Here is a 72,089-nt window from a genome sequence, read left to right as displayed (position 1 = left end):
ACCGACGCCCGTTGTTTGCTTCTGCTTTGAACCGTCGTGGGCGGTCGCGGGTTCCTCAAGTCGCCTGTCGCTTGCAAGCCACCGGCCAACTCTGCCTCCACAGTTATAGGCCAACCCGGCTACCTGTCCTCACCGGTTCAACCTGCTGCTTACTTCAGGATCAAACCTGCCTCTGCTACTATCATTGAACCGCCATCGGAGTGCCTCCACCGTCGTCTCCACAAACCGGCTTCAGTTGTTGCCATCTCACCTCGCCTCCGATCCGAGTTTTCCCTGTGGCCTTGCATTGCGTTAAACCGCCCCTACTCTGACCCTGCACAGCCTCGTCCTGAGAGTCGGGCTCACATGTCGATGAGTCCGGATCGTGGCCGCGACTCGCTCGCTGCTGAGTACATCTGCCTTCGCCGCTCCTCCGTGGCCTCGTCTTCAAGTCACCGCAAGCTGCCGCGGGCTCCCCTGACTTCAAGCTTCAAGCCATCCGCCTCCGCCAAGTCACTGTTGCCGGTTCATCTCCGCCCCAAACCGGCTGTTAACTCGCCAGATCTGCTAAACCGCCGTGGTCAGCTGATCCTCTGCTCCGAGCCGCCCACGGGCCATGCCCACTATGCTCCTAGTCCCGTGTCGAGCGCCCGCCTTTACGCTCAAGAAGCACGCCGGCTTCAAACCGTCCGCCTCGTGCCCGGATTAACACAAACACCACTGAAGATCGCCGACCCCGTGCCCGTGGACTCGCTGTCCTGCCATGTCGCCGGGTTACGACGCCTCGTCCCGGCAACCTGCCTTGGCCGCTTCACCGGCTGCACCCGAACCACGCGGCTGTGACCTGCTCCGCCTTGAGTCGCTGCCGGATCATCACTAACCTACAGCCGAGCTACCGGATCATCACGAACCTCGCACCCGCTTGAACCGTCCTATTGAGCCGCTGTCTTGGCTGTGGCCGCTCGCGCCCCGCGCCCGGCGTCAACCGGCCCTGCTCCTTCAAGTGCCCTCGTGCGGCCATGCGCCTGCGACTCCTCGTCGTCCCGCATCGAGCCTCAGGGAGCTGTCGCCGGACACCCAAGTGTTGCTCCTGGTGGTCAACGAAAAGAGACAATGCCAGATGATATACATGAACTCCAAGGTAGTCGTTCCATCCAAAAAATATACATCAGGTGCTATTGTTTCTATCTACTTTTAGTACATTTTTAATCAAAGAACAATTACTTTGGTATGTACATTTTTATGTGCAGGACAATATTTATTATAAAGGTGGTGTTATGCTATGAAATATGCGTTAGCATCATCATGCACGGGCGTCCGCACCCGCTTGCTGTTGAACACATGCGCGCACGCCGCCACCCGTGCACCTCGATCTACATCAATTAGCTGAGACTGCATCCCTGATTGACTCGTCGTCCGCGCGGCTTACCATGCCTGCAATTAGCTCGCCCGTCCACGCCAGTTTACATTGCCACGGCCGGCTCATCTGCCTGCTGCCGCGACCAACTTGGCCATGATTGATATCAGCTTCACCATGGTGATCATCAACCCCGTAGTGGATATTAACTGGCCTGACATATCAGGCCGTCAGAAAATTTCTGGCTCAAGAAGAAGGATTCCGGTTTAAAAATCCGGCTCAAGGGAAAGCCTATCTCCCACAGAGCTTTGAAGCTCTTAATATCCGGTTTAAGAATTTCCGGTTCAAAAGAATACTCTCTCGCAAGTTCGAGTTCTCAGAAGAAATTAAGGGGACCAAAGAGAGTTTGTTGCACAACACAACTCAAACATAGGTGCCTCTTGAGCACAGCTCACTATATCATTTGGGGGCTTCCTGTTCAAGCATAGGTGTATTCACCAAAGAGAACATAGCGTTACTACCCTCTTGATCCGGCTATCAAGCCAAAATTATCATAAGGGGCCAAAGAGAGTCTGCTGCACAGCACAACTCAAACATGGGTATCCCTTGAGCACAGCTCACAATATCACTTGGGGGCTATGTTCGAACCATAGTCACACCTCTTGATAGGCATAAGGGCCACCAGGGAAATCATTTGGGGGCTTGGTCGTATCCGAACCATAGCTACACCTCTTGATAGGCATAAGGCCACCAGGGAAATCACTTGGGGGCTATGGGTTCGAACCATAGCTACACCTCTTGATAGGCATAAGGGCCACCAGGGAAATCACTTGGGGGCTTGGTCGTATCCGAACCATAGCTACACCTCTTGATCGGCGCAATGCCACAATTATGACTACTTGGGGTTCTGGTCGTATCCGAACCATAGCTTAAACCCTCTTGATCATACACATACATCATTATATATTAAGTCATACATTGCATCATCATTACATCATCATAGCATGTGTCATATGTGCATGGATATACCGGCGTTCATTGACCCGGCTTGGCTTTGAATTACAAGTTGAAAATACATGATCAATTATAATCCGGTGTTATTAACCCGGTCTGGTTTCGACTACAAGTCGCCAGCATCGAATATGGATAATCCGGTGTTTATCACAACCCGGTACGATTTTATCATAAATCGGCACAATATGGAAGGAGTTATTATACTCAAGATTTGGGTTATCACCCTTACTAAAAAAAGTTGGTAAACCAACGATGTGATTCAATGTCACAGGTATGATCTATTTCATATTTGATTATTCTTAAGTGCAGCCTTGGTTATAAACCCGGGTTATATGTTGGGCATTATGACCCGTCCGGCGGTAAACCGCCAGGACACTTTAAACTTGTTGTATGCAGAAACAGGTTTGTTAAACCGGCCTGGCTTTGGACTATAAGTCGCCAGTATATATATATATATATATATTTGGATTGCGCCATTGGAATCATGCGCTTATAAATCATTGGGTTATATTATTCAAATAGCCAAACTTGGCTGAATTTTCATTATGATATTGAATGAATAAGGTTTTCACCAGATTATATTATCTTAAATAGCCAACATGGCTGGATTTTTATGGTTATTAATAACCGGTATTATTAAGTTTTCAAAGTCGCTTTAGCGCAATGGCTATTATTTTATCAAAGGATATGATTTATTCTACAATGGAAGGAATAGTCCCGAGTCGCTGCAGGCTTACAACCCGGCACTTGGGGGCTACATTATTCAAATTGAGATTACATGCAAGTCTCATGTCACTGCAAGCATGCATCATGACACTTGGGGGCTATGCAAAGTCATTTTACTAGTCTTATTGAAGACCCGACTCATCATATTATAATGAGCCGGCCCTTGGGGGCTACCAATTGCTCCTATCAACAATTCAAGGTACACAAGTTTTCGTCCATAATATTGAAGGATCCATTGCTCAGTTGGTAAAGCACAAAGCTCTTAACCTTGTGGACGTGGGTTCAAGCCCTATGATGGAAGCTACATTATAAGATGTTATTTTCATTGAAGTATATATCAAGTCCCAGGTTGCTGCAAGCATGACAACCTGGCACCGGGGGGCTACATATATGGAGTATTCAGTTTATATGATTGAGATGAACAAACCGGATTTCTTCAAGGTTGAAACACTTATTGGAGCAAGTCTTAAGTTATCACTATGTTCTCCTAAGACTTGGGGGCTACAGGTATTATGCATATAAAGGAGTAACATCTTCATCAGTTTTGAGTAAATCAGGAAGATCAATTACATGACCCGGTGTCGACAACAATTATGACCCGGTGCCATCAATATTTATAAACCGGCCATTTTGGTAATATTAAACCGGCAAGTTTTACATCTTCAAACTGGCTGAATATCAGATAAGTATTTCAAAGACCCATATTTCTTAAACCGGCGCTGTGGGAGCTGAGTCAAAGGAGTTATTCTTCACAATATTTCTCGGTGACAAACCAATGTTGGCAAATTGATTATGAAGCTGGTCTGTTGACCCGGACTTCCCAGAAGGAGGAAATAACAAGGACTTAAGGGTGATCAGGTACCGGTTTACAAGAATTCTTAACCCGGAGCACAGCCTGTCAAATTTGTTCTTGTGTTTATTTTGCAGCATAAGTTTACCATGGATAAATCCAAGCTAAACTTGGGGGCTAATGTCGGGGATATACCCCGCGGCGTAAACCGGACGGAAGTATAACCCGGCCGGACTAGACGTTTCATTGGTAAACCGTCAGAGGATTGGCGGTTTACGTGTCTGGCGGTTTACGTGTCTGGCGGTTCACTGGTATGACGATTCACGAGCCTGAAGACTCATTGGTGACCCAGCGCGTGTTCCAGATGGATGACAAGGCCCAAGGCCCAGCATGCCGGTTTATGTTAATGGTGGGCCGGTTTTAGAGGAAAGGCATGAGGAACATTTATCTTACAAGGAGCTAGGACCTGGACTTATATCTGGTTTGTATTAGAGATAGACTAGTCCTAATCCTAATAGGACTCTACATGTAACCCGCCCCTCCAACATATATAAGGAGGGGCAGGGCTCCCCAAAAGGGACAAGATTCACAAGTTCCACAAGTTGGACAAGTTAGGTTTAGACAATAGCTCTCGAGATAGAGCACTCTTGTAACCGTGATCATGATCATCAATATCAATGAAGCAGGATGTAGGCTTTTACCTCCATCGTGAGGGGCCGAACCTGGGTAAAGCATCGCGTCTCTCGTCCCGCTCAACCCCTCTCAAGCTACCACATAGATGCGTTGGCCTCGCGACTAAGTCCTGACACTAAGGACATCTGCCGTGACAATTGCACGACACCCGTGGCTCACAGATACTTCCAAAACCAGCTTGCAGGTGCCGAGGTTACCGTGCAGATGACGCAACCAAGCTCAGGAGGAGCTCGATGAAGATCTTGTCCTTTGTGTTGTTTCGTTCTAGTTGATCAGTAGTGGAGCCCAGTTGGGGTCGATTGGGGACCTTGTCGCATTTGGGGTTCTTCTTTTATTTTGGTTCCGTAGTCGGACCCTGATTGTATCTGGTTGATGTAATGCTTTATTCATGTAATTGTGTGAAGTGGCGATTGTAAGCCAACTATGTATCTCTTTCCCTTATGTATTACATGGGTTGTGTGAAGATTACCTCACTTGCGACATTGCTTTCAATGCGGTTATGCCTCTAAGTCGTGCTTCGACATGTGGGAGATATAGCCACATCAAGGGCGTTACAAGTTGGTATCAGAGCCTTCCCCGACCTTAGGAGCCCCATTGCTTGATCGAATTAGCGGACGAGTTGAGTCTAGAAAAATGTTTTGAGTCATTTAGGATTATATATATCGGAGAGTTTAGGAATTGTTTTTACTTCCCAGTCCCTTCATCGCTCTGGTAAGGCATCCTGACGTAGAGTTTGTCTCTTCTCTTCTCAAATTTCACTAATTTTTTTAGGATCACGCGGGTATCTTGGAATCGTTTCGATGGTTTTGTGACAAGAACATTATTCTTGGTGCCTCCTGTCATTTAGGGGTTGTGGCAGTGTCCCGGGGAGTTGAGCTCCGAGGTGTTGTCGTCACAATTTTATCATTGCAGTTCTGGAATACCTGAGATTAGTTTTCGCCGACATCGAAAATCTCTTTTATGCAGTTGTTGGTGAGATAACCTCGATGCCACCCAGTACTGGGGCGGGAGTTCGGGAGTATTGCCATAACTTGTATAACGGATGCTTTTCGAAGGTTGAGGTAGACGATTTCCGAAGGTTTCTTGGTTATGTGTTGAAGGATGGATACAGCTGGATGTAGGATTTGTTAGTTTTGGGTGAGATATTATGCTTCCCCTGTATCCCCAACACCTGATTGCATAACAGAAAATTTCGGGAGTTTATAGGTGGGAATTCAAGTAGTTCATAGGATATCTTTCTGACGGATGTATGATATGAAATTGGGGTTCGACGTCTAGTGGTCCGCCTATCCACGGTTGGTTTTACAGTGTTCTCGTTGTGTCTTAAAGAGTCCTTGGCTATGCCGACTCGGGGACGCTTCGTATGTCATGTGCACTGCCTTGTACATGATGGTGCTGTACGATCGAGCCTGTGTAGGCCCCACCACGAAAACTTCGGACGAAATCTCTATCATATGTTTGTTCCGGCTTATTCTGCAAGCCAATCCTTTGTTTTGTTTTGAGTTGTGGTATTCGAGTTGCTTCGAAGTCAAATGTTGATTCCATACCTTCCCCAAATGGTGTTCTCATATTCCTATGTGAATACTAATCATTCTTGATCATCGAGATTGTCTTGTCAATCCTTTTCAACCGGCGTGTTTCTCTTCAAGTGGATCCGAACATTTCAACATCCGCAAGATCAAGTATCAGTTCTTCTCAGCGGTGTTTGTTGTATCCGTCCCAACTTGCCTTTGTTTTTCCCGCCCTCCCTCCCTTGCTTTGCTCCGAGGACTCATATATCTCAATCAAGTATCATTTTATTGATGTGAAGTCTCTTCTTTATTTCCTTTCAATGTTTGTATCCGGTGATTCTCATGAAGATTCTAACGGAGCTTCAAGTTCGCCATTCCTCATTCCTTTTCTTCTCCGGTGGTTTCAAGTCAAGTTTTGTTGATCATACCTTTTCCTCGTTTCAATACTTTCTCTTGTTGGTGCACCTCTTAATCATCCACTTCTCACTACTCAATTGTTCCGGAGTGCTCAAGATATCTCGAAGATTCGTGTTTCCACTCTGCAGTTGTTCAATATCTTCAAGGACGTTCTCTCATTCAAGTCTTTTAATTCAACGGGTGCAATCTCTCTTTCGAGTAACCATTTCTACGGTGTTTCTTTTGAGTGGGCCCTAACCCACAAGTCTTTCCCCAGGATCTCACCTGACTCTTCTTATTTTCCCGGAGCTATCCTCAATTTTTTTTCGAAGTTTGACATAAGAATGAATTGTCATCAGTCAAATGCCTTTCTCCAAGAGCTCTCAATTTCTTTTCATCGTTGGCTCAACTTTTCCATTCTTCATTCCGGAGTGTCTCAATAATTCTTGTTGGTGTTTCTCGTCGTCATTCTCAGGTTTTGAAGACCGAAGAAGAATTTTACCTCCATATCTTATCCGTTCTCTCAGGGATTCGTGGATCTAATTCGAGGCCATCCTCTCATAATTGTTTGATTGTGAGAATTCTTTTTATCCATCCGGAGCAATTCAAGAGTCTTTTTAGCTTGTTCATCCGGAGCCCATCATCTAAGATTTATTCATTCTCAGCTTTCAGCTATCATTCTCCAAATCTTACTGGTGCTTCATTCAAGTGTTCTCTAATCAGCTCGTCATCTCTTCGTTCTCATATATCTAAATTCTTTCAAGCATCTTCGTTTATTTACTAGTCCTTCCCGGTGTTTCTTCATCTTTTATTCGTTCATTTTCAATTCTTACGGTGGTTCGTTCAAGAGTTTTTCTTAGTTCGTGTATCATATCTATGCATTCGTGCTTTTCAAATTCTACCGGTGGATTGTTGAAGACTTTGTCAAGCTTGCGCTATATCTACCTTAATCTTTCTAAGAGGATAAGTAGTATCTCAAATCCGTTGCTTGTCAGCAATTAAATTGTTGAAGGATACGCATAACATAATTCTTATTCTTGTTCCATTCAAATGATTAATTCCCTATTCCGGAGGCTCATCAAATTCCTGATTTCAATTGTTTCATCTTCTCTTTTTCCCGGAGTTCCAAGCTCTAATTATCACGAAGATCCATCTAATCATTACAAGGATTCACCTTGTGTTTTCAATGTATTTTTCCTTTCGTTCGGTCATTCTTTTATTACCAGAGTTCATCATGGAGGCTCTACATGGTGGTTCATCAAGGGTTTAATTCCTTCTCGAAGTGTTCATCGAGATTCTTTTCAGAGGAGTTCAAGCTTTCTTCATCTTGCTATCCGGAGCGCAATTCCTTCTATCGTATCATTTGAGGTGGTGTTATGTCATTCTTGATAATTTGAGTTCATGTCTCATGATTCACATGTTGTTAAGAATGAGTTATTTAAAATCCATCAATCTCTTCATTGGAGTTATCTTGGGTTATATTTCACCTAAAACTTTCCCTAAGGATTGTTGCTAATTATGGTGCTTATAATTGACCCAAGTTCTTCATTATCCTCTCGGTGAAATAAGCTTCTCCTATCCTTGTTCTTATCAATCCATTTCTTTTCCCGTGAGTAGCAGGTTGTCACCTCATAATTTGAGATGTATTCCATAAGACCATATCAAGCTTATTCTTTTCGTTGTTGGCTTTTCCAACAACTCCGTGCAAACCTTCTCCTTAAAATGCTTTTCAAGCTCATCGGAGGTAGAAGATGTTGTTTTCTTCTCCGTTCTTATGTTCCGACGATCCAACTTCTATTGTTTCATTCCGGAGGCATTGTGATGTTGCTCTTTTCAACCTTTCTTCTTATTTTTGTCAGGACCTTATTCTTTTCATGCCTATCCACTTAACCAGAGTGTTGTGTCACTTTTGCTCAAGCTCTTTCATTTTTCAAGTCATTCATCTCCTTTCAATCGAAATGCTACTCGAATCGGTTCTTTCTTATTCCTCTTTCTTTACGGAGTGCTTTCAACTTTGTTCATCTCTGTTGCTTCCTTTCTTTCATTTGTTCAACCTTTCAAGGTTCGTGGTTTCACTCGTTTGTCAATGAATCAACTTAGTTTTACCTCTCCTCTTTTCTCTTCCGTTGCTCCTCCGGTGCCATTCTAGATCTCGAGACAAGATCCTCTCGTAGTGGTGGAGTGTTGTAACGCCCCGAGACCGATGTGCCAGGTGTCCTCCAATTATTCGCTGTTGTTGCTTGTCATTGCTTGCGTGTCATGCATTGCATATCATGTCATCATGCGCATTTCATTTGCATACATGTTCGTCTCATGCATCCGAGCATTTTCCCCGTTGCCTGTTTTGAAATCCGGTGCTCCTATCTCATCCGGTGTCCCTTTCTACCTCTTTCCGTGTGCAGGTGTTAAACGTTTTCGGATTGGACCGAGACTTGTCATGGGGCCTTGGTTTACTACCGGTAGACCGCCTGTCAAGTTTCGTGCCATTTGGACTTCGTTTGATACGCCAACGGTTAACCGAGCGACCGAAAAGGCCTCGTGTGTGTTGCAGCCCAACACCCTTACAATTTGGCCCAAAACCCACCTAAACCCTTTCTATCATCTAGAGCGTTCGATCACGATCGCATGGCCGAAAACCGCACCTCATTTGGACTCTCCTAGCTCCCTCTACCTATAAATATGTGTCTCCCTCTGAAATTCTCACGCAGATCAAACCCTAGCTTCGTCCTCCTCGCGCCCGGACAAATCTCCCACCGCGCCGGACAATGTCCAGCCACCGCTGCCACCTCGCTCCGACGAATCTCGTCGCTCCACGTCACCCCCCCGCCGCCGCCAGCCTACCGCGCGCCGCCACCTGGCCTGCCCCGCCGCCTCTCCCGCACGGGCCCGGGAGGCCCAGATCCAGCCCCCCGGCCCGGTGCGCCGCCGCCGCCCGAGGCATTCGCCTCCTCCGCCCAGCGCCGCCGCATCCAACCGCCACCGCGCCGGCTTCGCCCCGCCGCAGCACGCCGGCTCCGCCACCGCGCCGGCTCCGCTCCGCCGCCTTTCGCCTCCCGCCGCTGCGAGCTGCTTCGCCGCCCAGATCCAAGTCGCCGCCGCCACCTTGGGTCGCCGGGATCGCCCCCGATGCAACTCCAACGAGCTCCGCGTCATCCTCCACCGCGTCTCCGGCGAGGTTTTCCTCCGAGTCCGGCCATCTCCTTCGTCTCCGGCGAGGTCCCGTGGACCGGGACCAGATCCACCACTCCCCCGATCCAAACGCGTCGCCCCGATCCGGATCCATGCCGTCCCGCTTCTCTCCGTCCCGCGTTGACTTTTCGCGGAGGTATAAATTTCGCGAAGTCCCCGAGATTTCCTGATTCAAATGCCCATGTTCATCATGCCACAACTCATCAACCTTAACTCCGATTTGCGCGTATAGCATATCAAAATGTTCGTCTCAGAGAGTACATAATTTCATCTCATTGCATCATTTTCATTTGAGCTCATCTTGATGCCTGAAATGCTGTTGGAAGAGTGCTATTTGAGTTAATTGTCAGATCTGCTGCACCAAATAGCTATTTGTCATTTTTTCCATGATTAATGTGTGCATGATATGCTCCTGAGCTCTACATGTGTTTTGTTATATGCCATGCCATCTTTCTAGAGGTTCTATCCATGTATTTTTGTGATATGTGTGGTGACTAGCACAAGCTTGCAAAGTAGTGCATTCGTTAATGCTGATTTCAGGGACTTAGCAATTCCACAAAGTCCTTGATCTGTTTTTATCAATATGCCATATGTTCAGGTTGTTTTCTAGTGATCCGTGCCTCTTTTGAGGCTGATCAGTAAGGATGATTTGTTAATCTTGTGGTGCTCAATCCATCCATGTCTTTGTTTGCAATTATGGAGCACCCTAGCTTGAGTAAATCGAGCTCTACTTTTGCTATTTCGTGAATCTGGGCAGATTGTCTACTTGTTAGCGATTTTGCTGAGGATGTTGTAGTTGATCCGTGCATGCTATGTTGTTGTTATTGCCATGTCTAGCTTGTATAATGTGTATTATTGATGGGTGTATGCTTAGTTTGTCATGCCTTGCTCTGTAGTGAGTGCATCGAGCTCGTAAACATGCCTACTCGTTAACAGATTTGCTTGCTCCAGTTTTTCACTAAGTCTGTGATCTGATTATGTTTTTGCCATGTTCACATGCTTGAAATTGTATTTTCTAATCCCTTTTTGCTCAAGGTCACTAAGGGACTTTTGTTAAGCTCTTTGAGTAGCTCCATGCCATGTCTTGCTTTGCCATGTTAAGCTCCTGTAGCATATAGTTTTCATGCTCCAAAGTGTGCTACCTGATCTGAAATTCCAGAGAAGTGTTAATTTCACTAAGTCTGAAACCTGTTTATCAATTGCACTTTTGCCATGCTTGTTTGAACCTGTTAATGGATGAATTGGCCGTAACTCAGTGTTCATATTTTGTCAAGCATTATGAGGGGATCCCTGCCATGTATTTTGTTGCCATGTTTGAGTGCTGTAGCTTATTTAACTTGTTGCATTTAGATGGCTACTTGCTGTTTATCGCAGACCGGTGCCATATTTGTTTTGCTTGCCATTTCTAAACCGTGCATCCGATTCCGGCGATCTTTATATCGATTTCAACCGAAATCATCTCCTCTTTCCAGTGGCACTCTTGGATTTCCAAGTTGAGGCCAGGTTCAATCATTCCTTATCAAATCATGCATATGCATCGCATACCGCATGCCGCATACTCATACCATGTTCATGTGTTGGTTATTTACTATGTTGTGTGATTCTTTCTGGTGTTTGCTTCTTCAGGTTGGTTCCAGTAACGTCGCGTTTGTGAGGACCCGTTCGTCTATGTCTGTTTGTCTTCTTCATGGACTCGTTCTTATTCCTTGCGGGATTTCAGGCAAGATGATCATACCCTCGAAATCACTTCTATCTTTGCTTGCTAGTTGCTCGCTCTTTTGCTATGCCTATGCTGCGATACCTACCACTTGCTTGTCATGCCTCCCATATTGTTGAACCAAGCCTCTAACCCACCTTATCCTAGCAAACCGTTGTTTGGCTATGTTACCACTTTGCTCAGCCCCTCTTATAGTGTTGTTAGTTGCAGGTGAAGATTGAAGCTTGTTCCTTGTTGGAACATGGAGATGTTGTTCCTTGTTGGAACATGTTTACTTGTTGGGATATCACAATATATCTTATTTAATTAATGCATCTATATACTTGGTAAAGGGTGGAAGGCTCGGCCTTATCCCTGGTGTTTTGTTCCACTCTTGCCGCCCTAGTTCCCGTCATATCGGTGTTATGTTCCCGGATTTTGCGTTCCTTACGCGGTTGGGTTATAGTGGGAACCCCTTGACAGTTTGCCTTGAATAAAACTCCTCCAGCAAGGCCCAACATTGGTTTTACCATTCGCCACCTAGCCTTTTCTTTCCCTTGGGTTCTGCAGACTCAAGGGTCATCTTTATTTAAACCCCCGGGCCAGTGCTCCTCTGAGTGTTGGTCCAACCCAGAGCACCGTGCGGGGCCGTCCCTTGGCAACTTGGGTTACGTTGGCTCCGGTACGCTTAGCTTATCCGGTGTGCCATGAGAACGAGATATGTGCAGCTCCTATCGGGATTTGTCGGCACAGCGGGTGGTCTTGCTGGACTTGTTTTACCATTGTCGAGGATGTCTTGTGACCAGGATTCCGAGTCTGATCGGGTCTTCCTGCTAGAAGGAATATCCTTCGTTGACCGTGAGAGCTTGTGATGGGCTAAGTTGGGACACCCCTGCAGGGATTTGAACTTTCGAAAGCCGTGCCCGTGGTTATGGGAAGATGGGAATTTGTTAACGTCCGGTTGTAGAAAACCTGAAGTTGACCTTAATTAAAATACATCAACCGCGTGTGTAACCGTGATGGTCTCTTTCCGGCGGAGTCCGGGAAGTGAACACGGTGTTGGAGTTATGCTTGACGTAGGTTGTTTTAGGATCACTTCTTGATCATATTTTTATCGACCGTGCTTTGCCTTCTCTTCTCGCTCTTATTTGTGTATGTTTGCCACCATATGTGCTAGTCGCTTGCTGCAACTCCACCTCATACCTTTACCTTACCCATAAGCTTAAATAGTCTTGATCGCGAGGGTACGAGATTGCTGAGTCCCTGTGGCTCACAGATACTTCCAAAACCAGCTTGCAGGTGCCGAGGTTACCGTGCAGATGACGCAACCAAGCTCAGGAGGAGCTCGATGAAGATCTTGTCCTTTGTGTTGTTTCGTTCTAGTTGATCAGTAGTGGAGCCCAGTTGGGGTCGATTGGGGACCTTGTCGCATTTGGGGTTCTTCTTTTATTTTGGTTCCGTAGTCGGACCCTGATTGTATCTGGTTGATGTAATGCTTTATTCATGTAATTGTGTGAATTGGTGATTGTAAGCCAACTATGTATCTCTTTCCCTTATGTATTACATGGGTTGTGTGAAGATTACCTCACTTGCGACATTGCTTTCAATGCGGTTATGCCTCTAAGTCGGGCTTCGACACGTGGGAGATATAGCCGCATCGAGGGCGTTACAGATGGTGATTTCAGCGACGATGACATAAGAGCGTGATGCTGATGGTGGCCAACTTCTGGGGCGTGGAAACACGTGGTGCAGGCCTGAGGGCTTGTGCGGCTTCGACAAACTATGGCGCAAGGTTGATTCAAGATGGTGCACACATGAGAGAGCTTGAAGTCGACAGGGCGCGGGGTAGCATAGCGCAGCTACATGGAGTCATGTTGAAGGTGGAGCTGAAGTCTGATGGATGACTTCACTCTGTGCTGATGGAGGGGCTACGGTGTAAGACGTCAGAGAATCGAAGCCTATTTCAGTGGGATAGCGAGAGACACGTTTTTTCAGACTGGGTACCAGTGGTCTGTTGGAGACGTGATACTCGGCATCGGTCGGTGATGATCGATGGTTCTCTGCAGTGGGGGTTGTGGCGGTGTGGGCAAGCTACCCAGGAGACTCGACCAGGACAGCAGAGGATCGACGCGGTGATAGCGGCGAGGCATGCGGTAAGCACGGGACACGACGACATGCCAAGGCACTGGTGGTCAGACATGTGGTCAGACAAATTGTGCAGGGGGTGCTGAAGCAGTGTTGACGAGTATCGGATTCAAGTTGGTGACTGGGTCTATCGGTGCTAGTTGATGGACAGGAGTTGACCATGGAGAATCTAAGAAAGTGACGAAAATTCTAAAATTATCAAAACAGAGAGAGTACATGGCCGTATATTCTGTGGTGCTCGGTGCACATGGCAAAGTGCGGATGACAAGACAGAAGGAGGCGGAGTGCTATAGCTGTGGGACATGCCAGAGACTATCCGAAAGAAGGCTGAGATAATTGCGAATTTGACTCAGGGTGACACAGGGCGACGGTGAAATTCCTTCAAGTTTCAGACAGACGGTCAATGAAGAGCGATGACGTTGAGTTCAGGTAACTCTTATGTGTGGCGTCCAATATGTGAGTTGTTCATTTTCACGCAGACAGTGGTCGGTGTGTGATGGCATTGAACGGATTCTCTGGAAGTTGGGAGCACAAAGTAGAGTAACGAGGAACTTAATTTTGCTCGAGTGTTGACTGTGAAGAAGACGAGAAGGGACCACAGTTGCAGGTGGAGTCACATGGAGTCTGGGAGTAGCAGCGGTGCTCATGGCGTATCTCAAGTCCAATGTACATGGAGGTTCGACGCATGAATGAATTCAAGGTGGTGGAGAATATTCACCAAGGTGGAGTTTGTTAGAATTGTGTCGAATATTATTGTATAAGGTAGGTTACAATTGGATTTGGTTTTGGACTGTGTGTAGACAGGGTAAGAGTTGTGTCCTAATAGGACACTTGTATCCTAGACCTCTCATATATAGCAAGGTAGACACACGATGTAACCTATGCCAACATAATAACACAGGTACGCGGGGGGGAGCCAGCGGCATGTGCCGGCGCCCGGGCGGCCGAGATGCGGTATTGTGACGGTGTCACGGGGAGGAGCGCCCGTAGTCATGCCCCGGGGATGTAGCCATGATGGTGAACCTAGTTAACAAATCTCGGTGTCATGCTTGTGTGATTGCTTGGTCCTCGGTAGATCGACGGAGCACCTCGGATTTATTCTAACACTTTATTTTCTCAATGTCGAGCTTCTGTGTATGATGATTGTAATGAGCCAGATTGGCAAAGACTGGACATTCTCACTTCTCTGTAAATGCATCCGAGGTTATTTTGTCCTGAATGGACATCTTTGTGTTTTGTTCAAAATCTCGAGTCACTCTATGATATGCATTTTAAATGCATTAATAGACGGGTGATTCAGGCCATATGGAGATACTGAAATATTTTTTTTCAATATGTTCATATTGATAGCTGAGAGTGACACTTAGAATGACAATTCAGATATCATTTTTGTATTTAAGATGCAAGCTGAATTTCTTACTTCTGTAACTAAAAAACTATTATGTCAGCAATTTTGTGTCAGGTGTACTTATTGATTTCATATATTGTGCAGGGTAGTTGATTCTTTAGAAGTGTTTGGAGCAATCAAAATTCAAGTGAGAACACGATACTTTGTTGGTGTGTCCATACATACTATTATGTCAACTATTTTGTGCCAGGTGTACTTATTGATTTCATATATGTTGCAGGGTAGTTGATTCTTTAGAAGTGTTTGGAGCAACCAAAATTCAAGTGAGAACATGATACTTCTTTGGTGTGTCCATACATATGTCTATATATACGCTGGAACCCTCAACTGAGTACGAATCAAATGAACGATGCCCCCAAGAGCTCAGGTGCATTTCAAAATGTTCTATTCGTTCCACATTCAGCCAACCGGAGTATCCTACTCTCCCTTCTAGAGGTTAAACAGTTCAATCCCCATTTTACAAATCAGGTGCTTGCATTCTATTGTATCAAGATGTGTAAATAGTTAGTAAGCTGTCTGTTGACTACCAAGTTCATTGACTTATGAAGGAACTCTAACTGACGAAAGTGTACATTCAATGAGTTCTATAGCTTTCATATTTTTTTACCAAAAGAAAATTGAATTTACTTGGTTCATTTTTTTGTTCTGTACTAATCGATCATATATTCATATAGTTTTGAAGGATCTGACGTTTAGGTTGTCTATAAGCATGCATGTTTGGGATAAGGGTGGATGAAATATCACTTGGGATTAGTAGGGTGTAATTTTTACTTGGTCTATCCATGCATATGTTTGTTACTAATCGTGAAGACTAGAGATAAACAACATGAATGTGGTCATGCTCGGTTGGATGCAATGCATAATAATACATGCTCCTGCTCAAGTGGAAATCTCATCATACCTATATATATATCATCTAGAACTGATGGTGAGCTGTATGTTACTCTGTGTCATGTACAATTGATTCTTTCTTGCCTATTTCCCCTATCATGACAAGGTTTCAATTGCGTATCTCCCGTTGCAATACACGGGCAATTGTCCTATGATACCTATGGATCTTTAACTGAGCCAGAGAAATAAGATGACCCAATAACACTTACCCAGGGATCAATGTAGCCACAGCCCACAACCATGCAATCGTTCTACATCGAGCCAGGGGACAACCACCTCGTTCTACTGTGCCTTGCCCTTCCTGCCTTGCAAATGCTAGCTCGCCGCCCTCATCAGTCACCGACTCGCCATCCGGAGCCCAGCCCCCGATGAGGATCCCACCTCTCCTTCCCGCCCCCCTGCGAGCTGTGTGTGTCCCTGTCCTATGCGGCTGCTCCCCTGCCCCCGGACGTCTGTGTAGGTGCAGATCTTCCTCCCCCTATTTGTGTTGTTTGACGATGAGATGAATTAGAATTGGCCTCTATTATCAGGAGTGTGAGGAACTTGGTGGTCGTCTTGGCCGAGCAGTCAAGTCAATTGAAGCACCTTGAGTGGCCGGGCTTCCAGAACACGGTATGACACTTGCACTTAAAGTTTATTTCTTAGGTCGGTGTTATTCAGGTTCTATTATCATTTTTAACAGTGCAATGTATTCCCTTGTGGGCTTATCAGCTCACCAATTTCTGGCTTAGGTTTTTGTTGTTGTTGTGCTATGCTATCTTGTAGATGAAGCGAACACATGCATAATTTTGCACATCATTTCTGCCTCGAATAAATCCTTAAAGTATGTACTATGTAGGTTTTTTTAATGCAAAACTTAGACTTAATTGAGAATTTTAGTGTGTTTGTAAGACCATATTGATATATTTCTATGTAATATCGATAATTAGCTAGAATGTTCATAAATTATATTTCTTATCAAAAAATATTTTAGGGGGTGGACCACCCTGTTCCCAAATGCTAGCTCCACCACTGACAACGACGTACACGGCAATGCAGGCGAAATCGGAGCGGAGATGATGGGAGATGAAAATCCACCGGCATGGGATGACGCGAAATCTAGCATCCCTCCTCCAATTTACACACTCACCTTTAGCGCTAGGACAACCCCATTCTCGGTTCTTTGCGACAGTCAGCGACGGTGACTCAGATCAAAGACGACGACTTCAAAATCTCTGGCAACCAGACTTGCTTCTCCCCTCCGTCGTATCTTCCTCGTCTACGTGATGGGTGGATCATCAGCTCCAAAGGGGGTAAGAAGCATACAAACCCCTCCTCTATTAGGTCATTAGGTACACGGTGTAGCGCCATTGCTTACCACACCATCGGTGTCGCCATTAGGTTATGGACGAACAAAGGTCACATATGTGTTAGCTGGCTATTGTTGACGTTGCTTCTTGTTGTTAACTTTGATCTGAAGTTCATATGTGTGTTAGCTGGCTGGGAAGGATCAACTCATGATGCTAACATTCTTCCTGAAAACATGGCTCGACTTGATGGCATGAATATCCCTCATGGTAAGTTCTACCTAAGAGATGTTGGATGTGCATGTCGACCTGGTGTTTTTTCACCCTTCAAGAAAATCAGGTACCATCTGGACGACTTCTCTTCTAGGAACTATCCTAGAGCTGCATAGAAATAATTCAATCTCAGACACTTGATGGCTCTATATTTTATGTACTTTTAGAGATCATTTGTTGCATGTTCTCTTTATGTATCATGTCCCATTGAACCAAATAGTTGTCCATTGTGCATGTTTGACGGTATTTACACTTTCCCTTGTGAGTATTGCATCTTTATTATTTTATTTGGTTTTTATTAGTTTTCTTTGTTTTCTTGTGTATACATGTGTTTCGGAGCAACCTAGGACCAAGCACGATGAAAGGACCAAGGATAGGTTCGATACAGAGTCAGCAAGGGGTAAGACTTAGCCATTTCGAAGGTCGGGAAAAGTCATTTTTTTCAAAATGCTCCAAAATTAAGATCTAAGACTATAAATGGATCGGTGTTGTTCATACGAATCCAACAAGCCCAAGAACGTCAAATTCTGAGTTCATGTGAAGAAATGACGACCGTTTTACCGTAGGAGGTCACATCAAAAGACGACGTTCCATACGACCGCGCGCGGTCGTTTGATGTGCAGACAGCTCCAAAAGTTGCCCTTCCATACCGGATTTTTCACCGATTTCGTCCCCATTCGATCCCACAAGATTCTTGGCTCATAAAGAAGAGATTGGTCGAGGCTAAGGCTCATCTTGAGCCCTTGGATGAAGCCCATCAAGAGAGGAGGCTAGGAAGGCTCCTTATATACACCTCCTTAACCCTAGCTACCGGGATGGGAGGTCATTCATCCACAACCATCACTACAAAAAACACTTCCGTGATAATACGTGTTTGTCATAGTAGGTCGCGTTTTCTGTCATGCATGTACATCTATAACGATTTTATGACAGAATCAAGATAGTCATACATTTGCGATCGTAGAAGTGTTCCATGACAATACTCAAATTATCATCATGGAAGTGTCCACTTCCATGACGATAAATGTCGCGTCATGGAAGTGTTATCATTAAGGGTAACCAACACGTGGCATCCACCGTAACGGGTCACCGTTAAGAAATCAGATCCGGTTTTGAATCCGATAACTCGTTAACAGCCACGACTAATGGCGATTTTCCACGTGTAAAATTCTCATTGGCCGAAGGAACCATGTGTCAGCTCCATGTTGGCACAGATGTCATCCATCCAGTGGATGAGACACACCTATGATTGCTATTTCTTGAGCTTCGTTGGTTTTTCCCTTGAACAGGAAAGGGTGATGCAACACAGTAGAGATAAGTATGTCCCTCAGTTAAGAACCAAGGTATCAATCAAGTAGGAGAAACACGCAAGTCCCCAATAGATGCACTTGCACAAACAATCAAACACTTGCACCCAACGCGATAAAGGGGTTGTTAATCCCTTCACGGTCACTTGCAAAGGTGAGATCTGATAGAGATAGATAGAACTAAACAAAAGATAAAATATTTTTGAGTTTTTTTGGTTTATAGATCTGAAAATAAAAGATTGCAAAATAGTAAATTAGAAACTAATATGATGGAAAATAGACCCGGGGACCATAGGTTTCACTAGAGGCTTCTCTCATGCAGGCAAATAATACAGTGGGTAAACAAATTACTGTTGAGCAATTGATAGAAAATCGCAAAGTTATGACGCAATATAGGCATCACGTCCGTGTCAAGTAGACTGACTCCTGCCTGCATCTACTACTATTACTCCACACATTGACCGCTATCCAGCATGCATCTAGAGTATTAAGTTCCTAAAGAACGGAGTAATGCCTTAAGTAAGATGACATGATGTAGAGGAATAAACTCAAGCAATATGATGAAACCCCATCTTTTTATCCTCGATGGCAACACTTCAATACGTGTCTCGCTACCCCTACTTTGTCACTGGGTGAAATCACGCAAAATTGAACCCAAAGCTAAGCACCTCTCCCTTGCAAGAAAAACCAATCTAGTTGGCTAAAACAAACCGATAATTCGAAGAGAAATACAAAGATATCAAATCATGCATATAAGAATTCAGAGAAGATTCAAATAATATTCATAGATAAGCTGATCATAAATCCAAAATTCATCGGATCTCGACAAACACACCACAAAAGAAGATTACATCGGATAGATCTCCAAGAACATCGAGGAGAATATGGTATTGAGAATGAAAGAGAGAGAAGAAGCCATCTAGCTACTAGCTATGGACCCATAGGTCTGTGGTAAACTACTCACGCTTCATTGGAAGACCAATAGAGTTGATGTAGATGCCCTCCCTGATCGAATCCCCCTCTGGCAGGATGATGGAAAAGGCCCCAAGATGGGATCACACAGGAACAGAAGGTTGCGGCGGCGGAAAAGTATTTTCGTGGATGCTTCTAGTGGTTCTGGAATATATGCTTCTAGGGCACTGATACGTCTCCAACGTATCTATAATTTTTGATTGTTCCATGCTGTTATATTATCCTTCTTGGATGTTTTACAATCATCTTATAATCATTTTATATCATTTTTTGGTACTAACCTATTGACATAGTGCCAAGTGCCAGTTGCTGTTTTTTGCTTGTTTTTTACATTGCAGAAAATCAATACCAAATGGAGTCCAATCACAGCGAAACTTTTTGTGGATTTTTTATGGACCAGAAGACACCCATTGGGCCGAAGAAGCACCTAGGGGTGCCCCGAGGGGAGCACAACCCACCAGGGCGCGCCTAGGTGGGTTGTGCCCACCTCAGTGGCCTCCCGCACTATCTCTTTGCTCTATAAATACCCCAATATTCCAGAAACCCTAGGGGAGTCGACGAAAATCAATTCCAACCGCCACAAATTCCAGAAACCACAGATCCAATCTAGACACTCTTGATAACCCACAAGTATAGGGGATCGCAACAGTTTTCGAGGGTAGAGTATTCAACCCAAATTTATAGATTCGACACAAGGGGAGCCAAAGAATATTTGAAGTTATTAGCAGCTGAGTTGTCAATTCAACCACACATAGAGATTAATTATCTGCAGCAATATGATCAGTAGCAAAGTAGTTTGATAGTTTTGATAGTAGTGACAGTAGCAACGGTAACAGTAACAGTGATAGCAGTAATTTGTAGCAAGTGTAATAGTGACGATACCAATAGTAATGCAGCAAGATCAATAAGGATAAATTCGTAGGCATTGGATTGGTGATTTGTTGGATGATATTCATCATGAGATAGTTATAACCTAGGGCGATACAGCATTAGCTCTAGTTCATCGGTATAATGTAGGCATGTATTCCATAAATAGTCATACGTGCTTTATTAAAAGAACTTGCATGACATCTTTTGTCCTACCCTCCCGTGGCAGCAGGGTCCATATTGGAAACTAAGGGATATTAAGGTCTCATTTTAATAGAGAACTGGAACAAAGCATTGACACATAGTGAATACATGAACTCCTCAAACTACGGTCATCACCGGGAGTGGGCCCGGTTGTTGTCACTCCGGGGTTGTCGGATCATAACCGTAGTAGCTGACTATGACTTGCAAGATTGGATCTAAAACAAGGATATAATGATGATTCATAAACGGTTCAGATCCGAAATCATGGCACCCGGGCCCAAAGTGACAAGCATTACGCATGGCAAAGTCATAGCAACATCAATCTAAGAACATAGTGGATACTAGGGATCAAGCCTTAAAAAAACTAACTCAATTACATGATGAGTCTCATCCAACTCCTCACTGACCACCGAGCCTACGAAGGAATTACTCACTCCCGGTGGGGAGCATCATGGAATTGGCGATGGAGATAGGTTGGTGATGACGAAGATCGAAGACCCCCTTCTCCGGAGCCCAAACGGACTCCAGATCTACCCTCCCGAGGAAGAATAGGGCTTGGCGGCGGCTCCGTCTCATGGATCGCGATAATTCTTTCTCCCTTATTTTTTTGGAATAATGTGAATTTATAGTATCAGGGGGGGTCATCATCGGGGCCACCAGGTGGGTACAACCCACCTAGGCGCACCAGGAGAGGGGAGCGCGCCCTGGTGGGTTGTGCCCACCTAGTGGCCCCTCTCCGATGGGTCTTAGCTCCAGAAATTCTTATTTTTGATATAAAAAATCCTCAAAAAGTTTCATTCCATTCCGAGAACTTTTATTTCTGCACAAAAAAACACCATGGTAGTTCTGCTGAAAACAGCGTCAACCCGGGGTTAGTTTCATTCAAATGATGCAAATTAGAGTCCAAAACAAGAGGAAAAGCGTGAGAAAAAGTAGATACGTTGGAGACGTATCAACTCCCCCAAGCTTAAACCATTGCTTGTCCTCAAGCAATTCAGTTGATAAACTGAAAGTGAGAAAGAAAAACTTTTACGAACTCTTTTGCTCTTGTTTGCATAAATAAGCTTAAACAACACCCAGCATTATAACTAACCATGTCGACAATAACTCTTAAAGATTATAATGATTCATATCAATGACATAATGTGACGCCCCAAGACCGGCGCTCCAGATGCCTTCCTTGGATTTCGAGTTTTGTCGTGTGTTTTGTTTTGCTTGTTGCATTCATCATTGCATATTTTGCATTGCATCATGTCATCATGTATAATATCATTAATTTTTGCAACTCAAATAAATAAATTGCATGGATCTCGGATCCATTTAAATCGAGGGAAATTCACATGGTGAAATTCTCTTTAAAAAATATCCTCCCAATATTTAGGGAGATATAATAAATATCTCATTATTTTTTCGGAATCACCCATAAACACACTTGCAAGTAATAACATGCCTTTTTCCGCTTCAAGTTTGGTCCCCAAACTTTTCCTCTAAATTCTTTCTCCACTTTCCGGAGCTCCACGAAAATTCTCAACATTTTTAGACACTTCTAAATCCTACTCTTTGTTCAAATTCTTTGAATTAAATTCAAATGAATTTGAATTAAATTCTTGCAATCTTGCCAGTCCATTTTTCTGGAATCATACACATTTTTGCGACTCCGGGAAAATAATCCGCGTGCCCAAATCCTTACTCTAACCCTTTCTTTTCTCTTCTTTATTTCTTTGCAATTTTCTGTTTTCTGAAAAGTTTTTTTAAGAATTAAGGGAGAGAGAGCCTAGCAGCCAGTCCGACCTCTTGGACCTCCCAGGCCAAGCCTCCATGGTGTAACACCCACGATGCGGCTATATCTCCCACGTGTCGGAGCACGACGTAGAGGCATAACCGCATAGTAGGCATGTCGCAAGAGGGGTAATCTTTACACATTCCATGTACTGAATAAGAAAGTGATAAAGAGTTGGCTTACAATCGCCACTTCACACAATACATAAATATATCATTACATCATTCAGAATACAATCAAGGTCCGGCTACGGAACCAAAATAAAGAAAGACCACCCCTAATGCGATAGATCCCCGATCGCCCCGACTGGGCTCCACTACTGAACAACTGAAAACGAAACAACACAACGAACAAAATCTTCATCGAGCTCCCACTTGAGCTGGGTTGCGTCACCTGCACTGTTACCATCGGCACCTGCAACTGTTTGGAAGTATCTGTGAGCCATGAGGACTCAACGGTCTTACACCCACGAGATCAAGACTATTTAAGCTTATGGGTAGGAAAAGGTAGTGAGGTGGAGTTGTAGTAAGCACTAGCATATATGGTGGCTAACTTACACAAATGAGAGCGAGAAGAGAAGCAAAGCACGGTCGTGAACTAGAAGTGATCAAGAAGTGATCCTGAAACTACTTACGTTCAAGCATAACACAAGAACCGTGTTCACTTCCCGGACTCCGATGGAAAGAGACCATCATGGCTACACACGCGGTTGATGCATTTTAATTAAGTTTAGTGTCAAGTTCTCTACAACCGGATATTAACAAATTCCCATCTGCCCATAACCGCAGGCACAACTTTCGAAAGTTCAAAACCCTGCAGGGGTGTCCCAACTTAGCCCATCACAAGCTCTCACGGTCAACGAAGGATATTCCTTCTCCCAGGAAGACCCGATCAGATTCGGAATCCCGGTTACAAGACATTTCGACAATGGTAAAACAAGACCAGCAAGACCGCCCGATGCGCTGACATCCTGATAGGAGCCGCACATATCTCGTTCTTAGGGCAACACCGGATGAAAACTACGTACAGCTAAAACCAACCCTCAAGTTTCCCCGAGGTGGCGCCACAAGTGGCTCTGTTTCGGACTAACACTTAGACAAGCACTAGCCCAGGGGGGGGGGGTTTAAATAAAGATGACCCTTGAGTCTGCAGAACCCAAGGGAAGGTGATAGGTTGTTAGTGCAAATGTAAAACCAAGGTTGGGCCTTACCGGAGGAGTTTTATTCAAGCCGAACCGTCAAGGGGTTCCCATTATAACCCAACCGCGTAAGGAACGCAAAATCAGGGAACATAACACTGGTATGACGGAAACTAGGGCGGCAAGAATGGAATAAAACACCAGGCATAAGGCCGAGCCTTCCACCCTTTACCAAGTATATAGATGCATTAAGTAAATAAGATATATTGTGATATCCCAACAATAACCATGTTCCAACATGGAACAAACTCCATCTTCACCTACAACTAGCAACGCTATAAGAGGGGCTGAGCAAAGTGGTAACATAGCCAAACAACGGTTTGCTAGGCAAGGTGGGTTAGAGGCTTGACATGGCAATATGGGAGGCATGATATAGCAAGTGGTAGGTATCGCGACATAGAAAAAGAGCGAACAACTAGCAAGCAAAGATATAAGTGATTTCGAGGGTATGGTCATCTTGCCTGAGATCCCACAAGGAAGAAGAACGAGTCCATGAAGAAGACAAACAGACGTAGTCAAACGGATCCTCACAAACACGACGGTTGTCGGAACTAACCCGAGAAGCAACACCGGAAAGAAGCAAACAACATAGTAAACAACCATCACATCAACATGGCATGATGCACAACCAAGTATGATGCATGTCCGGTTTAAAGAGGCATGACATGGCAATATGCACAAACAAAACTACAAATTAAGTGGAGACTCACCCCCACTCAAAAGAATCTCGTCCCGAGATTTAGGATCCTCTGGAAAGAAGGTGGGGTACTCGAGTCGAAGACGATCCTCCCTTTCCCAAGTGGCTTCTTCCTCGGAATGGTGTGACCATTGAACCTTGAGAAACTTGATATTATGACGTCGAGTGGTACGCTCGGCTTGATCAAGGATACGAACGGGATATTCCCGATAAGAGTGGTTATCTTGTAGATCAAGCGTTTCGTGGTCCACTCCACGGATAGGATCCGCGAAGCAACGCCTGAGTTGTGAAACATGGAAGACATCGTGAACTCTGGAAAGATGCGGAGGTAGTTCCAATTGGTAGGCAACTTCTCCTCGTTTAGCAAGAATGCGAAAGGGTCCAATGTAACAAGGAGCCAATTTGCCTTTGATACCGAAACGATGGGTTCCCTTTAACGGGGTAACCCGAAGGTAAGCCTTCTCGTCGACTTCATAAGTCATAGGCTTATGTTTATGATCATATTGACTCTTTTAACGAGATTGGGCTGTTTTCAATTTCTCACGGATTTCACGAACCTGCTCTTCTGCTTCCTGAATCATATCCGGGCCAAAGAGTTGTCTTTCCCCGGTTTTTGACCAGTTAAGAGGCGTTCGACATTTTCGTCCATAAAGAACTTCGAAAGGAGCTTTGCCCAAGCTAGCTTGATAACTATTGTTATAAGCAAACTCCGTGAATGGAAGGCATTTCTCCCAACTCATTCCGAAAGAGATAACAGAAGCTCGGAGCATATCTTCCAGAATTTGATTGACTCGCTCTACTTGACCACTTGATCGGGGATGAAAGGCGGTACTAAAGGAGAGACGAGTTCCCATAGCATTTTGGAAACTTTCCCAAAATCGAGAGGTGAAGAGACTCCCACGGTCTGAGTTAATTTCCAATGGAACACCATGAAGAGACACTATTCGGGAGATCTATAACTCAACTAGCTGGCTAGCGGTGATACTCTCACGAACAGGTAGAAAGTGGGCTACTTTGGAAAGTCGGTCGATCACAACGAAGATGGCATTATTCCCTCTCTTGGTCCTGGGAAACCCAGTGATGAAATCCATACTGATTTTATCCCATTTCCATTCAGGAATAGCCAAAGGTTGAAGGGTGCCAGCAGACCGTTGATGCTCTGCTTTAACACGACGACAAACATCACAATTAGCAATGTATTGAGCGATTTCTCTCTTCATCCTAGTCCACCAAAACCTCTGGCGTAGGTCTTGATACATTTTGGTACTACCGGGATGAATGGTGAGAGGGGATTCATGAGCTTCCTTAAGGATCAGTCGCCTCAGGTTTCGCGCCTTTGGAACCACTAGGCGATTCCCAAAGTATACGACACCTTGATCATCAATGGAGAAACAATTCGCGACTCCTTTCTTAATGTTTCTCTTAATAAGGGAGATTCCCGGATCTACCTTCTGTGCCTTGATGATCTGATCCGTAAGGGTAGGTTCCGCCACCAGGGTGGATAGGGATCCTCGAGGAACAATGTGAAGGTTTAGCTTACGAAATTCCTCATGGAGAAGTGGTTGACTTTGTTGTAACATCAGGTTGTTACAATAGGACTTACGGCTTAGCGCATCAACCATGACATTGGCTTTGCCCGGGGTGTAAGTTATTCCTAAGTCGTAGTCCGAGATCAACTCGACCCAACGTCGTTGCCTGAGATTCAAATCTGGTTGGGTGAAGATATATTTCAAACTTTGGTGATTGGTGAAGATCTCGCAACGATTACCGAGAAGGTAATGTCGCCAGGTTTTAAGTGCATGGACTACAGCTGCAAGCTCTAGATCATGTGTAGGATAATTTTCCTCATGTGGGTGTAATTGCCGTGAAGCATAGGCAATTACCTGACGATCTTGCATGAGTATGCAACCTAGTCCTTGTCGCGAGGCATCGCAATAGATAATAAAGTCCTTGGAGAAGTCTAGTGGTACCAGTACGGGGGCAGATGTCAGGCGTCTTTTCAGTTCTTGAAAACTGATCTCGCACTGTGGAGTCCACTCGAACTTTTTATCTTTCTTGAGGAGTTCACTTAGAGGTTTAGCAACCTTGGAGAAATTTTCGACGAAGCGGCGGCAATAGCTTGCTAAGCCAAGGAAGCTCCGAACTTGCTTGACCGTCTCAGGTGGAGTCCAATCAAGGACGGCTTGAACTCGCTCGGGATTGACAGCAATACCCTTACCAGAGATTACATGGCCTAGATAGGTCACTTCTGGCAACCAAAATTCACACTTGGAGAATTTGGCATAAAGGCGATGCTCTCGAAGTTTCATCAATACCAGCCTTAGATGTACGGCATGTTCCTCTTCATTCCTGGAGTAGATGAGTATGTCATCGAGGTATACTACGACGAATTTATCCAAGTACTCCATGAAGACCGAGTTCATTAACCGAGAGAAGGTAGCCGGGGCATTGGTTAAACCGAAGGACATGACGGTGTACTCGTATTGGCCATAACGAGTAACAAAGGCCGTTTTGGGAATGTCCTCATTTCTGATTTTGATTTGATGGTAACCCAACCTCAAATCCATCTTGGAGAAGACTGAGGATCCAGCGAGCTGATCATACAGATCGTTGATCCTGGGAAGCGGATATTTGTTCTTGATGGTGACCAAGTTGACAGGTCGGTAATCCACAACCATTCGATCCGTTCCATCCTTCTTCTTAACGAAGAGGACGGGGCAAGCCTAAGGAGAGGAACTAGGACGGATGAAACCCTTGTTCAAGGACTCATCGAGTTGGTTCTTAAGATCGGCTAGTTCTAGGGGTGCCATCTTGTAAGGTCTTCTAGAAATTGGAACGGTTCCTGGAACAAGGTCTATCACAAACTCGACATCCCTGTCAGGTGGAACACCTGGCAGTTCTTCTGGAAAGACATCCGGAAAGTCTCGGACTACCGGAACATCTTCAAGGTCTGGAAGGGGGTTGGCATTTAGGGAGTAAAGTTGGCGCTTGGCCACTCGAGTTAAGACATTAACTGTCTTGCCCGAGGGGTGGGTAAGTTGAACGGTTCTAGTGGCACAATCGATCTTAGCATAATGAGCTGACATCCAGTCCATACCCAAGATGATATTTATGTCGGAGGACTTGAGAGCTATTAAGGATGCAAGGAAGACAAGTCTATCGACAAGAATTTCGTTCCCATGGCTTACTCTAGAAGTTTGCCATTTGGAACCCGGAGTTTGAATTACCATGGAAGTGGGCATGTCGCAGAATGTCGTGTTATGCAATCGAGCATAGTTCTCGGATATGAATGAATGAGATGCTCCAGTATCAAAAAGAATAGATGCCGGATGGCAGTTAACAAGGAGCGTACCAAGGACGACGTTAGGATCCTCATGAGCCTCCTCGGCTGAAACATAATTGACATGGCCACATGCAGTGATGGCCGGCTTGGCGTAGAAAGTCTTCCCCGCTGGCTTACCACGGCCAACGGACTTTCCAGTTTGATTGGGGTTGTTGTTCTGGGGACACTCTCGGCTATAGTGACCCGGCTCTCCACACTTGAAGCATGTCACCACATTGTGGCATGGAGCAGCATTAGCAGCGGGGCCACCATAGGGCTTGGGCGGTGCAAATTGTTGGTTGGGACGAGGCGCCTCAAAGGATGGCCTCGGAATGAACCTGGGTGGCAGTGCCGTGCTTGGAATCCACACCCGGCGCTTCTGAGCCCCAGAGCCGGATGAAGAGCCAAAATCACGGGAGTGCTTACGTGAAGCGTCATAATCAGTCTGGCCTGTCTCAGCACTGATGGCTTTATTGACCAACTTCTGAAAGGATGTGCACTCATGCAGACGGAGATCGCGGCGAAGCTCACGGCTAAGTCCCTTGCGGAACCTTGCCTGCTTCTTAGCGTCAGTAGATACCTCTTCAGGAGCATAACGTGCCAGATTCCCAAATTCACGACTGTAAGCATCCACAGTCAGTCTTCCTTGGGTGAAGTTGCAGAACTCCTCCCTCTTGCGATACATGAGACCTTCCGGAATGTGATGCTCACGGAAAGCCTCACTGAATTCAGCCCAAGTAGTGATTTGACCGACCGGGCGCATAGCTTCGAAGTTTTCCCACCAAAGGCTAGCAGGGCCTTCGAGGTGATAGGCAGCATAAGTAACCTTGTCGGCTTCGGCTACGTTGGCAGAACGTAGCTTGTGGGTGATGCTGCGAAGCCAGTCATCCGCGTCGAGGGGCTCGACGGAATGGTTGAACTTTGGTGGGTACAGCTTGATAAAGTCATTGATTGACACCAAGTCATTCCGCGGGTGGCGTGCAGTGTTCTGCTCAATCCGCTCCAGCAGGCGGTTAGTCTCACGCTTGTTTCTTTCCGCCTCTAGCATCACTTCGGCCAGAGAAGGCGGGTGAGGCAGATTTTCACCTCTAGCTGCACTGGCTTCCCCCTGCTCCGGGACAGCAGGGTTGCCGCGGGTGTTGACCATCCTAGGAGAAAACAAGACAACGGTTTAGACAAGGATGGCTCAAACTTAGCAAGGAAGTGCAGAATGTAATGGATAACACAGAATGCAGAGATGTTCATCCGTATGTCATGGTATTATAAAACTGCCATATATATACCAACGGTCATACACATCATACATAGTTTAGTACAAGCCCAGGCTACAGTACAACTATGATGAAAGACATTACATCTCATCGGAGGCATTCCAAGATCCTATACATTATTTGTCTACACCTCCGGAATCAATTACACGCCAAGTCATATTCCACAAGTCACGCAGGACAGTGGAGATACAACTACTACAATACTAGTGGTATTACTACTAACTCAGACAGCTCCGTAGTAGTCCTCATAGAAGTCACCTCCATAGCCTGGAAGTTCAACGTGACCATCCGGGAACAGACGGTCCTGAGGAGCCTGTGGACCATAGGGGCTAGGATGAGGTCTTGGACCAACAAACAGTGGCCTGCGGGGACCATGGGGTGGGGTGATGCCTCCCACATCACGCCAATCCACCATGTCTGGCAGAGCTGATCTCACAGGATACAGATCCCTTGTATCCATACATCCAGCTTGCACCGCAGGTGCAAACCGAGTCAATGTGGCCCAATGATCAGCGCGGGTATTGAAAAGCTCCAACCTCAAGGCCCGATTCTCTCGGTCCTTATCTTCGAGCATCTCGGCAGTGGTACGAGTTAATGAGTCCTCCTAAGTGGAGTCAGCATAGATGGCCTGAAGATACCCTTGCACTCCCGGAAGTGAAGCTGGCATGTAACGGAAGTCGGTGTTCCGAAGCAGGCCAGTCCGGACTCGCATGATGGTCATCATGGAATAGGCAGCATCCTGCACAGCCATCTCAACGGTAACCCCGAGTCCATAGGAACAGTGAAGGGGCTCGGTAGATCCAGGATAAGAAGGAAATATCCTGACGGTGCAGAAATACTGGCTTTGGTTAAAGTCGCGGAACTGCTCTTCGATAATGTATTCGGGATACCAAAGGTAACCTGTCTCGATCATGACCCGGACTAACATAGCAGTGTGACCGGGCACGTCGAGGCACCTGGTCAGGCAAACCACTTGGTTTTGAGGACGGTTGGCCATCTGAAAGCACAACCACAATGCAAAGACATTAGAATTTCTAGGGAAAATTGGACAGCATAACGGCTGTAAATGCTCAGAAAAAGATTTGAGACATCCACAACAGTTCACAATACCACTCAACAACATCATATCAAGGTTCTGATTCAATTAGCAACATACTAAGAATAGTAGAAACTGAACTGGGACTTGTAACAACAATCCTATAAGCTACTACGGATTAGTAACACGTGAACCTGATAGAGGAAGAGAGCCTAGTCCTTAACCCACGTTGAATGAGGAGAGAATGACTCAGATCAGAGGCATAGGTAAAGGAGTAAAAGAACCTTACATTCCCTCCCACAATCAATTCCCCTACATATAACTAGAGCATTTCTAGACTCGACATCGACCAGTTTGGCTCAACGAACCTACAGGCAGTCCGGCTCTGATGCCAATGCTGTCAGGACCCCAATTCCAAGTCACATCGATCTAGCCGGTAACACCTCATATCACTTTGCGGCCTCACGCACGGTATTCCACGGGTGTCGCCTTACCATGGCCCGGGACCGTTTGCGCCTTTTGGCTCACGTATATGACAGTGTCGCTAGCATCCATATGACAGAGAACCCGGGCCGACATGGCTAGTCGTGAACCCAAAGCGGCACAGACCTATGGAGACAGGCATACATGAATCACATCGAACATGTCGGTCATCAACGAGTGATTCTGGGCTGTAGCACTGGGCTAACAGGACTCCGGGGAACCCCGGGCAGCAGCAGGCTAGGCAGGACTCCGGAAGTCACCGTGTGACATTTCCCCTAAGGGACAGACATAGGGACGAAGTGAAACACATGCCGGCCAGTCAAGTGTCCTGAACAGTAGTGCTGGGCTAGCAGGACTCCGGTGAACCGGGCTGTAGCGGACTACTATGGCTCGAGGAACACTAGACTACATTTCCCCATAAGAAAGGCTGCCAAGGATAAACAACTAGATTGTCGGATCCCACTCATACCAAGCATTTCAATCATACACACAATATGCCCGATATGAGTACATACAACATGGCATCACAACAAAACTCTACAACTCAAGTACTTTATTTAAAGGCTCCAGAGATCCATACATAACATGTTCATACGGATAGGGGTCACATGACCCGACACTCAAGTCATACAAACATACAAACACATGCGGAAGCAACTAGTCTGAGTACAGACTCTAGAAAGAAAGAAGGCTTCTCGAAGCCTGTCTATCTACATAGGGCCCTCCATGGCCAGGATCACCACCTGGGTGGCTAGTCACTCGTCGACGTCAAGGTCTACATAAAACCCATCGGAGGGGGCAGTGTTGTCGTCTGAAAACAATAAATAAGCAAACATGAGTAAAAAGGTACTCAGCAAGTCTTACATCAGAACCTACTATACATGCTTATTCTCAAGAAGGCGGTGGGGTTGATGCAGCAAGCTAGCTTTGACTCTTGGTTAAGCTATCCTACGAAACTCCACCAGTAAAGTAGTTTTCGCACACGAGTCCACTACTCACCAACACAATACTCCACCGGGGATCCTCCCTCGTCATCCTACGTGAGGGCCATCCTCAGTACTCACACTTATCTTGAGTCTTTTAGTAGTATCCATTAACTTGTCTATGAACTGTATAGGCAACCAAGTAGTCCTTTACCGTGGACGCGGCTATTCGAATAGTTTATACCCTGCAGGGGTGTACTTCGTCATACACGCTTTCACCACTTACCGCCGTTTACACGACATGTACTTGGCAACCTTCAAGCGGAAGCCCAGCGAGGGTGTCGGCCACGGCCTACCTAAACACTTAAGTCCCTAGTCCAGGTTTATCGCCTATCCAGGTTCCATCCGTAGGGAGTCCGGCCGAGGTTTCCACATACGGCCCCGAACAATGTGAACAGGGTTCCCGAGACACCAAACGGGTGACTCGGTACACCGTGCCACGGTGTATCTACCGCAACATAGCCCACCCCTAGGGTCAGCGCTACGCACGGCCGCCAACACATAACCTACAAACACCAGAAACTAATTACAACTCCTGGACAGAGTACTAGGGTGATTAAGAAGCCGAGAGGGTCCATTGGTTTCGGGCCCAATGTACGGTAGTAACTGCATCTTAAATCACACATACAGATCTCAGTTCTTATGGATGGCCTCAATGAAACAACCCACCATGTACTCCTACATGGCCTCTCATCGATACCTTTACCAAAACATGTTCAATACATCCCTCATATTACTGACATAAGCATTTCACTCTAGCTCATCACCCAGATGAACCAGACCTGACCCAACTCTAAGCATAGCAGGCATAGCAAGGTAGGAATCACATACATGGCTCAATCAACTCCTACACATGCTAGTGGGTTTCATCTAGTTACTGTGGTAATGACAGGTCATGCAGAGGATAAGGGTTCAACTACCGTTGCACACAGCAGTTTGAATCACGATGTCTTAATGCAGTAAACAAGAGCAGGAGCGAGAACATGGGTTGTATCAGAATGATCAATGGTTGCTTGCCTGATGGAGTGGTAACAGGATACTGCCCTTCAGTTGGATACTCGTGAATATCCTCGGAGGCAGAACCTACCACGAAGAACACATCGGAACGCAATCAACACATGACGATATGCAACAATATGATGCATGCTATGACATGGCAATATGATTGTGTCTTGGCCTAATGCAAGCTGAAATAGGAAGGGATGAACCCATTTGAATCAAAGATTCAAATATTAGCTCATTAAACATGGCATTTATAGTGCATTTCCTTATTCTACTTAAACAACAAGGTAAACTTGTTTTGTCATGCATGAAACCATTACAGATGGATAGATTGAATTTTTCTGATAATTTTTCATATATAATTTATCTCATTTGGAGCTATGGTTGAATTTCTATGAATTTTTGAAGTTTGAACTATTTTCTGGAATTTCCTGTATAAAAATAATTCCAGTAAATCAATTACTGCGTCAGCAATGCATCAGGGTGACGTCAGGGTCAACGGAGACGTCCAGGTCAAACCTGACTGGTGGGTCCCGCGTGTCAGTAGTTAATTAAACTAACTAATTTTAGTTAGCAACTAATCTGGATAATTAGCAGGGGGCCCACTTGTCATTGACTCAGGGGAGTCAACTGGGCCCACCCAGTCCACGTCAGTGGTCAAATCCGCCGGTCAACAGGGCTAATCCCGCCGGCGTTGAGTCGCCGGCGAGGCCGAGACGGCGGAGGGCTTTGGAAAACGCCCTCAGGCGACCAAATCGACGGCGGAGACCACCCGTGCGAAGCCCAGGCTCTCGCGCATCCAATGGAGCAGGTGTGAGGAGCTGGGGTGGAGCGAGCTCGCCGGAATCGAGCTCGTGGCGGCGGCCGGAGTTCGGGCAGAGAGGGAAAAGGGGGCTACGGTGCACGGCAGGGCTAGGAAGTGCGTGCGTTAGGCTCCTGGGGTCGCACTGAATGCGGTGGTGTGCTCGGACGCGTGCTTGCATGGCCGTAGCCACGACGGCGACATGGCCGGCGGCGAGGAGCTCTCGGGTGCGGTGGAAACGGCGGCTACAGGGGCCAAACGAGCACGGGAGCTAGGGAAAGGAAGAGGAGCTCACAGCGGAGTCGGAGAGGCGGTCAGCGGGCTCGGGGAGGTCCTGGCGGCGGCGAATCGACCGGAGATGGCTCGGGTGCCCGAGGTTGAAGACGAGGGCGAGGGTGGCGATGCAGGGCCTCCGGCGATGCGTGGCTCGGTGGGGAGGACGAGGGAGTCGAGGCGGAGCTAATGGGCTCGTCGGAGGGGCGAGGGAGTGGCTATGGTGGCAACTACGGCGATCGGCGTCGAGGGACGCGCTCGGCCATCGTGGGAGAGGATGAGGGAGACGAGGGGGAGAGTGAGAGAGGATGAGAGGGAGACGTGGGGGTCGCGTGGCGTCCTCTGGGCGTCTCTCGGCGTCGGCAGAAGCAGGAGGTGGCCGGCGCGTGGCCGGCGCGCGGTGAGCACGCGCCCCTGCCTCCTGGCGCGAGGTAGGGGGTGACTGGCCGAGCCAGTAGGCTGGGCCGAGCCAGGTAAGGCCCAGGTGGGCTTCTTTCTCCTTTTTTTGATTTAGTTTCTGTTTTCTATTAAACTGCAACTATTTAGCTTTATTTAAAATACTAGAACATTTCCAAAAATCCTGAAAATAAATGTGGCCTCTGTTTAGATTATTTCCAACAGGAAACATTTACTCCCAGAATTATTTGAGCATTTAAATTATTTTATAGCATTTAAATGCCCAAATTCAAATACTTATGATTTAATTCAATGACCTTCTATTGACCTAGAAAATTGTGCACCAATTTTGCCAGAGGTTCTAACCTAAGACAAAGAGGGTGAACATTTTAGACGGGCATTTTAGGTTCATCGAAATTATTTTTAGTAAACCCTAGTTGATTTCAAAAGGGGGCTGGGGGTTCTGCCTTCCCCATTTCAAGTTTCTGATGAAAAGTAAACATGATGCACACTCTAATGCATGGACTAGCTAGGGTGTGACATGGAGCTCAATATGCAACGAGTTGCATATTGACGGAACACCACATCAATTATTTAGTTTAATCCCGGTTAGGTACTCAACAATATTAAATGTTGGTTAACATGGCAAGAGGTGAAGCATAACAAAACTATACTATCTAAACAATTTAAATGGGGCCGGATATAACAAGCAACAAATCCGGTAATCCCCATATGCATTAGCAATTTGGTGCAACAACAATTTTAAACATTTAAATGTTATTATCATGATGCGAATGACATATGAAAGTTTTATGCAGTATTTATGAAAATGTTGACATGATAAGATATGAGGCATTTTTCATCATGGCGGAAACGAAAGGGGTGCCACGGCAACGATTCCTAAAATGATGCCACAGCAACATAACGGTTCCGGTAGCTCATGGAGATATCGGTGCAAAGGAAGTGTGACGGGAGCGTGTCATGCAACGATGGTGGGGTGCTCCCGGATACCGGGTTACCACATGTCGACGACGGTGCCAAGCGAGGGAAACAACTAACGTTCGCGGGAGGATACAAGATCCAAACATGCATCTCATACAACACAAGCATTTGTTCTCGGACGGTCGTCTCGGGGTTATACCTTCGAAGCGTGCGTTTCGGAGCGGAACGGTTCATAGAGGAAGTTGTCGTTCACGGGTCGTCGAGGGAAGTAGTGGTTCATGTGACGGTGGTTGAACTTGATGCTTGCGTTACACGGGTCTTCGGCGACGGTAGTCGTACATGGTTTGGAGTGGTACTTGCATCTTCAGACTTGTCGGTCTCGATTCTTGCGACGATAGCGGTACACGTTTTGTAGATGTTCGAGCCATCGGTAGCGGTTCTTGGTGAATTCCGAAACGGTCTTGGCGTCTTTGCGCATAGGGGTACTTGGCGTTTCCATGTGGTACTTGGCATCGGTGAACCTTCAAGGGACTTGCGTATCCGAAGGGGTACTTGGCGATCGACGGACGTCGTGGTACTTGTCGAAATCTACATAGGATGTAGTTGAACATTTTGAAACGGAACTTGACGCGTCCAAAATCTGCGGGCGTCGGTGTCCAACATGACAAATCGAACCGGCTGCAACCGAAGGCAGCAGGGCTTGCAGTTGTTGTGCTCGCCGATGAAGATGCCAGGGACGTCAACGCGGGGCTGGGCATGGCCTGAAGCAGAAGAGGCCGCGACGTTCGATGACAAGCGCAGCGACACGTGGATCCATGGGCGACAGCATGGTAGAGGCGCACCAATAGAGGGACTCGGCGGGGTGATGCAAAGCAAGGACTCCGGTGAACGGAGCGGAGGCAGAGGAATGCGGCGCAGCTCGACGGCGGGAAGGCGGCACCGGACTTGGGCTCCGGTGGGGCAAGGGAGGTGAGGAGGTTCACCGCCCAGAGTGGCAGTGGCGTGTAGCATGCAGGAGAGGCGCACGAGGAAGGAGGCCAAGGCACTGGTGAGGGGACGACCACGACGGCGCTGGTCGCCGGCAGGGGCGACTGGAGGTAGCAGGCCGGCAGGGGCGGCTGGAGGGTTGCCGTCGTTGGTGGTTGCCGGCTGCTGCTGCTGCTCCGGCAAGGAGGTGGAGGAGCACGGAAGGCTCAGGGAAGGGGAGGCCCAGCCTCTCCCTCTTGAGGAAGCATTCGGCGGTGGACGATGGCCTATGCTCGCCGGCGTCGGAGGACGACGCTACGACGCAACCGCGGTAGAGCAGGACGGAGCTGGAGGCCTGCGCACGGGATCGGGCGCTGTGCGTGCTCGGTGTTGGGGAAGGAAGCGGTGCACCGAAGGAGGTCGAGGGGTGAGGGAGGCTGCACAGACGAGCGGGAGGAATGGGGATCGGGCAGAGGGGGTCGACGTGCCTCTCTCCTACGCGTGGTGACGGTGCGAGGAAGGAGAAGGGATCGAGGAGGAGGGGCGCAGGGGATCGAGCTAGCTAGGTTAGAGGGTTAGGTGGGCCGGGGGAGTGGGCCTTGAAGCCGGATAGGTTTAGGTGCAGCTGGGCCTAAATGGCCTGTTGGGCTCCCTTCTCTCCCTCTCTTGATTTCTAAAAACAGAAAAAAAACAAAGAAGGAAAAGGAGAAGATAGGAGGTATTGGGGAAGAAGTAGGACACGCGGATAAATTTCCGGACCCACAAAACTGAGCTTGATCCAAGAAGATAGAAGTTGGCGCGAATGCAAGATTGAAATTCAAACTCATTTGAATATCATTCAAATGGGTTTGAATTGGGGCTAGGTTTTAGAAGTGCTCAAAAAGTGTTGATATTAAAGAAAGAGCCTCGATAGATGGGAAAAGAATTTGGCAAAGTTAGAGAGTCCGAACTTGAAGAAAGAAAGGAAGGGATTTAACATGCACGTGTGTTGCGGTAAATTCCAAACTAATGGAATATTTTATATAGCTCCCTAAATATTGGGAGGGTATGTTTTAACGAGAAACCACCATGTGAGTTCCCTCGATTTAAATAGATCAACGATCTATGCAATTTATTTAGTTGAGTATTAAAACGGGTTGCATGATGACATGATGCAATGCACATGATGCAATGATGAATGGAACGAACCAAACAAATCACATGACGAAACCCGGAAATCATGGAAGGCACCTGAAGCTCCGGTCTTGGGGCGTCACTACACTCCACCACTACAAAAGGATCTCGTCCCAAGATCTAGGATGGCACCGGAGGGAAAAGGAAGAGGAAGAATAGAGGTAAAACTAAGTTGCTTCTTTGACAAATAAGTGAAACCAAAGAACCTTGAGAGGTTAAACAACTGGAAAGAAAGAATACAACGGAGATGAACAAAGTTGAAAACACTCCGTTAGAAAAGAGGAACAAGGAACATTACTAGAACCTTGTAGGTTGAAAGACATAATAAAAAAAGGTTGCAATGGACAATAAGTACATGCAAGTACTCCGGATGAAACGAGATGTACAAGGAATGATAAGTATCAATTACGACAGCACTTTAGTTGGAAATTAAGGTAAAGAAAAATATGAGCTTGGCAAAATGAAAGCACTTGGATGAGAGTCCGGTTAGAAGAGGAATGATAGACGCAACACATCGGTTAAAACAAGATAGAGAAGGAATAAGGATGATATAATTTGGGCAGCACTCCGACTGAGAAGGGAGGCAACACTTGACAGAATGGGAAGAACTTGAAAAGAGGGGACGACACTCTGGTTGAATGGATAAGCAAAGGAAAGAACATGATCTTGACAAAACAAGATGATGGGTCGAAGAGAGCAACATCACAATGCCTACGGAAGAAAGAATAGAAGATAGCTCATCGGATTAAAAGAATGTAGAAGAAAATGCCAACTTCTGCCACCAATGAGCTTGGAGAGCACCCTTCCAAGAAGGTTATAATGGAATTGTTGGAAAACCAACAACGAAACGAATAAGATTATAGTGGGCTTATGAAAAAAACTTCTCAAAACTATGATATGAAATTCTGCCACTAACGAAAACAATAGATTGGATTGACATGAATAAGGAGACGAGAAACTTATTTCACCGGGAATATAAATGAAGAACTTGGGTCATTTATAAGCACCATAAATAGCAATAATCCTCAGGGAAGGCTTTAGGTGAAAAATGACACAAGATAACTTCAACGAAGGGGTTAATGGATTGCAAAGGATCTCCTGAACGTAAAGAAAATGAAGGGTTTACATATCTCATCCATGACAACTTGCGAAACATGAAACACGAATGGAAATTGTCAAGAATGACATAACACCACCTCAAAAGATAAGGTAGAAAGAATTGCACTTCGGAATGCAATATGAAGAATGCTTGAGCTCCTTTGAAAAGAATCTCGATGAACACTTCGAGAAGGAATTAAATCCTTGATGAACCACCATGTAGAACCTCCATGAAGCACTCCGGTAATAAAAGAATGATCAAACGAAAGGAAAGAGAAGTTGAAAACACAAGGTGAATCCTTTCAATGATTTAGATGAATCTCTGTGGTGATATAATTGCGAGAGCTTGGAACTCTTGGAAAAGAAAAGATAAAGCATCTCGAACCGAGAATGTGATATGATGAACCACTCCGGAAAGCAGGAATTGAATTTACTCGATGAAACAAGAATAAGAATTACATTATGTGTATCCTTCACCAATTTAAATTGATGACAAGCAACGGATTTGGCATACTACTTATTCTCATAGAAAGGATTAAGATAGATATAGCGCAAACTTGAAGAGGCCTTCGATGATCCACCGGTAGGATTGAAATAATGAATGAATTTAAAGGGATGAATCGCCGGTAAGAATTTGAAAACAAACAAAGATACTTGGAGAAAATTAGATACAAGAGAATGAAGAGATCAAGAGTTGATTAGATAATACTTGCATGATGCACCGCTATGATTTGGAGGATGAGAGTTGAAAGCTGAGAATGAATAAACCCGAAATGATGGCCTTCGGATAATCAAACTGGAAAGAATCTTGAATAGTTCCAGATGGGTGAAAAGAATTCTCACAATCTAAAACAATTATGAGAGGATGGCATCAAGCTAGAACCATGAATCTTGAAGAGAATGGAGCAAGATTGAGAGAGAAAATCTTCTTCAGTCTTCAAAATCTGAGAATGACGACGAGAAACACCGTCTGAATTGTTGAGGCACTCCGGAATGAAGAATGGAAAGGTTGAGCCAACAATGAAAGAATTTGACAGATCTTGGAGAAATACAAATGACTGATGATAATTCATTCTTACGTCAAACTTGGAGAAGAATTTGAGAGTAACTCCGGGAAAAATTAGAAGAGTCAGGTAAGATCCTGGGAAAAGACCTGTGGGTTAGGGCCCACTCAAAAGATACACCGTTGAAGAGATTGCTTGAAAAGAGAGATTGCACCAGTTGAATTAAATGGCTTGAATGAGATAACAATCTCGAAAGAGCTTGAACGGATTAGGAGAGAAAACACGAATCTTCTGAGATATCTACAGCACTTCGGACATGAATAGAGAGAGGTGAGCGATTAAGAGGTGCAACGACATGGGAAAGCATTTGGAACGAGGAAAATGATACGATCAACAAAGCTTGAATTGAATCCACTGGAGAAGAAAGAGAACGAAGAATGATGAACTTGTAGAGCATCTTCATGAGAACCACCGGGTAAGAACATTGAAAGAAAAGACTGAAGAGACTTCTCACAAATAAAAGGATACATGATTAATAAATCCGAGTCCTTAAATAAAAAGAGTGGGAGGGCAGGAAAAAACAAAAGGAAACTTGGGACAGATGAAACAAATAACGTTGAGAAGACTTTGAGTTGATCTTACGGAATCGGATCCACTTGAAGAGAAACACGCTGGTTGAAAAGGATTGACATGACAATCTCGATTATCATGAAGGATTTGTATTCACATAGGAGTATGAGAACACCTCTTAGGAAAGGTATGGAATCAACACTTGACTTCAAAGCAACTCGAATACCACAATGAAAACAAAACAAAGGATTGGCTTGCAAAATAAGCTGGAAACAAACATAAGATAGACCCCATGTCATATCATGTGTCTGTTGGAAAGATATTCTATGAGCTACTTGAATTCCCACTTATAAACTCTCGAAACTTTCTGGTTGTGCAATCAGGTGTTGGGGATACAGGGGAAGCATAATATCTCACCCAAACTAACAAATCCTACATCCAGCTCTATCCATCCTTCAACACATAACCAAGAAACCTTCGGAAATCATTTACCTCAACCTTCGAAAAGCATCCGTTATACAGTTATGGAAATACTCCTGAACTCCCGCCCCAGTACTGGGTGGCGTCGAGGTTATCTCACCAACAACTGCATAAAAGAGATTTTCGATGTCAGGGAACTTAGGTATTCCAGAACTGCAACGATAAAATTGTGACGACAATACCTCGGAGCTCAACTCCCTGGGACACTGCCACAACCCCTAAATGTCAGGAGGCACCAAGAACAATGTTCTCATCACAAAACCATCGGAACGATTCCAAGATACCCGCACGATCCTATTTTTTTCATGAAATTTGAGAAGAGAAGAGTCAAACCTCTACGTCAGGAGGCATCACTAGAGCGATGAAGGGACTGAGGAGTAAAAAGAATCCTACTCTCCGATATATATAATCCTAAGACTCAAAACATTTTGTTCTAGACTCAACAACGTCAGCGATTCGATCAAGCAGGGGGCTCCTAAGTCGGGGAAGGCTCTGATAACCAACTTGTAACACCCACGATGCGGCTATATCTCCCACGTGTCGGAGCACGACTTAGAGGCATAATCGCATAGTAGGCATGTCGCAAGAGGGGTAATCTTTACACATCCCATGTACTGAATAAGAAAGGGATAAAGAGTGGGCTTAAAATCGCCACTTCACACAATACATAAATATATCATTACATCATTCAGAATACAATCAAGGTCCGACTACGGAACCAAAATAAAGAAAGACCACCCCTAATGCGATAGATCCCCGATCGCCCCGATTGGGCTCCACTACTGAACAACTGAAAACGAAACAACACAACAAACACGATCTTCATCGAGCTCCCACTTGAGCTGGGTTGCGTCACCTGCACTGTTATAATCGGCACCTGCAACTGTTTGGAAGTATCTGTGAGCCACGAGGACTCAGCAGTCTCACACCCGCGAGATCAAGACTATTTAAGCTTATGGGTAGGAAAAGGTAGTGAGGTGGAGCTGCAGCAAGCACTAGCATATATGGTGGCTAACTTACGCAAATGAGAGCGAGAAGAGAAGCAAAGCACGGTCGTGAACTCGAAGTGATCAAGAAGTGATCCTGAAACTACCTACATTCAAGCATAACACAAGAACCGTGTTCACTTCCCGGACTCCGCCGGAAAGAGACCATCACGGCTACACACACGGTTGATGCATTTTAATTAAGTTTAGTGTCAAGTCCTCTACAACCGGATATTAACAAATTCCCATCTGCCCAAATCCGCGGGCACGGCTTTCGAAAGTTCAAAACCCTACAGGGGTGTCCCAACTTAGCCCATCACAAGCTCTCATGGTCAATGAAGGATATTCCTTCTCCTAGGAACACCCGATCAGACTCGGAATCCCGGTTACAAGACATTTCGACAATGGTAAAACAAGACCAGCAAGACCGCCCGATGCGCCGACATCCTGATAGGAGCTGCACATATCTCATTCTCAGGGCAACACCGGATGAACACTACATACAGCTAAAACCAACCCTCAAGTTTCCCCGAGGTGGCGCCGCAAGTGGCTCTGTTTCGGACCAACACTTAGACAAGCACTGGCCCCGGGGGGGGGGGGGGGTTTAAATAAAGACGACCCTTGAGTCTGCAGAACCCAAGGGAAGGTGATAGGTTGTTAGTGCAAATGTAAAACCAAGGTTGGGCCTTGCTGGAGGAGTTTTATTCAAGGCGAACTATCAAGGGGTTCCCATTATAACCCAACCGCGTAAGGAACGCAAAATCAAGGAACATAACACCGGTATGACAGAAACTAGGGCGGCAAGAGTGGAACAAAACACCAGGCATAAGGCCGAGCCTTCCACCCTTTACCAAGTATGTAGATGCATTAAGTAAATAATATATATTGTGATATCCCAACAATAACCATGTTCCAACATGGAACAAACTCCATCTTCACCTGCAACTAGAAACGCTATAAGAGGGGCTGAGCAAAGTCGTAACATAGCCAAACAACGGTTTGCTAGGCAAGGTGGGTTAGAGGCTTGACATGGCAATATGGGAGGCATGATATAGCAAGTGGTAGGTATCACGGCATAGCAAAAGAGCGAACAACTAGCAAGCAAAGATAGAAGTGATTTCGAGGGTACGGTCATCTTGGCTGAGATCCCGCAAGGAAGAAGAACGAGTCCATGAAGAAGACAAACAGACGTAGTCGAACGGATCCTCACAAACTCGATGTTATCGGAACTAACCCGAGAAGCAACACCGGAAAGAAGCAAACAACATAGTAAACAACCATCACATCAACATGGCATGATGCACAACCAAGTATGATGCATGTCCGGTTTAAAGAGGCATGACATGGCAAGATGCACAAACAAAACTGCAAATTAAGTGGAGCTCAATATGCAACGATTTGCATATTGACGGAACACCACATCAATTATTTAGTTTACTCCCGGTTAGGTACTCAACAATATTAAATGTTGGTTAACATGGCAAAGGTGAAGCATAACAAAACTATACTATCTAAACAATTTAAATGGGGCCGGATATAACAAGCAACAAATCCGGTAATCCCCATATGCATTAGAAATTTGGTGCAACAACAATTTTAAACATTTAAATGTTATTATCATGATGCGAATGACATATGCAAGTTTTATGCAGAATTTATGAAAATGTTTACATGATAAGATATGAGGCATTTGTCATCGTGGCTGAAATGAAAGGGGTGCCACGACAACGATTCCGAAAATGATGCCATGGCAACATAACAGTTCCGGTAGCTCATGGAGATATCGGTGCAAAGGAAGTGTGATGGGAGCGTGTCATGCAAGGATAGTGGGGTGTTCCCGGATACCGGGTTCCCACATGTCGACGATGGTGCCAAGCGAGGGAAACAACTAACGTTCGCAGGAGGATACAACATCCAAACATGCATCTCATACAACACAAGCATTTGTTCTCGGACGGTCGTCTCGGGGTTATACCTTCGGAGCATGCGTTTCGGAGCGGATCGGTTCATAGAGGAAGTAGTCGTTCACGGGTCGTCGAGGGAAGTAGTGGTTCATGTGACGGTGGTTGAACTTGAAGCTTGCGTTACACGGGTCTTCGGCGACGGTAGTGGTACATGGTTTGGAGTGGTACTTGCATCTTCGGACTTGTCGGTCTCGATTCTTGCGACGGTAGCGGTGCACGTTTCGTAGATGTTCGAGCCATCGGTAGCGGTTCTTGGTGAATCCCGAAACGGTCTTGGCATCTCTGCGCATAGGGGTACTTAGCGTTTCCGTGTGGTACTTGGCATCGGTGAACCTTCGAGGGACTTGCGTATCCGAAGGGGTACTTGGCGATCGACGGACGTCGTGGTACTTGTCGAAATCCACATAGGATGTAGTTGAACATTTTGAAACGGAACTTGACGCATCCAAAATCTGCGGGCGCCGGTGTCCAACATGACAAATCAAACCGGCAGCAACCGAAGGCAGCAGGGCTTGCAGTTGTTGTGCTCGCCGATGAAGATGCCAGGGACATCAACACGGGGCTGGGCATGGCCTGAAGCAGAAGAGGCTGCGACGTTCGATGACAAGCGCAGCGACGCGTGGATCCATGGGCGGCAGCATGGTAGAGGCGCACCAACAGAGGGACTCGGTGGGGTGATGCAAAGCAAGGACTCCGGTGAACGGAGCGGGGGTAGAGGAACGTGGCGCAGCTTGACGACGGTAAGGCGGCACTAGACTTGGGCTCCGGTGGGGCAAGGGAGGTGAGGAGGTTCACCGGCCAGAGTGGCAGTGGCATGCAACATGCAGGAGAGGCGCACGAGGAAGGAGGCCAAGGCACTGGTGATGGGACGGCCATGACGGCGCTGGTCGCCAGCAGGGGCGACTGGAGGTAGCAGGCCGGCAGGGGCGGCTGGAGGGTCGCCGTCGTTGATGGTTGCCGGCTGCTGCTGCTGCTCCGGCAAAGAGGTGGAGGCGCACGGAAGGCTCGGGGAAGGGGAGGCCCAGCCGCTCCCTCTTGAGGAGGCGTTCGGCGGTGGATGGCGGCCTATGCTCGCCTGCGTCGGAGGACGACGCTACGGCGCAGCCGCGGCAGAGCAGCGACGGAGCTGGAGGCCTGCGCCATGGAATATTTTATATGGAATATTTTATATGGATCCCTAAATATTGGGAGGGTATGTTTTAAAGAGAAACCACCATGTGAATCCCCTTGATTTAAATAGATCAACGATCTATGCAATTTATTTAGTTGAGTATTAAAACGGGTTGCATGATGACATGATGCAATGCACATGATGCAATGATGAATGCAACGAACCAAACAAATCACACGACGAAACCCGGAAATCATGGAAGGCACCTGAAGCTCCGGTCTTGGGGCGTCACAAGTGGCCCAAGGCCTAGTCGCGCCCCCGTAACCCTAGCGATCCCTCCACTCTCTCCCTCTCCCTCGTCTCCCCTCGCGCCGCCAGAACCCCATCTCCCGATCCCCATCTCTCCCCTTCATCCTCCTCTGGTGCCACACCTCTCCCCCGCAGAACTCGTGCTTATCTCCCTCTCCTCCTCTCACGCCGCCGCCGTGCCGCGGTCTGCTGCCCTCCAGCCGCGGGACAGCGCCGCCTCCCACCTACCACCGACCATCGTCCCTCCTCTGCATGGACTTCTCCTCTAGCGCGCGCCTCCGCCGCCCGCGCCCATGGCCGTGCGCGCGTCCACTCGACCCCGATGCCAATGGACCGGATCCGCCCTTCCCCGTCATATATCCATGTCGCCGGAGTCCCAGCGCCGCCGCTGCGAGTATCCAACACCGCCCGCTGTTGATGTACTGCTCGGGAACGAGCGAGCGAGCCTGATGCACCTGCAGCGCCTCAGTGGATCACTCGCCCGGCGCGTGGGCCATGCCCTTGCCCCGTACAAGCAGCCGCCGTGCCCTCTGACCTCCACTGTTACTCGCGCCGTCGCCATTCGTCTTCAACCGCGGGACCGCTGCTTCATCATCCACCACGGCCTTGGCCACCATGGACGCCTCTTGCCCAAGCTCTTCCTCCTGTGGGGTGTAGAGCCGCACCACCAACACCCCGACGCCCTTTGCAGTCTTCATTTCGGAACTCCAAGAAGCCAATGGCACTAGGGTGCGCCAAATTCCACTACTATTGACCCCGAACATCTACGATACATGGAACTCTACGATCGATGGGGAACCGTCAAGACCGTCAAGTACAACTACTCTACGTTGATATGGGAATCACTACCGTCGCAAGAACCGAGACCGGCAAGTCTGAAGACCCCAAGTACCACGACAATTGATGCATAGTACCACTACTTTTGCCGTGTACATCTACCATCGCCGATGACCCATGTAGCAACAACGCGAGATGTGCACCACTACTTCCCCTATCACCGTGAGTACCTCTACCGACCCCGACCATCAGAGCATGTACGACTACCGTCACGAAGACCGGTGGACCATACACGTCAAATTCCACTACCGTCATGAGTACCTCTACCGACGACCCCGAACACCTACAGACGTGTACAACTACCGTGGCCCGAAGAACCATGGATCACAAGACTCGTGTACGACTTTCGTGAGTACCTCTACCGTCGCCGTGGACCGAGTGTGCAACTACTTTCGTCTACATCCCGTCGAACTCAAACCGCTCCGGAGAAGCACGCTTCAAAGGTATAACCCCAAGACGACCGCCGTGGACGAATGCATGTGATATATGAGATGCATGTTTGGATGTTGTATCCGCCCGTGAATGGTAGTTTTTTTCCCTCGTTTGACACCGTCGTCGACCCGTGGGAGCCTGGTAACCGGGAGCACCCCACCATCCCTTGCGTGTTCCACAGATCCGCACACTTCTCTTTTGCATCGGTATCTCAATTGAGCTACCAGAACCGATATGTTGCAGTGGCACGCTTTCGTTCCGCCATGGGGACAAATGCCTCGTATCAATTATACCAACATTTTGATAAAACTTGCACATGTCATCCGCATCATGATAATAACATTTAAAACCTTTAATTTACTATTTGCATTAAATTGCTAAATGCATATGGGGATTTTCCGGAATTGCTGTTTGTTGTTTCCGGCCTCACTTAAAATTGCCTAAAATGTGTAGTTTACTTTTGCCTCACCTCTTGCCATGTTTAATAATATTTAATATTGTTGGGTACATAACCGAGAGTGAACTAAATAATCGAATGTGGTGTTTCGTCAATATGCAACTCGTTGCATATTGAGCTCCACTTAAGTTGTAGTGTTGTTTGTTGCACTTTGCCATGCCATGCCTCTTTAAACCGGACATGCATCATCCTTGGTTGTGCATCATGCCATGTTTATGCTTGTTGGTTTACCATGTTGTTTGCTTCTTTCCGGTGTTGCTTCTTCGTGTTAGTTCCAGTAACGTTGCGTTTGTGAGGATCCATTCGACTATGTCCGTTTGTCTTCTCCATGCACTTGTTCTTCTTCCTAGCAGGATCTCAGGCAAGATGACCATACCCTCGAAATCACTTCTATCTTTTCTTGCTAGTTGTTCGTTCTATCGCTATGTCGCGCTACCTCTCACTTGTTATATCATGCCTCCCATATTGCCATGTCAAGCCTCTAACCCACCTTCCTAGCAAACTGTTGTTTGGCTAAGTTACCGCTTTTGCTCAGCCCTTCTTATAGCGTTGCTAGCTGCAGGTGAAGTTGAAGTTTGCTCCATGTTGGGACATGGATATGTTGGGATATCACAATATCTCTTATTTTAATTAATGGATCTATATACTTGGTAAAGGGTGGAAGGCTAGGCCTTTTGCCTGGTGTTTGATTCCACTCTTGCCGCCTTAGTTTCCGTCATATCGGCGTTATGTTCCTTGATTTTGCGTTCCTTACGCGGTTGGGTGTTATGGGAACCCCTTGACAGTTTGCCTTGAATAAAACTCCTCCAGCAAGACCCAACCTTGTTTTTACATTTGCCTAACAACCTAAGCCTTTTTCCCCCTGATTTCCGGAGCCCGAGGGTCATCTTTATTTTAACCCCCCCTGGGCCGGTGCTTCTCTAAGTGTTGGTCCGAACTGACTAGACTGCGAGGCCACCTAGGGGAAACTTGAGGGCTGGTTTTACTCGTAGGATGTCTCATACGGTGTGCCCTGAGAACGAGATATGTGCAGCTCCTATCCGGATTTGTCGGCACATCGGGAGGCTTTGCTGGTCTTGTTTTACCATTGTCGAAATGTCTTATAACTGTGATTCCGAGACCGATCGGGTCTTCCCGGGAGAAGGAATATCCTTCATTGACCGTGAGAGCTTGTGATGGGCTAAGTTGGGACACCCCTGCAGGGTATAAACTTTTGAAAGCCGTGCCCGCGGTTATGTGGCAGATGGGAATTTGTTAATGTCAGGTTGTAGATAACTTGACACTTGACTTAATTAAAATGCATCAACCGCGTGTGTAGCCGTGATGGTCTCTTTTCGGCGGAGTCCGGGAAGTGAACACGGTTCTTGCGTTATGATTGTGCGTAAGTAGTTTCAGGATCACTTCTTGATCACTTCTAGCTTCACGACCGTTGTGTTGCTTCTCTTCTCGCTCTTATTTGCGTATGTTAGCCACCATATATGCTTAGTCCTTGTTGCAGCTCCACCTCACTACCTTCTCCTACCCATAAGCTTAAATAGTCTTGATCTCGCGGGTGTGAGATTGCTGAGTCCTCGTGATTCATGGATACTTCCAAACAGTTGCAGGTGCCGATGATACCAGTGCAGGTGACGCAACCGAGCTCAAGTGGGAGCTCGATGAAGATCCTGATCATTGTTATGTCATTGTTCTGCGTCTTTTCCGGTTGATCAGTAGTGGAGCCCAGTTGGGACGATCGGGGATCTAGCATTTGGGGTTGTCTTCCTTTATTTTGGTTCCATAGTCGGACCTTTGATTGTACTCTGGATGATGTATGTTTAACTTGTTATTTGTGTGAAGTGGCGATTGTAAGCCAACTCTTTATCCCTTTTTTATTCAGTACATGGGATTGTGTGAAGATTACCCCACTTGCGACTAAACCACCACGCGGTTATGCCTCTAAGTCATGCCTCGACACATGGGATATATAGCCGCATCATGGCTGTTACAAGTTGGTAATCAGAGCCATCCCTGACTGAGGAGCCCCCTGCTTGATCGAATCGCTGACGTTGTTGAGTCTAGAACAAATTTTTTTGAGTCTTAGGATTATATATATCAGAGAGTAGGATTCTTTTTACTCCTCAGTCCCTTCGTCGCTCTGGTGAGGCCTCCTGACGTAGAAGTTTTGACTCTCCTCTCCTCAAATTTCACAATTTTTTTAAGGATCATGTAGGTATCTTGGAATCGTTTCGATAGTCTTGTGACAAGAACATTGTTCTTGGTGCCTCCTGACATTTAGGGGTTGTGGCAGTGTCCTGGGGAGTTGAGCTCCGAGGTGTTGTCATCACAATTTTATCGTTGCAGTTCTGGAATACTTGAGTTCGCCGACATCAAAAATCTCTTTTATGAAGTTGTTGGTGAGATAACCTCGATGCCACCCAATACTGAGGCGGGAGTTCGGGAGTATCGCCATGACTTGTATAACGGATGCTTTTTGAAGGTTGAGGTACACGATTTCCGAACGTTTCTTGGTTATGTGTTGAAGGATGGATACAGCTGGATGTAGGGATTGTTACTTTGGGTGAGATATTATGCTTCCCCTGTATCCCCAACACCTGATTGGATAACCATAAAGTTTCGGGAGTTTATAAGTGGGAATTCAACTATCACGTAGGATATCTTTCCAATAGACACATGATACAATATGGGATCTATCATATGTTTGTTTCCGACTTATTTTGCAAGCCAATCTTTGTTTTGTTTTCAGTTGTGGTATTCGAGTTGCTTCAATGTCAAGTGTTGATTCCATACCTTTTCCTAAGCGGTGTTTTGAATACTAATCCTTCTTATTTATCGATATTGTCATCCCAATTCTATTTCCAATGGGTGCGCTTCTCTTCAAGATGGTCCTATCATTCTCCCCATTCGCAAGATCACCTCTCAGTTTTCCCAACATTGTTCGTTTCATCTGTCCCAAGTTGTCTTTGTTTTCCTGCCCTCCCATCCTTTTCTTCAAGGACTCAGATTTCTTAATCAAGTAACCTTTTTATTGATGGGAAGTCTCTCCATTATTTTCCGTCAATGTTCTTATCCGGTGATTCTCAGGAAGACACTAAGGAAGCTACAAGTTTATCATTCTTAGCTCTCTTTTATTCTCCAGTGGATTCAATTCAAGCCTTGTTGATCATATCCCTTTTCCTCCTTTCAAATGCTTTCTCATGTCGGTGTATCTCCTAATCATCCACTTCTCGCCATTCATTTGTTCTGGTGTGCTGAAGATATCTCAGAAGGCTCGTCTTTTCATTCAAGATCCGTTCAACCTATCTCGAGGTTGTTATCTCATCCAAGTCATTTAATTCAACCGGTGCAATCTCTCTTTTAAACCGTTCAACGATGTTTCTCTTGAGTGGGCCATAATCCACAGTTATTTCCCAGGATCTTATCTGACTCTTCTAATTTTCCCGGAGCTTCTCAAATTCTTTCAAAGTTGACGTAAGAATGAATTATCACCAGTCAAATGTCTTTCTCCAAGATCTTTCAAATTATTTTAATCGTTGGTTCAACCTTTCTAATTTTCATTCCGGAGTTCCTCAATAATTCATGGTGGTGTTTCTCGTCGTCATTCTCAACATTTGAAGACCGAAGAAGAGTTTCTCTTCAATCTTATCCGTTCTCTCAAGACTCATGGTTCTAGCTTCATGCCATCCTTTCATAATTGTTTTCGATTGTGAGAATTCTTTTCACCCATCCGGAGGATTTCAGGAGTTGTTTTCAGTTTTCTTGATAATCCAAAGGCCATAATTTTAGAAGATTTATTCATTCCAGCTTTCAGCTCTCGTTCTCCAGTCTTACCGGTGCATCGTTCAAGTATTCTCTAAATCAGCGTGTGATCTCTTCGTTCTCTTGTATCTAAATTCCCCCAAGTATCGTTATTCATTTTCTAATTCTTACCGGTGATTCGTTCTCTTTCTTCATCGTTTTTAGTTTTACGATGGTGCATTCAAGGTTCCTCTTCCTTTATAATCACATCAATTCTTTCTTTCTTTCTAAAACACACCAGTGGTTCATTGAAGACCTTACCAAGTTTATGATATATCTCTCCATAATCCTTTCCAATGAGAATGAGTAGTATGCCAAATCCATTGTGGGTCATCAATTTAATTGATGAAGGATAAGCATAATGTAATTCTTATTCTTTTTTCATCGAGTAAATTCAATTCCTTCTTCCGGAGTTTGTTCATGAGGAAGAAATTCTTGGTTTCAAGTTGCTTCATCTTTTCTTTTCCAGAGTTCCAAGCTTCCCGCTTTATCTCGTCGCGAAGCTCCATCTAAATCATCGCAAGGCTTCACCTTATGTTCTCAACTTCTCTTTCTTTTTATCATCCTTTTATTACCGGAGTTCTTCATGGAGGCTCAACATGGTGGCTCATCAAGGATTCCTTTCTTTCTTCATTCGTTCTTCAAGATTTCTCTCGAAGTTATGATCTGCCAAGCTATACTCTAAATTAAACATGGTTTTCAACACATGTCTTGTTTTGAGGAGTTCAAGCATTCTTCATATTGCATTCCGAAGTGCATTTCTTTCATACCTCATCTTTTGAGGTGGTGTTATGTCATTGTTGATAATTTCCCTTTGTGTTTCATGATTCACAAGTTTTCAAGAGTGACATATCTAAACATATCATTTTCTCTTCTCTCAAGACATCTTTTCAACCAATCAACCTCTTCATTGGAGTTATCTCGGGGTATATTTCACCTAAAGCCTTCCCTAAGGAATGTTGCAAATTATGGTGTCTATCGATAATCCAAGTTTCCTCCTATTCTCGTAGTGAAAGAAGTTTTTCATCTCTTTGGTTCTCTCACTCAAATCAATGGTCTTCATTAGCGGACGGTTGTCACCTCATAATTTTGAGATGTTTTCCATAAGCCCATGAGAAGCATATCTTTTGCATGCTGATTCTTCCAACAACTCCGTTCAATCCTTCTTTTAAGGATGCTCTCTCAAATTGATTTGAGGTAGAACATGTTGTTTTCTTCTCCGTTCTTTTGATTCCATTCTTACATTTGTTCCGGAGGCATTGTGATGTTGCTCTCTTCGATCCATCATCTCATTTTGTAAATATCATGTTCTTTTCCTTGCTTAGATGTTTAGCCGGAGTGTTGTCTTTTCATTCGAGTTCTTTCCATCTTATCAAGTCTTGCATCTCTTTTCAACCGGAGTGCTATTCGAATTTGTTCTTCCTTGTTCCTTGGTTATCTCGTTTCAACCAGAGTGGTTTCAGTTCCTTCTTGTCCATTGTGCTCGTCATTCATAGCTTTGCAACCTCCAAGCTTCACATGGTGTTCCTTGTTTCTCTTTTCTACCGGGGTGCTCTCAATTTTCGTTCAACTCTGTTGTGTTCTTTCTTTCAAGTTTTCAACCTCTCAAGGGTCTTTGGTTTCACTCGTTTGTCAAAGAAGCAACTCTGTTTTACCTCTTCCTTTCCGCTTCTCTCCGGTGCCATCCTAGATCTCGGGACGAGATCCTCTCATAGTGGGGGAGTGTTGTGACTCCCCAAGACCGGCGCTCTAGATGCCTTCCTTGGATTTCGAGTTTCGTCGTGTGTTTTGTTTTGCTTGTTGCATTCAGCATTGCATATTTTGCATTGCATCATGTCATCATGTATCATATCATTAATTTTTGTAACTCAAATAAATAAATTGCATGGATCTCGGATCCATTTAAATCGAGGGAAATTCACATGGTGAAATTCTCTTTAAAACATATCCTCCCAATATTTAGGGAGCTATAATAAATATCCCGTTATTTTTTCGGAATCACCCATAAACACACTTGCAAGTAATCACATGCCTTTTTCCGCTTCAAGTTTGGTCCCCAAACTTTTCCTGTAAATTCTTTCTTCACTTTCCGGAGCTCCACCAAAATTCTCAACATTTTTAGACACTTCTAAATCCTACTCTTGTTCAAATCATTTGAATTAAATTCAAATGAATTTGAATTAAATTCTTGCAATCTTGCCACTCCATTATTCTGGAATCATACACATTTTTGCGACTCCGGGAAAATAATCCACGTGCCCAAATCCTTCCTCTAACCCTTTCTTTTCTCTCCTTTCTTTCTTTGCGATTTTCTGTTTTCTGACAAGGTTTTTTTTTAAGACTTAAGGGAGAGAGAGCCCAGCAGCCAGTCCGACCTCTTGGACCTCCCAGGCCCAACCTCCAGTGGCCCAAGGCCCAGTCACGCCCCCGTAACCCTAGCGATCCCTCCACTCTCTCCCTCTCCCTCGTCTCCCCTCGCGCTGCCAGAACCCCATCTCCTGATCCCCATCTCTCCCCTTCGTCCCACTCTGGCGCCACACCTCTCCCCCGCAGCCCTCGTGCTCGTCTCCCTCTCCTCCTCTCGCGCCGCCGCCGTGCCGTGGTCTGCCGCCCTCCAGCCGCGGGACAACGCCGCCTCCCACCTATCGCCGAGCGTCGCCCCTCCTCTACCATGGCCTTCTCCTCCAGCTCGCGCCTCCGCCACCCGCGACCATGGCCGTGCACGCATCCACTCAACCCCGACGCCCATGGACTGGATCCGCCCTTCCCTGTCGTATCCCCATGTCGCCAGAGTCCCAGCACCGCCGCCGCGAGTATCCAGCACCGCCTGCTGTTGCCGTTCTGCTCGGGAACGAGCGAGCGAGCCTGGCGCACCTACAACGCCTCTGTGGATCGCTCGCCCGGTGTGTGGGCCGTGCCCTTCCCCCGTACAAGCAGCCGCCGTGCCCTCTGACCTCCACTGTTACCCGCGCCGTCGCCATTCGTCTTCAACCGCGGGACTGCTGCTTCGTCATCCACCACGGCTCTGGCCACCATGGACGCCTCTTTCCCAAGCTCTTCCTCCTGTGGGGTGTAGAGCTGCACCACCACCACCCCGAGGCCCTTTGCAGTCTTCGTTTCGGAACGCCAAGAAGCCGATGGCACTAGGGTGTGCCAAGTTCCACTACTGTTGACCCCGAACATCTATGATACGTGGACCTCTACGATCGATGGGGAACCGTCAAGTACAACTACTCTACGTTGATACGGGAACCACTACCATCGCAAGAACCGAGATCGGCAAGTCCGAAGACCCCAAGTACCACGACAATTGATGCATAGTACCACTACTTTTGCCGTGTACATCTAACGCCGCCGATGACCCATGTAGCACAAACGCGAGATGTGTACCACTACTTCCCCTATCGCCGTGAGTACCTTTACCAACCCCAACCATCGGAGCATGTACGACTAACATCACGAAGACCGGTGGACCATACACGCCAAGTTCCACTACCGTCACGAGTACCTCTATCGACGATCCCGAACACCTACGGACGTGTACAACTACCATGGCCCGAAGAACCATGGTCACAAGACTCGTGTACGACTTTCGCGAGTACCTCTACCGTCGGCGTGGACCGAGTGTACAACTACCGCTCCGGAGATGCACGCTTCAAAGGTATAACCCCAAGACGACCGTCGTAGACGAATGCATGTGTTGTATGAGATGCATGTTTGGATGTTGTATCTACCCGCGAACGTTAGTTTTTTCCCTCGTTTGACACCGCCGTCGACCCATGGGAGCCCGGTAACCGGGAGCACCCCACCATCCCTTGCGTGTTCCACACATCTGCACACTTCTCTTTTGCATCGGTATCTCAATCGAGCTACCGGAACCGATATGTTGCAGTGGCACGCTTTCGTTCCGCCATGGGGACAAATGCCTCGTATCATATTATACCAACATTTTGATAAAACTTGCACATGTCATCCGCATCATGATAATAACATTTAAAACCTTTAATTTACTATTTGCATTAAATTGCTAAATGCATATGGGATTTTCCGGAATTGCTGTTTGTTGTTTCCGGCCTCACTTAAAATTGCTTAAAATGTGTAGTTTACTTTTGCCTCACCTCTTGCCATGTTTAATAACATTTAATATTGTTGGGTACATAACCGAGAGTGAACTAAATAATCGAATGTGGTGTTTTGTCAATATGCAACTCGTTGCATATTGAGCTCCACTTAAGTTGTAGTGTTGTTTATTGCACTTTGCCATGCCATGCCTCTTTAAACCGGAGATGCATCATCCTTGGTTGTGCATCATGCCATGTTTATGCTTGTTGGTTTACCATGTTTTTTTTTTGACAGAAAGACTGTAAGGGAACCCCCTACAGTATAGTTGGTGCAACAACCCCAAATTGCAAGTACCATGCCTTGAACCTGGGTGGGTGGGAAGGCATCAGCCCCTTCCAACCACTAGGCTATGCCTTAGTCTGCTGTTGGTTTACCATGTTGTTTGCTTCTTTTCGGTGTTGCTTCTTCGTGTTAGTTCCGGTAACGTTGCATTTGTGAGGATCCATTCGACTACGTCCGTTTGTCTTCTTCATGGACTCATTCTTCTTCCTAGCGGGATCTCAGGCAAGATGACCATACCCTCGAAATCACTTCTATCTTTGCTTGCTAGTTGTTTGTTCTATCGCTATGTCGCGCTACCTCTCACTTGTTATATGATGCCTCCCATATTGCCATGTCAAGCCTCTAACCCACCTTCCTAGCAAACCATTGTTTGACTAAGTTACCGCTTTTGCTCAGCCCCTCTTATAGCGTTGCTAGCTGCAGGTGAAGTTGAAGTTTGTTCCATGTTGGGACATGGATATGTTGGGATATCACAATATCTCTTATTTTAATTAATGCATCTATATACTTGGTAAAGGGTGGAAGGCTCGACCTTATGCTTGGTGTTTTGTTCCACTCTTGCTGCCTTAGTTTCTGTCATACCGGTGTTATGTTCCTTGATTTTGCGTTCCTTACGCGGTTGGGTGTTATGGGAACCCCTTGACAGTTTGCCTTGAATAAATCTCCTCCAGCAAGGCCCAACCTTGGTTTTACATTTGCCTAACAACCTAAGCCTTTTTCCCTTGGGTTTCTGGAGACCGAGGGTCATCTTTATTTTAACCCTCCGGGCCAGTGCTTCTCTAAGTGTTGGTCCGAACTGAGTAGACTGCGGGGCCACCACGGGGAAACTTGAGGGCTGTTTTACTTGTAGGATGTCTCATCCGGTGTGCCCTGAGAATGAGATATGTGCAGCTCCTATCGGGATTTGTCGGCACATCGGGCGGCTTTGTTGGTCTTGTTTTAGCATTGTCGAAATGTCTTGTAATGGGGATTCCGAGATTGACCGGGTCTTCCCGGGAGAAGGAATATCCTTCGTTGACCGTGAGAGCTTGTGATGGGCTAAGTTGGGACACCCCTGCAGGGTATAAACTTTCGAAAGCCGTGCCCGCGGTTATGTGGCAGATGTGAATTTGTTAATGTCTGGTTGTAGAGAACTTGACACTTGACTTAATTAAAATGCATCAACCGCGTGTGTAGCCGTGATGGTCACTTTTCGGCGGAGTCCGAGAAGTGAACATGGTTCTTGCATTATGATTGTGCGTAAGTAGTTTTAGGATCACTTCTTGATCACTTCTAGCTTCACGACCGTTCCGTTGCTTCTCTTCTCACTCTTATTTGCGTAGGTTAGCCACCATATATGCTTAGTTCTTGCTGCAGCTCCACCTCACTACCTTCTCCAACACATAAGCTTAAATAGTCTTGATCTTGCGGGTGTGAGATTGCTGAGTCCTCGTGACTCACGGATACTTCCAAACAGTTGCAGGTGCCGATGATACCAGTGCAGGTGACGTAACTGAGCTCAAGTGGGAGATCGATGAAGATCCTGATCGTTGTTATGCGTCTTTTCCGGCTGATAAGTAGTGGAGCCCAGTTGGGATGATCGGGGATCTAGCATTTGGGGTTGTCTTCCTTTATTTTGGTTCCGTAGTCGGACCTTTGATTGTACTCTGGATGATGTATGTTTAACTTGTTATTTGTGTGAAGTGGCGATTGTAAGCCAACTCTTTATCCCTTTCTTATTCAGTACATGGGATTGTGTGAAGATTACCCCACTTGCGACTAAACCACCATGCGGTTATGCTTCTAAGTCGTGCTTCGACACGTGGGAGATATAGCCGCATCGTGGGTGTTACACATAATCAGCTAGCGAGCAATAATAAGATATCTCAAATAGTAACACGTTGTCAAAACAATCATGATATAATATGACAATAATGGTATCTCGCTAGTCCTTTCTGAGACCGCAAAACATAAATGCAGAGCACCTCCAAATTTCAAGCAGCGACTGAACATTGTAATTCATGGTAGAAAAGATCCAGTCATGATGCACCCAACATTAGCTATACACAATGCATAAATCATGACCGCTGTGCTCTACCCAGTTTCTGGCGCTTGTTTATAGAAGGTGATGACACAACATAAAAGTAAATAGAAAGTCCCTTCACAGAGGGAAGCAGTGATTTGCAGAGGTGCCAGAGCTCAATTTTTAAAACAGAGATAAATGATATTTTGAGACATGCACCCTTCTTATTCACTTCACGACCATCAGTTATCAACATCTTCCATGCTATGCATGCTAGTGGCGGTTCCAAAGCAAAAGTAAAGGTTTTGACTCCATTGGGAGTTTTTGTTTAATCATGTAAGATATGAACTCTTTTTGTATTTTGCAGTTTGGGACTGGGCATCCCTATTACCGCCCATTTCCTCGTGCGATGGCGAGTGAATAAACACTCGACCTGAGGATAACATGCTTAGCACGGAAGATATCGACCACCCCCTGTCGTTCCATGAACGATCCAGGCACAAAAAATAGATAATTTTTTTAGAAGTTTTTAGAGGTGGCACATGCAAATTTACTTAGGATGGCAGGGTAGTACCATATATAGGTAGGTATGGTGGACTTATCTGGAATAACTTTGGTTTCAAGGTTTTTGATGTACAAGCAGAATCCCCACTTAGTACAGGCGAAGGCTAGCAATTTTAAGATTGGGAAGCGGCCATCTAGAGAGCAACAACGATCATGACCAGGCATTATGCATAAGTAACATTGGACACTAGCATGAGTAGGATATGAACACCATGAACATAAACATTATAGAGGCTATGTTGGTTTTGATTCAACTACATGCATGAACATGTACCAAGTCAAGCCACTCGAACATTCAAAGGAGGATACCATATCATCATACTACATCACAATCATTTTAACGCTATGTTGATATCCAAGATAAATCATTATTAACTCCCAGCTACTTATGCATGGCATGCGAAACTATAATCTCTAATTGTCATTGCAAACATGTTTAATCATAATGGGCTGAAGCATGGGCACTAGGTTAAACATATTTAAACAGACAAGACAAGTCGAGTTCATACCGGTTTCTCTTTGCCACGTCCAGTTCATCGAATGTCGTCATTATTGCCTTTCACTTGCACGACCGAATGATATGAAAATAATAATAGTGCAAGAGTGCCATGGACTAAGCTGGAATCTGCAAACATTTTATTCAACAGGAGAAGACAAGGTAAAATGGGCTCTTATTAGTTCAACTGTTATTCATATGAGAGCCACTCAACATTTTCATCGTGGTCTTCTTCTCGGTACAACTCGAATAAAAGAAAAGAATTTCAGAGAAACGCGCTGAAATATTTTTGGAGTTTTTGGTTTTTTCTTCAACAAGTAATTAATAAGCTAAAATGAGAAAAACTATTTACACGGGAAAGCTCCCAACAAGCAAAAGAAGAACAAGGAAATCTTTTTGGATTTTCTTTTTAGTACTACTACTAAGCATGCATAGAAAGTAAATTACTATAACTATTTTTTTTGTTTTTCTAAAGTTTTTCAAACACACAAGAAGAAAGCAAGAAAAATAAATCTAAGCATGGATGATACAATGAAAAAGTGTGAACACCGACAAATGGAATGATATGTGAACATGAATATAAAGTCGGTGAGAACATGTACTCCCCCAAGCTTAGGCTTTTGGCCTAACTTGGTAGTGAATCAGTAGCCTGGAGGGTAGTAGTCGGCATGGTAGCTCATGGAGGCCCTCGGTGCAGAGGCCTCAGCACGCCGTGCCGCCAACACTGCTGCGTTGTGAGCTCGGGCCTCGCTCTCAAGAACAAAATATCTTTTCTTGCTATGATAATCAAAGAGAGCAGGCGCATGCAAATATGTGTCCACAACATGTGATTGGTTAAACAACAAATTATAAGTGAAGTTATTAGCCCTTCCCGAGAGAATCTTATGCTCTTTTAAAGCATCAAAATCTAAATACCGAGTGGGAAGGATAGGATCAAAGGGCAAAGGTGAAACACCCAGTCCTCGTGCTAAACGTGTGGCATAAATTCCACCATAGAACCAACCACTTTTGGCGTTATGCTGAAGTCTACGTGCAACAATCGCTCCAAGGTTATAATTCCTTTCACCGGTGAGAGCGGTGTGAATGAGGCTCAAGTCTGGCGAACAAAGTATGCTACAGTCTTGCTTGCCTACTATGCATTTCCCGTTAAATAATGCAAGGTACTGAATTGCGGGAGAGTGAATGCTCTTTATTCTTCCTTGCCTTACTCCCCTATTTTCACCATAGCAAAGGCTAGTCAAGAAGGTCTCATACACAGCCTTTGCTGGCTCATCAAGCAAACCCCAAAATGGAAGTTTGCAATGGTAAGCAAAATTTTCTAGTGGAATAGTAAATGGCTCATCATAAAGCATAAACAACACCCTAGACTCACATGGAAAATATTTAAATCCTTTGACAAATGATTCAGTGAGAAGATGGTGTTGTGCAAACTTATCTGATAGGTAAGGACCGAGACCGGCATTATGCACATAGTGCTCAAATTCCTCTTTGATGCCCACCTGCATCATATAATCATTGCAAGGCCATAAGCATGTTTTGCTGGCTGCATCTCGCGTGGAACTTTCACTTGGTTCAACATAAGACCGGCGGGCAGAACTGTCACTAGAGGATGCCCCCGAGGATCGTCTCCTCGAAGAACTCCTTCCAAATAGGTTCATCATGTCTGCGTACAATTTTCTGAAAATAAAATTTTTGGAGTGACAAAAATTTGTCAACAAAACTTTGTAAGATTGATAGCAACTACTCATAGGGATACATAGAGGCCATAACAAGCATTCAAACAACTTAGAACACTAAGAATTCAACATGCAATCACATCTACAACAACACCAAGAGTAGCTAATTATTCAAAGTATAATCCACTAAAACAAAAACTAATTGGACAAATGGCGGAGTCACATACCAAGCAACAATCTCCCGAAACAGTTTGAGAAATGGAGCTTCGAGCAAAGAGTTCGAAATTGGCAGCAAAATGAGCAAGAACTCGGGAGAGAGAGGGAGAGTGATTTTTTTCTGGAGGTAGGTGACAATGTGGGACGAAGAGATAAGTGAGGGGCCCACGTGAGGACCACAACCCCCAGGGCATGCCAGGGGGTGCTGGCGCGCCCAGGTAGGTTGTGCCCACCTGGTGCACCCCCTCTAGTTATTTTTGCACCAGAAATTCTTAAATATTTAGGAAAAAATCATATAAAATTTTCAGGGCATTCTGAGAACTTTTATTTTTGGGTCTTTTTTTACTGCACGAGAAATTCAGAAAACCGACAAAACATGGCAATTTATCTTATTTAACTAATAAAAACAGAAAACAAAAGGTAGGGATAGAAAGTAGTGCTTACTAAATTCATCAACTTCATACCGTTCAAAAATGATTCATTAATAAGGTTGATCAAGTCTTATTAACAACCACTTTCAGTCAGCATGAAACCGAAGAACTCTCGTAAATCACTAAGTTACCTCAATGGGGATATGCATTTCCCCAACAATAAGCATTTCACATTTCTTTTTGACAGTAGGTAGATGTATTTGAAAACTTCCAATAGTTATTGTCGGAGATTTTTCAATAACATTAATACCATTCACTTGGAATTGTTTCTTTGGAAAGTGCACGGTATGATCATTACCATTAATATGAAAAGTGACCTTGCTTTTATTGCAATCAATAACAGCCCCAGTAGTATTCAAGAAGGGTCTACCAAGGATAATCGACATGTTGTCGTCCTAGGGCATATCAAGTATAACAAAGTCAGTCAAAATAGTAACATTAGCAACAACAACGGGCACATCCTCACAGATACCGATAGGTATGGCAGTTGATTTGTCAGCCATTTGCAAAGATATTTCAATAGGTGTGAGTTTATTCAAGTCAAGTCTTTTATATAAAGATAAAGGCATAACACTAACACCAACTCCTAAATCACACAAAGCAGTTTTCATATAATTCTTTTTGATAGAGCAAGGTATAGTTGGTATTCCCGGATCTCCAAGTTTTTAGGTACTCCATCTTTAAAAGTATAATTAGCAAGCATAGTGGAGATTCCAGCTTATGGTATTTTTCTCTTATTTGTGATGATGTCTTTCATATACTTTGCATAAGGAGGCATTTTCAAGATATCAGTCAAGCGAGTACGCAAAAAGACTGGCCTCAACATTTCAGCAAAGCATTCAAATTCTTCATCATCATTCTTTTTAGTTGACTTGGGTGGAAAGGGTATAGGTTTTTGAACCCAAGGTTCTCTTTCTTTACCATGTTTTCTAGCAATGAAGTCTCTTTTGTCATATCTTTTATTTTTAGCTTGTGGGTTTTCAAGATCAACAGGTGGTTCTATCTCAACATCATTATCTGGTTCTTTATCATTTGTTGGTTGAGAGTCTTCATGAACCTCATCATTATCTTTTTCATTATTACTAGGTGAGTGTTCATTACCAGATTGGGTTTCAGCGTCAGAGATAGAAGCTTCATTTTCATTATCAGGAGGCTTTTCTATTTCAGGTTCACTAGGACTGTGCAAAGTCCTATCATTTTTCTTTTTCTTTTTCTTCCTCGAAGGACTAGGTGCACTAGTCTTGGCTCTTTGTGAATCTTGTTCAATTATTTTAGGGTGTCCCTCAGGATAAAGTGGTTCCTGAGTCATTTTACCTCCTCTAGTTGCAACTCTAATAGCAAAGTCATGCATATTATGATTCATTTCATTAAGCAATTCTCTTTGAGATTTAGCAAGTTGTTCTAACTGAGTTTGAACCATATAAGCATGTTTTCCAACACCTCTAACATCATTTGATATTCTAAATAACAAGTCACTCAAGCGAGCAAATCATATCAGAATTATATTTCAATTGTTTCATAACATTTGCATTGAAGTGATCTTGTTTTCTAATGTAGTTTTCAAACTCATAGAGGCATTGACTAGGATGCATATTGTGAGGATTATCATTTTCATTAAACTTCATAAGAGAATTTACCCCTACCACCTTATGCATTGGTGGTGTATTAAGCCCATGTATTTCTTCAATAGGAGGTAAATTTTTAACATCCTCAGCTTTAATACCTTTTTCCTTCATAGATTTCTTTGCCTCTTGCATATCTTCGGGACTAAGATATAATATACCCCTCTTCTTCGGAGTAGGTTTAGGCGGTGGTTCAGGAATAGTCCAATCATCATAATTTTTTAATACGTTATTCAATAATTCTTCAACTTGAGCAATAGTTCGTTCCCTGAAAACACAACCAGCACAACTATCTAGGAAGTCCCTAGAAGCATCGGTTAGTCCATTATAGAAGATATCAAGTATTTCATTTTTCTTAAGAGGATGATCAGGCAAAACATTGAGAAACTGACAAAGCCTCCCCCAAGCTTGTGGGAGACTCTCTTCTTTAGTTTGCACAAAGTTAAATATTTCCTGTAAGGCAGCTTGTTTCATATGAGCAGGAAAATATTTTTCAGAGAAGTAATAAACCATATCCTGGGGACTACGCACACAACCATGAGCAAGAGTATTGTACCAAGCTTTAGCATCACCCTTTAATGAGAAAGGAAATAATTTGAGGATAAAGTAATAACGAGTTTTCTCATCATGTGTAAAAAGGGTGGCTATGTCATTCAACTTAGTAAGATGTGCCACAACAGTTTCAGTTTCACAACATGGAAAGGATCAGATTCAACCAGAGTAATTAACTCTGGGTCGACAGAGAATTCATAATCCTTATCAGCAATACAGATAGGTAAAGTAGCAAACTTAGGATCACATTTCATTCTAGCATTCAAAGTTTTTTCTTTATACTTGCATAGTAATTTCTCTAGTTGCTTCTTCACTCATAACATAACCTTCCGATATCTTAGGCAATTCATATCTAGGAAGGCTAGTTCTAGTTGGTGTTTCAGAAGATTCAGTTTCAACCTCATCATCGGATTCAACAACATCATGTTGTTGAACTCTAGCAATTTGTTTATCAAGAAATTCACCAAGTGGCACATCATCATTATCAAGCAAGGTACTAGCATCATCATAAGTATCATTCATGGTAGAAGTAGCATCATCAATAACTTGCGACATATCAGAATTAATAGCATGTGGTGGTGTTGCAAGTTTACTCATAACGGAAGGTGAATCTAAAGCAGAACTGGATGGCAGTTCCTTACCTCCCCTCGTCCTTGAGGGAAATATCTTAGTCTTTGGATCCTTCAGATTCTTCATAGTGATCATATGATAATAATCCCAAGTGACTCAACAAATATAGCCATGCTCCCCGGCAACGGCGCTAGAAAAAGGTCTTGATAACCCACAAGTATAGGGAATCGCAACAGTTTTCGAGGGTAGAGTATTCAACCCAAATTTATAGATTCGACACAAGGGGAGCCAAAGAATGTTTGAAGGTATTAGCAGATGAGTTGTCAATTCAACCACACCTGGAGATTAATTATCTAGAGCAATATGATCGGTAGCAAAGTAGTTTGATAGTCTTGATAGTAGTGACAGTAGCAACAGTAACAGTAACAGTGATAGCAGTAATTTGTAGCAAGTATAACAGTGACGATAGCAATAGTAACGCAGCAAGATCAATAAGGATAAATTCGTAGGCGTTGGATTGGTGACTTGTTGGATGATATTCATCATGAGACAATTATAACCTAGGGCGATACGACACTACCTCCAGTTCATCGATATAATGTAGGCATGTATTCCGTAAATAGTCATACGTGCTTTATTAAAAGAACTTGCATGACATCTTTTGTCCTACCCTCCCGTGGCAGCAGGATCCATATTGGAAACTAAGGGATATTAAGTCCCCCTTTTAATAGAGAACCGGAACAAAGCATTAACACATAGTGAATACATGAACTCCTCAAACTACGGTCATCATCGGGAGTGGGCCCGGTTGTTGTCACTTCGGGGCTGTCGGATCATAACCGTAGTAGGTGACTATAACTTGCAAGATCGGATCTGAAACAAGGATATAATGATGAATTCATAAACGGTTCAGATTTGAAATCATGGCACCCGGTCCCAAAGTGTCAAGCATTAAGCATGGCAAAGTCATAGCAACATAAATCTAAGAACATAGTGGATACTAGGGATCAAGCCTTAACAAAACTAACTCGATTACATGATGAATCTCATCCAACTACCAGCGAACCTACGAAGGAATTGCTCACTCCCGGTGGGGAGTATCATGGAATTGGTGATGGAGATAGGTTGGTGATGACGAAGATCGAAGATCCCCCTCTCCGGAGCCCCAAATGGACTCCAGATCTGCCCCCTAAGGAAGAACAAGGCTTGGCGGTGGCTCCTTCTCGTGGATCGCAATAATTCTTTCTCCCTGATTTTTTTTCTGGAAATATGTGAATTTATAGTATCAGGGGGGTCATCAGCGGGGCCACCAGGTGGGTACAACCCACCTGGGCATGCCAAGAGAGGGGGGCGCACCCTGGTGGGTTGTGCCCACCCAGGGGCCCCTCTCCGGTGGGTCTTGGCTCCAAAAATTCTTATTATTGGTATAAAAATGCTCAAAAGGTTTCATTCCATTCCAAGAACTTCTATTTCTGCACAAAAACAACACCATGGTATTTTTGCTGAAAACAGTGCCAGTCCGGGGTTAGTTTCATTCAAATCATGCAAATTAGAGTCCAAAACAAGAGGAAAAGCGTGAGAAAAAGTAGATATGTTGGAGACGTATCAGACACCATCACGGAGGGGTTCATCATCCTCATTGGTGCCTCTCCGATGATGCGTGAGTAGTCTTTTGTAGACCTTCAAGTCCGTAGTTAGTAGCTAGATGGCTTTCTCTCTCTCTCTCTTGATTCTCAATACAATGGTCTCTTGGAGATCCATATGATGTAACTCTTTTGCGGTGTGTTTGTTGGGATCCGATGAACTTTGAGTTTATGATCAGATCTATGTTTTTATCCATGAAAGTTATTTGAGTCTTTTGATCTCTTATATGCATGATTACTTATAGCCTCGTATTTCTTCTCCGATATTTGGGTTTTGTTTGGCCAACTTGATCTATTTATCTTGCAATGGGAAGAGGTGCTTTGTGATGGGTTCAATCTTACAGTGCTTGATCCTAGTGACAGAAGGGGCACCGACACATATGTATCGTTGCTATTAAGGATAACTGTTGGCGTCCTGGGAACGGGGGTACCCAGACTTGCCTGCCTGCGGCCCAGGGCGTGGCTCCACCAGCGGCCCGGCACGGCCCATCTTCATCAACCAACGCTCAAGACCCTAGCGAGGGGCCAAGCTGCATGAGGTGGATGACCCAAGACCTCCTCAGGGGAAGCCTCACTAGGCTGGCTCGCGAGGAGCGGAGAGATCAAGGTGAGGGGCACCTCGTGAGGTTCTCGTGACGTGAGCCATGATGACCAAGGCCAGGCAGGCGCCAGTGCGTGCAGGGTGCCTGTTTCCTCTTTGGTGCTAAAGAGGTAGGTGCAGGCGAGGAGTCCCGAGGCGTCAGGCAAAGGTTTCCATATCATTGCAATGAGACCAAGACCAGCAGGACGGTAAGATGGAGGTCATCACGGAGCCCATGATGGCGTCACCACTAGAGCCTTTGGCAGGAGAAGACCACCTATTGTCAGGAAAACTTGTACTCATTGCCCCCCTTCAAACTGGCCGTTGTGGGATCCCTTCCCGCCTAATATTTAGGGAGAGGACCCGGGCCTCTATAAATAGGGCTAGACACCACCATAGCAGAGGACAGATCATTCAAATCATCCCCAACCACACAAGCTCATCGAGCTCAAGAACACATCTCCTTAGGAGGCTGTTCTTCCTTTGTACTTGTTCATCCCCAGCCTACAAGGCAATCCACCACACCAAACTGGAGTAGGGTATTACACCGCAATGGTGGCCCGAACCAGTATAAACTCTCGTGTCCTTTGTTCCTTGGATTCGGCGAGCTAGGCTTTGCGATCGTTGCGAGGGTGTGAGCTAGGGGGAGAGAGATCTTCGTGCGCACCCCAGCGTTCGAACCTCAAGGGTTTGCCGGAACCCGTAATCCGACATTTGGTGCGCCAGGTAGGGGTGCGCTGAAGCTTTCCCTCTGTCGATCCACGTTCCATGGCCCCATCGCACCCATGTCATTCGCTCTCCGAGCCCGTGCTGAGCGCTGCGCCACCCTCGCCGCGCAGACGTTGCCCGTTGGCGGACCTCCCCGCCGTTCTCCATCACCTGCTGCCAATGCCGCCACCGACTCGGCAGTGAATGAGCAGCAAGCATCATCGCTGCACCCCTCTGTGCGGCGGGACGGCTGCACCACCACCCCATTGCTGACTCCGGCCGGCTCGTCGTCCCACGCTCATCGTGCGCCCGCGGATGCGCAGGCCGCGTTGCTCATGGCACGCGAGCTCCTGCGTTACCGCCCGGTCGACGACCTCTACGAAGACTGGCTGGACCGCATTGCCGAGCTCGTCAGCGCCGTTGGGGGCTCTCCTGCACCATCCCTCTCGCTGCCTCGCCCGCCTCTAGCCGCGAGGGACACAGAGCGCCTCCACCGCCCCTGCATCAAGATGGCGCCCTCGCGTCGAGACGCATGGCTCACGAAGCGCCCCCGCCTCCTCCGCATCAAGACGGTGTCCTCGCCCCAAGACGCGCGGTCCCGCGGCATGATCCGCCATGCCGTGTGCCCGCACACGAAGAAAGAAGCTGCCAAGAGGTCCCTCAACCGCAAGAAAACGCTCCCGCACTCCCCACACCACCATGTCAGGACCGCGCGCCGCTTGGTGTGGCGGTGCGTGGGTACCAAGACCAGATTCCACCGCCACAATGGGCTCCGGTGACCATAGCAGACTGCCGAGCCTTTACTCCCGAGCTGCGCACCGTCGTTTGGCCAGGCAAGTTCTGCCTCCACGCTATGACGACACCCCCTACCCTGCGGAGTTCTTGCAGCTCTACGAGCTGAGCGTCGAGGCAGCCAACGACGACGAGAAAGTCATCGCGAACAGGTTTCCCATGGCTCTCAAGGATGGCGCTCGCTCGTGGCTCCTGAACTTGCCTGCGGGATCGATCTCCTCCTAGGGCGAGATGCGCGAGCATTTCGTCGCCAACTTCCAGGGTACTCGTGACCGCTCGCCAGCCGCAGGCGACCTGCGGCGCATCAAGCAGCAACCAAGGGAAACCCTGCAAAAGTACATCCATCGCTTCAACATCGTCCGCCTCAAGATCCCCAAGGTGACAGACAAGGCTATCATCTCCGTGTTCTCCGATGGCGTCCGCGACATTAAGATGAAGGAGGAGCTCGCCATGCACGAAGAGCTATGCTCGTCCCTAGAGATGTTCAACATGGCGACCAAGTGTGCAAGAGCTGAGGAGGGGCGCCTCTCCCTCCTCGAGCTCCCTGCTGCTGACCCCGAAGAGAAGAAAGCCAAGGCCAAGGATGTGAAGCGCAAGGGAGTATCCGTGCTCGCGGCGGAGCCGGACTCGAAGCGCGGTCCGGACCACCTAGAGTCGTCTAAGAGCAGCCGTCCATTCTGCGCCTTCCACAACATACACAAACACAACACTAACGATTGCCAAGTGCTCAGAGCCATTCGAGATGGACGCTTCGGACGGCGCCCCGAGCGCAACGACCGGGGCTATGACCAAGGAGGAGGACGAAGTGGGGGACGCTGGGATGACTGCGGCCCCAGTCAGGAGTGGCGCGACCGGCCCCGCGAGGACGACTGGCAGGACCAGCCTCTCGAAGGCGCCTGGAGGGACCAGCCCCGTGAGAACCTTCCTCAGGGCAATGCTGGCCTCCCTCCACTACCGTCACCACCGAGGAGGAATGACGACCACCATCAGGACGAGGGGGCTGGGGGCTTCCAGGAGCCACGCGCTATCGCCTGCATCTTGGGTGGTACTCAGGCCCCAGCTTCCTAGCGCATCTTCAAGCAGTTTGCTCGTGAGGTGAACGCGGCCCTTCCTAGCCTTGAGGCCACACGACCGCTCAGGTGGTCCAAGTGCGCCATCACCTCCAGCTCGGCGGACCAGCTCAAGTGCACGACGACCGCCGGCGTCCTTCCAATGCTTTGTTCACCCGTCATCAGCAACGTCCAAGTCACCAAGACCCTCATCGATGGCGGCACAGGGCTCAATGTCCTGTCTGTCGAGACATTCGATAGCCTCCAAGTGCCATACGATGAGCTACAACCTACCAAGCCTTTCTTAGGAGTGACCGACGGCTCCACCACCCCGATAGGGTAGGTCCACCTCCCTGTCACCTTTGGCCAGCGTAACAACTACTGCATCGAGCTCATCGACTTCGACGTCACCCACATCCGTCTGCCGTACAACACCATCCTTGGGTATCCAGCATTAGTCAAGTTTGTGGCAGTGACCCACCACGGCTACAACGTCCTCAAGATGCCAGGGAGTGGAGGCATCATTACGGTCCCCTATGAAGAACGAGATGCGGTGTGCTCCCTTGAGCGCGCCTTCCAAGCCGCTGCGATCGAAGACCCCGACAACGAAGGCATCATGTACCCTCCTGAGGTCATCCCCAAGAAGAAGAAGCAGCTACTCCTCCCGGGGCCTCAGGAGAGTAGCGTCTCCAGTGGCACCACCTCAGGACCTGCGCCTACAGCTGGGACGCCTCCCTCCCTCGCATAGGAAGGCGTGCCCGGCGCCCTCTTCGGGCAAGGCTCGGGGGCTCTCTTCTGGAGGGCTTAGACCTAGCCAACATCACGAGGGAGGCGCTCAGGTACCATGTGGAGGCGTGCTTCGCCGCATGTTTCCCTCAGGAGGGCACTGGGCGAGGAACGCCCGATGCTCAGGAGTTCATCGTCAAGGTGACCCAGGAGCTTCAAGAAGCAAGGGCCATGCATGTCGACTGCCACCCACCACCTAGCATAGCCCCCCATCCTGGCAAGGATGGCGGGCTGCGCGTCTGCATCGACATTCAAGGGCTCAATAGGGCCGCGTCTCAGGAGCGCTTCTGGCCTTCGCGCGTTGGTTGGTGCGAGGGTCCACCTCACAGCTACGTTCACATGCCATCTGGCTTGCTGAACACGGCCGTCACCTTCCAGCGCCACCTGCGGAGCATCCTGGCGGCTCAGGAGGGTAGGCATCACACTGTCCTGGCGGAGATGGCGACGGTCCTCAAGGAACCACCCGAGCCCCCGGAGCCTCCTGAGGCTCAGGGCCCTGGCGGCTCGTGAGGAACGACTCTTCGGCACGCATCATCAGCTACTCCAACACCACTCTAGCAGCATTATCAGGTGCTCTTTTCAGTTCATTCAGTTGGGGGCGCCCCTCGGGCTGCATTATCCCCAAGTCGCATGGGTCTGTCCCTGTGATGCGTATCCTTTTGCATCTCTAGCTTAGCCTGTCGGGGGCGCCCCTCGGGCTGCATCATCCCCAGGTCGCTCGGTTCTGTCCCAGTGGCATGTACCGTTCTCGCTTCTATCTGAGCTAACCTGCCGCTTTGCTTGAGTCGTCTATGACTATCACCTGCTTATCTGATACCCCGCCCACGACCGCCCTCGTTACCACGGGAGTCGCGCGTCGGTTGTCTTTCTTTAGGATCCATCGCATGAGTAAGCTAGGCACGGCGTCTGTGCTCGGGTCCGTCCCTGCAACATCGATAAACCCAACGACTGAGCTCTGTCTGGCGGGCCAACCCCATTCACGTCACCTCATGGGGTCATTGGTGTCTGGCCTCCTCATGTGACCGCCTCAGGAAATTTGTCCGGCGTAGGTTACCTAATCATCTTGCAGGACTGCTGAAGCTATCAAGAATCAAGGCCAGGCGCAACCCGCCTTGAGGTAGGGCCTCGTGAGTCCCACGCGGGCTCACGGGTGCCCAGACACACCTCGTCTAGCCCTACCGTGCAAGCCTCATGCCAGGGCGGGGCTGTACACGCCCCGGGGGCTCCACTCAGAGGGGGCCCTCACCCACGCACCAGTGGAAGTACCATGCTCCGCGCTAGCAGTCGACATGGTCGAGGAGTGGCTATGCCCGTGCAAGTGCGGAAGCGCTACGCTTCGCGCTGGTGATAAACAACTGAGGGCGGCCCCATGGCCGTACCAACCTCAGGGAGCCACCCGGCTCAGTGTCTAGCCTCACCGCAACACTTTCCCCTCGGGAGAGTCGCGCGAAGGGGCTGGGCACGGGCACTACGCTTAGGCCCTGCCTAGCGTACGCTGCCCTGCCAGGTCCCTCGGACCTTGTCCTCGTGCACCACTCCTAAGCGGGACCTCGGCGAGGACAGGTATGAAGGTCGTTTGAGTGTCAAGGGGGACTCCTGAGCATCGCAACTCAGGAGCCTAACTGGCCACGTAGCCCCTCACCCCTTGGTCCATCCTGGTGATCCAAACGACCCAATGGCGGCTGAGGTATGCGCGGGGCCGGGCCCTGCCAACATAAAACACTAAGGCCTACTTCAGCGGCTCCTTCTCGCAGGCTGTTTGCGCGTCAAGGGGGACTCCTGAGCATCGCGACTCAGGAGCCTAACTGGCCACATAGCCCCTCACCCCTTGGTCCATCCTGGTGATCCGGATGGCCCAATGGCGGCTGAGGTATGCGCAGGGTCGGGCCCTGCCGACATAGAACATCAAGCAAACAGGAAGGAAATCGCGGAACCTAAATAAATTATTACACGGTATGTTATCCCCAAGTGTCGGAGTTTTAATGCCTCCACGAGGCACGTCTCATGTCATAGGAAATCTCGCAAGAAAGTAAATGAGAAGCAGCGCCGTTCTTTACCAACAAGCCTTTTCTTCAGCCTTGGGCACCGTCGTCAGGGAGCACCTTCCTCCCAGCAGTGTCACCATCGGCTGTGTCGTTGGCCTCAATCACAGGATCGGCGAGGCCATCGGTTGGAGGCACATGCTCGATGGCGAGGAACTTCTTCAACAGGGCCTCCACCTGGCCGTCCACAGCTGCGGCAGCAGCTGCGCAATGCTCCTCCTCCATGGGCTCGAGCAGCTCGCTGAGGTCAGCGTTGGGGTCACGAAGATGAGGTGGATGAAGACGCGCGTCAGAGCCGAAGAAGAAAGCGCGCGGGCTTCCCCCTCCACCATGGGGATGACCCCGGCGACGACACCCTCGAGCGCCATGACAAGATAAGGAAGCAGGTGGGCGGGGCCTTCATCATCCATCGCTAGCAGCTTCTCCAATCCCTTCTCATAGAGTGCCTTCAGCGCCTCGCGGATCTCTCCTCAAGGGACTTGAAGGCCGCGCGATCCTCAGCCAGAACCTTCACCTTGGCCTCCAGCTGGGCCTTCTCCGCCGCCATCTTCTTCTCCAGCTCCTCCAGGCGGCTGTGTTCCACGGCCTGCACCCTCACTGATTGCTCCAGCTCGGCGTCACGACTGGTGACGGCGTCTTCTCGGACCTTTATCTTCTCCTCCTCTGCCTTGCGACCACGAGCCTCGACCGCACGCTCATTGCGCATGGTCTCCAGCTCGGCCTCCATCGACCGATAGTGCTCCTTGGCAGCCTCGGCGTCCCTCAGCACCACCTTATGGGTGACCGCAGCTTGGTCAGCAGCTCGCTTGCCCTCCTCGGCAGCTGCCACGGCCTGGCTCAACGCCGCCCTGACAGACGCGTCGGAGTGCAACTAACCAGAGATCAGTTCTTGGCGCCCCGCCACCAGGCGGCGGTCAGCACCTTGGAGGTCACCCCGAAGCCGCACCAGTGCGGAAAGGGCCTCCTCCAAGGCGTCGGGCGAAGCGGAAGGATTGCGAGCCAACGATTCGCTGGAGGAGGAAGTTGCGCCGTCGCCAAGACCTGTGAGCTGGGGATGACACGAAGTGGAGCTGGGGGCTCCTGAACCTTGGCCGCGTCGATGGGTGAGCTAGGGATAGGCGCCTCCGTAGCCGGCTTGGCTGAGGAGATCGCCTTCTCCTGAGAATGGTCCACTGGGCCTCGCGAGGACGATCGAGTGGGACAAGTGTGGGTGCCTTCGCCGCCTTTCTGCGCCGCAGGGGCTGCGGCCAGACCAGGTTGCTGGGCTCGCGAGGATGTGGCCGCCCCTCCCTCTTCTTCTTCGTCGACAACGTCGGCCTGATAATGCAAGAGGGCAACATTAGGAAGCAACAACGAAAGCGGGAGTAAGAACAAAGTCAGGGCGAGATGCTTACTGGTCCACGGCGACATAGTCCCATGCCCTCTTCAGGAGCATGGAGCCCAAGGGCCTCACAGTTTGGGGCGCCAGTGTGCGGGCCCCTGGAGCAGATGAAGAGGTAGCAGCCGGCCCAGCAGCAGCACTAGGTGGCGTCGGGGCAGGAGCGTCGCCCTGGGAGACCAGTATAGACCTGCTCTTCATCGGAACCACCGTCGGCAACTTCTTCGAGGGGGTGACCTTGGACCTTGTGGTGACCCCAGCAGAGGGCAGGACCTCCCTCACCGGGTGGTCGCCGGCGTCATCGTCATCAGGCAGGGCGCGGAGGAGATCGGCCTTGCATGGAGGGGAGGTCTTGCCGGTCCCCTCTGGGGTCGCCTCCGAGTCCTGCTCCTCCTCCCCGTCAGAGCTGCCGGAGGACACCACCACCGGAGTCGTCGCTACCGGGGCATCAGAGGGCGCCGGCGGCACGAGCCCACGCCCATTGAAGACGGGCATGGCGGCAGCAAC

Source organism: Triticum urartu, chromosome 4A (genome assembly GCF_056163025.1).
Source record: "Triticum urartu cultivar PI428250 chromosome 4A, HENAU_Tu73, whole genome shotgun sequence".
Lineage (NCBI taxonomy): Eukaryota > Viridiplantae > Streptophyta > Magnoliopsida > Poales > Poaceae > Triticum > Triticum urartu.
The sequence above is the reverse complement of the archived record's forward strand: the minus strand, read 5'-3'. Positions refer to the sequence as shown.